Source organism: Cervus elaphus, chromosome 5, assembly GCF_910594005.1.
Source record: "Cervus elaphus chromosome 5, mCerEla1.1, whole genome shotgun sequence".
NCBI lineage: Eukaryota > Metazoa > Chordata > Mammalia > Artiodactyla > Cervidae > Cervus > Cervus elaphus.
This window is the reverse complement of record NC_057819.1, coordinates 12741172-12813260: the sequence shown is the minus strand read 5'-3', so window position 1 is coordinate 12813260 and position 72089 is coordinate 12741172. Positions and strand designations below refer to the sequence as shown.

General features: G+C 47.3%; 1 long non-coding RNA gene across 2 annotated transcripts; it reads right to left on the bottom strand.

The window, feature by feature from the left end:
• Positions 1–56461: 56461 nt before the first annotated feature.
• LOC122693293 lies at positions 56462–70840 on the bottom strand. Of its 2 annotated transcripts, none has more exons than XR_006340850.1 (3): positions 70595–70840; positions 62105–62317; positions 56462–56733 (listed from the first exon to the last, which is right to left on the bottom strand). It is a non-coding gene; the product is annotated as an uncharacterized LOC122693293 (long non-coding RNA). The 2 variants fall into 2 exon arrangements; XR_006340849.1 differs by lacking the exon at positions 56462–56733 and adding an exon at positions 57991–58820.
• Between the last annotated feature and the right edge of the window lie 1249 nt (positions 70841–72089).

Below are 72089 nucleotides of genomic sequence, written 5' to 3'. Positions count from 1 at the left end.
TTTGCTTGTTTGTTTGTTAAGTTTATTTATTTCTTTATTTTTGGCTGCTCTGGGTCTTTGTTGCTGCATGCGAACTTTCTCTAGTTGTGGTGAACAGGGATTACTCGTCCTTGCGGTGCACAGGCTTCCCATTGTGATGGCTTCTCTTGTTGCCGAGCACAGGTTCTAGAGTGTGGGGGCTTCAGTAATTTCGGCACGCAGGTTTGTTTCTGCTCAGCCTATGGAACCTTCCTAAACCAGGAATCAAACCCTTGTACCCTGCATTGGCAAGCAGTCTTCATCACTGGAAGACCAGGGAAGTCCCTCCTCCACACCTTTAGATCTGCTTTATGATCTGCCCAGGATGAGTGCCTGTGTCTCATTGGAGAACTCATCCATCACTGCCCATCTCCTCCTTGAAGCCTCTCCATGGTCAATGGGTTGGCCCGGAGCAAGGTCTACATGACATTGATTTGTTCATGAATCCAGGAACTCATTAAATACCTGTTAGGTGCTGATCACTGTTCCAGGTGTGGGGGCACCCAGAGATGAACAAGAGAAATGAGGTCCCTGATCTCATGGAATTTCATTTTACTTTATTTTTTGATATTTATTTTTATTTATTTGGTTGCAGTGGGTCTTAGTTGCGGCATGTGGGATCTTCATTGCGCCATGCAAGATCTTCTTTCCTTGGGGTGCACAGTCTCTCTAGTTGTGGCTCTCTGGCTTCAGTAGTTGCACCATGGGGGCTTCGTTTCTCCAAGGCCTATGGGATCTTAGTTCCCCAGCCAGGGATCAAACCCGAGTCTCCTGCATTGCAAGGTGGATTCTCAACCACTGGACCACTAGGAAAGTGCCCTTCATGGAGTTTTATACCTACCATAAGGACAAAGATCAATCAACAGGTAAGCAATTAATTAAGTCATTTCAACCTCTTAAAAAAAAAAAAACCCAGTCATCATGATGTATGTCGCTGATGTATGTACCAAAAATGGGCAATTGGCTGCCTAACCAAGTCACTTCTCCCAGGAGGGCACCTATGGGTTAGATTAGCTGCCTTGGTATCCAAAAAGCAGATCCGAGGGGGGCTAGACTCTGTAAGTCCCCTTCTTCTCTGGTGCCACAGTTTCTCCCCTGGGGCAGAAAAAAAAAAATAATAAGGTTAACAACATGGTCCCTAAACCACAGGCTCGGGCAGAGCTGGAGCCAGAGACCATGATTATTAAGTTCTGCCTGATGCCAGGATGAAAGGTAATCTATAAAAAAAATAAATAAATAAAAGAACTAATACTATTAGGGCAGAGGTGGGTCAGCTCCTGGCTTTAGCCAGTGGCTGGAGAAAGCCTGAGGATTCTTCAACATGAAAGTGTTGCTGCAAAGCCAAGCTGTGATTAATCAGTACTGTCATTAACCCTTCCATTACCAGCTGGCTGGGCCTTCACCGGGAGGATGGCTCGTAAAAGCACCCTCTACTGCACCCTAAAGAAAACCTCGTGGTCATAACCACTAATGCCCTCAACCCTGCCCACCATCCCAACGTCCCTGGACTAGCTGAAGTTGTATACCTACTACTTGCCAAAAACTTCCCCCACTTGGTATGTAATATACTGGGGTTTTTTTTCCCTTCCAGTTTTATTGAGATATAATTGACATAAGTACTGTATAAGTTTAAGGTGTACGGCACATTTTGACATTACATACTCTATGAAATAATCATCACCATAATGTTTAGTGAAGATCCATCATTTCATACGGATACAAAGTTAAAGAAACAGAAAAAAAAAATTTTTCCCTTGTGATGAGAACTCAGGATTTACTCTCTTAACTTTCATATGGAATACACAGTAGTGTTAATTATATGTATCCTATTGTACATGTAATATACATCTTTCTGTACGAATGTGAGAGTTGGACCATAAAGAAGGCTGAGAGCTGAAGAATTGGTGCTTTCAAACTGTGGTGCTGGTGAAGACTCTTGAGAATCCTGTGGACAGCAAGGAGATCAAGCCAGTCAACCCCAAAGGAAATCTGAATATTCAACCTGAATATCCATTGGGAGGACTGATGCTGAAGCTGAAGCTCCCATATTTTGGCCACCTGATGCGAAGAGCCAACTCACTGGGAAAGACCCTGATGCTGGGAAAGATTGAGGGCAGGAGGAGAAGGAGACAACAGAGGATGAGATGGTTGGATGGCATCGTAGACTCAAAGGACATGAGTTTGGGCAAACTCCAGGGGATAGTGAAGGACAGGGAAGCCTGGTGTGCTGCAGTCCTTGGGGTCACAAAAAGTCAGACATGAATTAGGGACTGAACAACAACGTGTAATATACCGTTATAGTAACCACTCTGAAGATTCAATGCCATTGCCTCATTCTTCTTTTGCTTTTTCTTTTGGCTGTACTATGAGACACATGCAACTTCCCTGACCAGGAATCGAACCCATGCCCTCTACAGTGGAAGCAGAGAGTCTTAAACACTGGACCACCAGGAAAGTTCTTTTGCTATTTTTTTGGTGGTGGGGGGGTGGGGGGGTGGGGAGCGGAATTCTTCCCTTGTTCTTGACCTATGGGTCAAGAAACTAAAGCTCAGCTTTGGGGCTGACCAAGTCAGAACTGAGATATCAAGTCTAAAGTTCCTTCTACCATGTTCCACACCTTCTGGCCCCGTCCTCACACACCACCTCCTGACCCGTGAAGATTCCTGAGCAGCAGCTGAGGTCAATCAAGTAAAAGCAGAAAAACCACCACTAGGGAATGTTGTCCTCCTATGCACTTCCCTCCCCTCTTGCTCTCTCTAATGGGTTCAACTCTTTGGCTTCTCCAAGGACCTTCCAGCTTCTATCTGCTATAGAGACATCACACATTTTTCTCAAGGACACGGTGTGATCAGATTTTATCAGCCCTAAGAGAAACAGCATTTTCGAGGATGTGAGGGCTGAAAAGAAGGTGTCTTGGTATAGATTCAGCAAATACTGGCAACTTTCTTCCCGTTTTGATTGTTCTCAACTACAAATTCATCTATCACTCGTCCCAAGGCTTCCATGTCTGTTGGGGACATTCTATGTTAACAGGGGCACTGCTGGGACCATCCTGGTGGTCCAGAGGTAAAGACCCTGAGTTTCCACTGCAAGGGGGTTCAGGTTCCATCCCTGGTTGGGGAACTAAGATCCCATGTGGAGTTGTACTGCCTGGAGTTGTTAAGAAAGACCTCCCACCTCCTGAGAACTATAACTCAGTTTTCCCATCTGGTAGAATGGGAACAGCTCACTTCCTTAAGATTAAGAGCATAAGAAAATGCTTCTTTCTCTTTTAGTTTTTTAATTGCCTCAAGCTGGAGGTATTCAGCCATGACTCATCAATTCACTCATTCATTCAATAAATACTTTACTTTGAGCATCCACAGTATGCCCAGTGCTGCTTTAGGTTCTGGAGGTAGAGTCAAGAGTAAGACATGGGGCTTCCCTGGTTGTTCAGTGGCTAAGACTCTGGGATCCCAGTGCAGGGGGCCCAGGTTTGATCCCTGGTCAGGGAACTATATCCCATGTGCTATAACTAAAGATCCCATATGCTACAACTAAGACCCAGTGCAGTCAAATAAGCAGATTTTAAAAAATAAGAAGAGTAAGACATATCTATTTATCTGAGTCCAGAGGACCCCTAGCTTCCTCCAGATTCTCCAAGAGCTCTGTGAACCAAAAAGCTACAGTAAATCCTTTCTGATACAGAGGCATTACAGATTCCTGGGCCATCCTCTTCCTGCCTCTATTTCCCCATCTATAAAGTGGAATTAACGATGAACACTCCCCCAGGGATAACGTCAGATTAATCCAATGAAGAGACCCAGGTGCTCTGAGCTCCCTGTAAAAGGGAGGATTCAGGCACAGTGGAGGCTGAGACTTGTCAACTGCCTGCAAGAATGTGACTTTCTTGCAGACTCCTGGGAGTCCACGAAATCTAAGAGGATACTCCTGGGCCCTGGGGAGAAGCCTGAACAGGCGCTGGAAAGGGACAGGGTCCCAGAGTTACAGACCGAAGCGGGAGAGGGACCACGCACATGCATTTACCTCCGGGTCACTGGTTCCAACGCAGGCTGGCAGATCTCAACTGAAAGTTACTGCCATCTGCTCCATGACCTCAATCCATTCGCTACCGTGCACATTGCAACTGGCAGCCCCAGCGGGCAGGCTGGCACTGACCGTAGCTAAAAAATGGGTCACTCCCAAGAGTACCAAGGGCTGGCCTGGGCCCTGGATTGGGGCAGGGGGTGAGTAGGGAGGGGCCTGGAACTTCCCATCTAAAAGAATAGCTGGAAGCGTGGCATGGGTGAAGGTCTCGTCCACTAGGAAGCTCTCTAGACTCCACCTTCCCTCTGCTCTGGATCCCAGCAAATCATGACATGTCACCCACCCCCACCAGGTGTAGGACCCGGATGTCAGGTAAACCACAGCAAAGCAGGATGGGATATCTAGTCGATTTCACATGACAATAGGAGCTATTTTTCAAGAACCTACAGTTTGCCAAGGAAGGAGTTGGGCATATGACCTGTACCACCTCATGCAATCATCAGTCCAAATTTCAGAGCTTTGTACTCTTCCTTTCAATTTACAGTGAGAAAACAGAGGCCCAGAGAGGCAAAGAAACTGCCCAGAGTCACTCAGCTATAGGTGTTGGCCCAGGATTTGAACTCAAGAAGCTATTGTTTAATGAGTACAGAGTTTCAGAGTGGGGTGATTAAAAAAGAATATCCTGGAAATGTATGGTTTCATGTGAAGGTACTTATTGCCACTGAACTGTATACTTAAAAATAATTTAAATGGTAAATTCTGCTCTGTGCATTTGACTACAATATAATTACTTACATGACCATCCTTAGGGGAAGACCTAAATGGGAGTATTCTTTCCATGGAACTCTATACAGCAGCAAAAACATGACAAGTCTGCATTACTAATATGGAAAATTTCTTAGGGATATTGTTAAGCAAAAAAAAAAAAAAAAAAGTTGCATAGTTATACCTCTAATATGAATCAATTTATGCAAACACACACACTCTAAAAGCTCCATTTACTTTCTCTCTCTCTCTCTGTAGCCAGTTGTGCTTGTTTTGAAAACATAAATTTGTTCCATCGTGATTGATATATTTGGGAACAATCTGAGCATAACCAAATTTTGTGTTTGCTCACGCATGATTTCATCCACAAGAAACACTGGGTCAACGCAGAAAATTGCACCCAGCTGAACTGACCACACGGGAACACATCAGACACCCCACAACCTCTTCCAGCTACCTCTGTGCACTGTGTGTGTGTGAGCCACACCTATCCTCACCTGGGTTACAAATTTCTGATTTCAGACAACCTCTTTCTCCCCATTCACAAGAATTCAAAAGCTGCAGCCTTTCTGGCACCACTTCCACAAGATAAGTGCAGGACTTTGCCAAAGTCGAATTCCATAGTTATTATAGCATTTAAGTATTTCTTTTCTTTTTTAAGGTATTTCTTAACCATTTAACATGTGTAAAACTGTGCTATTCTTTTTATTAGTTTCCTTTCTTTTTTTAATGAGTTACTGACAAAGTTTAGTGTTGCCTCCTTAGTTTTATTTTTCTCATAAGCTCTTGGGGTTTTATTGTATGATTTTTTTTCATAGTGTAAGATTTTAGGACTGCATATGCCACATTATAGCAGAATTAACTGCACATACATCTTTTTCTAAAGATACACATGTACGCACACACATGTATGCATGTGTGTATAGATAAATAAGTGAAAATTTATAAACTGATAACAGTGAACTTATCATTGGGGTGGGGAGGTTGGGGGAAGTAGCTAGAAGGACTTTAGTCATATGTATTGGTTTAATTTTATAGGAAGTGTTGTTAATTTTATTAACTGTGTAGCTAAATTTCTAATTAAAAAAAAAAAAAGACTTCACAGTTTCCAGACCCATATTCATAGCAACACTATTCACAACAGCCAAGATATGGAAGCCACCCAAATGTCCACGGATGGATAAATGGACAAACAAAATGTGGTCATTCCATAGAACAGAATATGACTCAGCCTTAAAAATAAGGAAATCCTGTCATGTGGTACAACGTGGATGAACCTTGAGGACATTATATTTAGTGAAATAAACCAGACACAAAAGGACAAACACTGTATGATTCCATTTATATGAGGTTCCTAGTGTATTCTAATTCATGGAGGTAGAAAGGTGGGTACCAGGGGTTGGTGGGGGGAAAGGGGGGGGTGTCAAGAAACGGAAAGCTAGTATTTAATGAGAACAGAGTTTCCATTTTGCAAGATGAAAAGAGTTTTGGAGAACTGTGGCACAACAAAGTGAATACATTGAACCCTACTGAAATGGTTAAGAGGGTAAAGTTTAACACACTTACACACTTAAAAATGGTTAAGATCACAAATTTTAGGTTACAGTTTTTACCATCGTTACATTAAAAAAAATAAGAATAGGGAGGGGGGATCGGGATGGGGAACACATGTAAATCCATGGCTGATTCATGTCAATGTGTGGCAAAAACCACTACAATACTGTAAAGTAATTAGCCTCCAACTAATAAAAATAAATGAAATAAATAAATAAATAAGAATAAACTTAGGGATTTCCCTAGGATCCAGTGGTTAAGAATCCACCTTCCAATGCAGAGGACACAGGTTCAGAGCAACTAAGGTCCTGCAAGGGTCAACTAAGACTCAGTGCAGCCAAATAAATAAATATTTAAAAATTTTTTTTAAGATCCATAATAATGGGTATAATTATATCACCTTTCTGCACACCTGTAACTAACATATCATTCTTAATTAACTCTGCTGGAATCTAGAACAAAAATTTTTTAAATAAAAATTCCATAATAACAAACCCCATGAAAAGTTCCACCAGTAAAGCATCAGACACTCAGGATACCCAAAAAGATACAGAAGAGCCCATTTCCTTAAGCTTCTAGAAGAATACACGAACCCTGCGTAATACCAGCGGGTTGACTCTGGTTTATCAGCTCCTCGGGCGGGTTGGTTGATTGACTGGCGGAGGCATCGTGCCCCACCCAGAAGCTTAATATGAGACTGGAGTCAGGAGGGCGCCATAAATAACACGTTAACCACCGACTCTTCACAGGGCCAGGCATCCAGCAAAGCACCGCGTGGATTTGTCCCTCCAAATGAGCTGTGAAACCAGATCCTGCCTGCCCTCCACCAAGAAGGTGCCCAGAAAATCTACGACCGGGCCCCAGGGTGGCGGGTCAGCCAAGGCCTCCAGACTCCGTCCCACTGGCCACCCGCAAATGCCCCGGTGGCCCTGCCAGCTGCTCCCAGAGAGAGCGAGGCCCCGGAGATGAAATAGCACGCCTGCTGCGTGTGTGCTGCATAGCGGGAGGACGATCTTGGCAGGCCTGTGTGGGAAGCTTTCGGAACACCTGCCTCTAGGATTGCGGGGGTGGGGGGGCAGACCCTCTGCCAGGGCCCCCGCTTTCCCGGGGCCCTGAGTGATCCTCAGACGTGCCCTGGGCCACCGCCACCCCCTTCAGCGGCAATCAGAATAATGGGCCACATCTGCCCCCACTGATGAGCGGGTGGGTCCAGGAGACAGGATTTCCAACCATCTGTGTTTCCAGCATCTCTGAGCCGCCAGGGGAAGGAAAGGGCACTCCAGCCAGCTCCTCCCCCTGCCAAGGGCACTGGGAAGTGTCTCTTTGCTCAGAAATACACCTTCCCACCTCTCAGACCTCCTGCTTCTCAGGCAACCTTCCAGATTCAGCTAGTGCCTCCTCCTCCAGGAAGCCTCCCTAGCCCCATCTCTCCCACCTCTGACCCCTGGCAGATAGAAGCCCTTTCGACCAGATCTCTCATGCCCAGCCCAGTGCCTGGCACAGAGAAGGCTGGTTAAAGGAAGCTACACAAGATGAGAAGGAAGTTGAGGTCTTCTCAGAGGTGGGGATCAAGAATGGGAGGATCTTAAAGCTGGAAGAGATCTTAGAAGGACCGAGGGAAGTCATCATTTTCTTGGCTTCCCAGTGGTTCTGATCATAAAGAATCTGCATGCAATGCAAGAGATGCAGGTTTGATCCCTAGGTCAAGAAAACCCCTGGAGAAGGGAATGGCAATCCACTCCAGTATTCTTACCTGGAGAATTCCATGGACAGAGGAGCCTGGCAGCCTACAGTTCATGGGGTCACAAAGAGTCAGACACGACTGAATGACTAACACTGCCTTTTCTTGAGAATCTGTTCAAAAGCCGTCTCCTTCAAAGCACAGGCTCAAACACAAACAAAATGTTCAAGGGCTACTCTCACAAAGTTAAACAGAGTTACCACACAATGCAGCAATTTCACTCCTAGGTATGCATCCCCAAGAGAAATGAAGACAAATGTCCACACAAAAACTTGTGCATGGGACTTCCCTGGAGGTCCAGTGGTTGGGACTTTGCCTTCCGATTCAAGGAGTGCAGGTCTGATCTCTGGTAAGGGAGCTGGGATTCCACATGCCTCCTGTCCAAAAGGCCAAGAGGTGGGACAGAAGCAGTATTGTAACAAATTCAACAAAGACTTTAGAAATGGCACTCATTAAAGAAAAACCAAAAACCCCTGCCTGAATGTCTATAGCTGAATTATTCACAGTAGCCAAAAGGTAGAAACAATCCATATGGCCACCAAGTGATGAATGGATAAACAAAAGGTATATCCATACAATAGAATATTATTCAGTTATAAAAGAAATAAAGTCCTGATATGTACTACATCGGGGATGGAGCTTGAAAACATGGTACTTCATGGAAGAAGCCAACCACAAAAAGCCATATATTGTATGATTCTATTTCTAAGAAACGACCAGACTCGGTAAATCCATAGAGACAGAAGGCAGATTGATGTTTGCTAGGGGCTGGGATGGATGGAGGAGCCTGGTAGGCTGCAGTCCATGGGGTCACTAAGAATCGGACACGACTGAGTGACTTCACTTTCACTTTTCACTTTCATGCATTGGAGAAGGAAATGGCAACCCACTCCATTGTTCTTGCCTGGAGAATCCCAGGGACCGGGGAGCCTGGTGGGCTGCCGCCTATGGGGTCACATAGAGTCGGACACAACTGAAGTGACTTAGCAGCAGCAGCAGCAGGGGGAGGGGAGAAAGGGGCGTGACTGCTTGAAAATATTTGCTGTGAAAATATCTGGAACTTGATCAAGGTGACGGTTGCACAACATTGTGAACGGGCTGAATGTCACTGCATGTTTGCTTGAAAATGGTTAATTTTAGGGACTCTCTCGGGGGTCCAGCAATTAAGAATAGGCCTTCCAATGCAGGGAACCCAAGTTTGATCTCCGGCCTGGGAAGATTCCACATGCCACAGGATAACTAAGCCCACGCAGCACAGCTACTGAGCCCGAGCTCTAAAGCCGGTGTCCCACAACTAGAGAGTCTGCGAGCTGCAATGAAAGGTCCCCACGGCACATCGAAGACCCAACGCGGCAAAATACATAAATAATTTTTTTAAATGGCTCATTTTATGTTATGTGAATCTTAGCTGCATTAAAAAACAAATTCCAGGGACGTCATTCCTAGGTACCCCAACTCTTGCTAGACCCCAGATGAAGAACCCAAAGTAACACCATTCTTTTTCTTTCATAGCTGAGGATAAGCCCAGAGAGGAAACAGAATTTGCTTCTACTTTTAGATCTGGAGTCAGTGGCCCCTGACTCCCCGTCCAGTGCTCTTTTTACATCTTTCCAGGATGCTTCTTAGCTGTTCTGAGTGTGTATTAGTCACTAAGTCGTGTCTGCCTCTTTGCAACCCCATGGATAGGCTTGCCTGTGCACAGGATTCACCAGGCAAGAATACTGAAGTGGGCTGCTATTCCCTTCTCCAGGAGATCTTCCCGACCTAGGGATCGAACCTGGGTCTCCTGCATTGCAGGCAGATTCTTTTACCGTCTGAACCACCAGAGAACTCCCGCTCCTTGGCCTCACATGGTCTCAGACAGCTGTGTCCCACCCCCCGCCCCCCCTCCCCCATATATATTTCCTTTCTCTGAACTTCGGTTTCTCCAGTACAATTGGAGATTGGGGCAAGACACGATATCTGTGATCATTTGATTTATGGTGGGTATCTGAATGAGCAGTGATTCATTTTTATGCATTCATTGTTATTTTAACATGTTCTGGGGAAAAAAAATACAAGGAGCAAATCAAGCCGTAAGTGAGAGATGAAAGGATGTGTGTATAAATGTTTTCCTTTTTTTCAAGTTTTCACTAATGTTTTGTTTTCCTTAAAAAAAAAAAAAAAAAAAAAAAAGCTTGCATTTGCCACACAAAAGTCAGAGGGCTTGAATTCGTCTGTATCCTTTCTTGGTGAGGAAACTCATGCTTGCTAGACTTAAAATAGATGTTTATTTTTTATTTTTTCAAGTGAGTCAGTTTAGAGGAAAATATTCAGAAAATAATCCTACAGGTGGTGTAATCATGGAACAAAAGGGGAAGAAAGAACGTGACTAATTGGAGTTCAAGACCGGCTGAATGGCAGCTGTGACATTTTGCGACCCCATGACAAGTTCTGGGCTTCCCCGGCTCCTGGCCTGACTATTTAGGGTTCCAGCCTGAAGCACATCAGTCAGGATTGGCAAGGAGACAGGTGGGACCTTCAGAGGGCCTCTCTCTAGGGCAAACGTGTGAAGCTTTGTCTCCAAACGGCCCCAGACTCCATCCGTGGGTTGACCAGCAGCCTTGGGACCCATCCCTGACTGCCCCCCTCTCCTCTGGTGACCACCCTGCTCACCTCCCAGGATATCTGCACCCTGAAACCATCCTCCAATGCCAAGCAGTGGGCCGGCTGCCCTGCTAGGAGGGGCCTTTTAAGAGAAGGGCATAGATGAATCCTTTCTGGGGAAGTGTCTATGCTTAAAGCCTGACCCCAAAAATTCTTTCCTTGAAGCCCAGAGTCATACCTCTCTGGTGGTGGAATTTGAGGCCATGTGACAGGTGGTGGGGGGAGACATTTTTGAGCGGTGGGGGCCTTGCCAACCTCTCCCAAGCACACCCCCGAGGCAGCTGCTGGCTTGTCCCACATTTGGACAAGCACGTGGTCCCTTTCCTGGACAGATTCACCTCGGGGGTGGACAAGTCCAGCCTAGCTGAGTTGGCTGACCGCTCCCCGAGTTCTCCAAAAGTTACCTTGCCACACACCCTCTCTCATCCACAAGTTCAACCGAGCACTTGATAATCTGGAAGAACACAGACCTGGAGCCAGACAGATTGGGGTGAAGTTCGAGCTCACTCGTGGGCTGTGGGGTTGCATGGCTCTGGGTGCACCCCTTCACCTCTCTGAGCCTCGGGACTCCTCACCTCCAACCTAGGGTGAATCATTCCAACCTGGCAAGGTGAGGCTTAGCACATAGTAGGTGCTCGATAAGCAGTAAGCACTGGTTTAAGGAAAATGTGAATTCTTTTTTAGACAAAAGTCATTGAACTCTATGGCTTGGGAACTTAAAATAGACCTAGACCAACAAAATATAATCTGTGTGTGTGTGTGTGTGTTTGGGGTGCTGAGAGATGGAGGGGGGAGAAATGGATGGACTCGAAAAGAAAAAAGAACATATCTCCAAATATTTGTTTTATACTTTGGGTTACTGAACCAGGCGACAGTATTACTTACTCCAAAAATTAAATTCAAAGCTATACATAACGTGGCCTAATGACCAGGTCACCTCTCCCCAGAGCATGTCCCCACCCCCACCCCTGACCACAAACAAGGGCATCTCTTTGTCCCTCCTCTGAATTCCGTTTGCAAAAGAGCCCAAGTGAGAAGCAGAAAGGAGGGCAGCTCTCAAACAGGCTGTTAGATTTAGCCAAGCAACTGGTCTCCCCATCGCTAATTAAGTTAATCCGGTGGGTTTGTCTTTTCTTTTTCTTGCCTCATTTCCTCCCGTGGAATCAGCAGGGACATTAGAGAGGAATGTGCCTGGTAACCCACCAAGCAGGCCTTACTCTTCAGCTGACAAAATGTATTAACGCCACAGAAGAGGAAAAACATCCCCCACCCCACCCCCAATACACGCACACACAACGCAACTCATAAAATACCAATTTTGTTTTCAGCTGACCCTCCAGTGCATGCGCCAGGGTAAATAGATCTACTTTCTGTGGCTTTAACCCCCCTTCTCCTTCTCCACCATCTCCACCTCCCCCACCCCATGTTTGAACTGCTCAGATCTGTCATAACATTGTGTCTGTTTATCCAAAATATTTCCACTCAAAAGCTTGTTTCTTCCACCCAACTGACATGTTGACACAGCTCCTGACAGCTGAGTGACTCTGATTGAAATAAAATGGAAAGCAAACACATTTGCATACAGTTTATAGACAGCCCGGGTCTGAGGAAGTCAGGGAGATTGAAATCGGAATTTCTTATCTTGCATCCTGCCTGCCTCCTTCAGGGTCCCTCCCTGTCTTTTTCCTAGCTCTCTGTTCCTGGAACGTGTAGGAGCTGAGCATGGCCCCATCACTGGGGCGGGCAAAACTTACTTTATGGTTTCTGCCCAATCTTCTCCTTTCTTCGGCTGGGGCATTCAAAACTCTTGGTGATTTTCTTCTGAAACGTCGTCTCCCGTGTTTTCCAAGATCTGAGAGCCTGAGGGTATCTAAACAAATGAGCTCTGTGCCTTTTGAGTGGAAACCATCCCTTTTTTGAAATCATTTCCATAAAATCAGGGAGTTGCACTAATATTCATGTTCCATGTATGCTTTCTCAGATGGTCACGAATCCTGCTCTTGGGAATTCCCTGGCGGTCCAGTGGTTAAGACTCCACACTTTCATTGCTGAGGGCACAGGTTCAATCCCTGGTCTGGGAACCAAGATCCCGCAAGTTGCGTGGTACAGCCAAAAAACCCCCCAAAACTGCTCTTAATCATTGAGATAGCCTGGAACACACTGAGCTTCAATACTTTCTTTTTGGCTGCTCCATGCAGCATGTTGGGATCTTAGTTCCCTGACCAGGTATTGAACCTGTGCCCCCTGCAGTGGGAGCACAGAGGCTTAACCACTGAACCACCAGGGAAGTCCAGAGCTTCACTTCTTATCTCCCCTAAGTCCTTAGGAAATGCAACTCCATCTAACTCCCCGCTCCTTTCTGTTTTCATAAAGGAATTACAAAGGAGCACTCAGAAAATCCAGGGACAGCTGCTGCCTCCATCACATGCCCATGGTGGGAACATTAACTGAATAGATCACTTTTTCTCACTCAATCTCACACAGTCTCAGAATCCTACTCGATACAGCCCTCCGGGTACCCACCACAAGTTGATCCGAATTGGCCTGCACGAGGCCCCCTGTTTCCAACCTCTCATCTAACATGGTTCTCAAAGCAGGGTCCCTAGAAGAACAGTAACCCAGTAACCCAAGTTGAATAGGGAACTTGTTAGAAATACAGATTCTCAGGTCCCACCCCAGACCTACTGAGTCAGAAACTTGGGGGGGGGGTGTGACCAGTGGAGCCAATGTGCACTGGATCACAAAAGCCACAGTGGGGATATTTATACCACAGGAATTGGCTAGGGATCTGGACTTCTTCGTGACCCCATGCTCATCCCAGAGAGCCTGCTATTAAACACTGACCCGTCCACCACTGGCTGGGGCCCAGAGGTTGTATTTAAAGATGTTCCCCAACTTTTTCTGAAGCACGAAAATGTTTAAGAAGCACAGTTCTAAGTAAAAATCAGAGACCTTCAACTGGAATTACCTGGGGAGCGTTTTATTCTTTTTTTAATATTTATTTTTATTTATTTGGCCAGGTATTAGTTGCAGCTTGCAGGATCTCTGATCTTCCTTGCAGCATGCAGGATCTTCAGTTGCAGCCTGGGAATTCTTAGTTGTGGCATGTGGGATTTTAGTTCCCAGACCAAGAATCGAACCCAAGCCCCCTGCATTGGGAGCATGGGGTCTTAGCCCCTGGACCACCAGGAAAATCCCCTGGAGAGCTTTTTAAACATATTCATATTAAGGCATCATTTCAGACGAATGACATCAGAATCTCTGGGGCAGGACCTAACTAAGCGTTGGTATATTTTTAAAGTTCTTTGTAGATTTCTAAATCCACTGTGAAGTCTGAGATCCCACCAGTCCACACCATGCTTCTCAAACTTTAATATGTGCCCCCAGGTCCTGTGAATCTTGTTAGAAAGCAGATTCTGATTCCCCAGGTGGCTATTGCTATTGGGCTAAGGACCACAATTTGAGTAGTCAGGCTTAAACCCCCTTGACCTTGCCCTTTATCCAAATGGAGTCATCCTCTCCAATGCCCATCTACCGATCCATCTTGACCCTCCACCCTGCTCGGAAGAGACCAAGACAACCAACTGGTCCTGATTCACGTGCCCACCACGTGGGTGCATCAAAACAGATATTTACATAGCCTGTAAAGTAAGTGGGTATCAAAGTGCAGCATTTGCCTAGAGAAACCAAAAGGCTGTAAAAAGGCTGAAAGAGACTCAGGCAAATCTTTTTGCATACAGTTGATAGGCCTTCACCAGGGCCCAAACTGCCCTCCAGATGAGCAAAGCCACAGTTATAACTCACCCTGGAGGCTGGCGGAGGTTGGCAAAGGCAGAGCCTAATCAGTTAACCCCTCTTCCTGCTTCCCTTACGAGACTCTCTGATCATAGGAGGGGTTGGGGTGCAGGGATTTTTTTCCCCAGGCTCTTGCCTCTTCTCAAGGGACCAGCAGAATGGGCAGTCAGGAACTGGTCTGACCATCACACCACCAGCCAGAAACATCTCTCTTCGGAAAGATGGGTGAAGGCATCAGACCCTGTCAGCAACACCAGATGAGAAGGCAGAGAAGGGAAATCTGCAGAAGCATTCTAAAATGATTTGGGGACTCCCTTCGTGGTTCAGCGGTTAAGAATCCACCTTCCAATGCAGGGGACACAGGTCTGATCCCTGGTGGGGGGACTAAGTTCCATATACTGTGGGGCAGCTAAGCCTAAGCACCACAACTACAGAAGCCCCTGAGTGCCGCAGAAAAGACCTAGCAGAGCCAAAAATTATAAATAAAATAATTTCATCACGGTATCAGGAAGGCAGCCTGTGGGCACACCTCCTGACTTTTTCCCGTGCTGTTCCCTGCACTCAAGATGCCACCCCAATTCTTCTCCTGCACCAAAATCACCATCTTCCTCATCACCGTCCTCCCCATCACCCTCTTCCTCTTCACCGTCCTCATCATCACCATATTTTGATATGGTACTCCAAGCACGTGAAATGGGCCATAGGCTCGGGTAAGGATTTTTCACAGATGCGTTTACAACAATGCCACTTAGAATTACTGTTGGCCCTTGTGTGTATATGTATTCTTTTTTTTAATTATTATTAATTTCTACAGGAAATCACCTCTGACTATTCACTGGAAAGACTGATGCTGAGGCCAAGGCTCCAATATTTTGCTCACCTGATGCAAAGAACCAACTCATTGGAAAAGACCCTGATGCTGGGAAAGACTGAGGACAGAAGGAGAAGGGGCGACAGAGGATGAGATGGTTGGATGGCATCACTGACTTGACGGACCTGAGTTTGAGCACACTCTGGGAGAAAGTGAAGGACAGGGAAGACTGGCGGGCTGTTGTCCATGGGGTCGCAAAGAGTCAGATATGACTTACAACTGAACAACAACATAGTTGCTTTACAGTGCTGTGTTAGTTTCACTGTACATCAGAGTTAATCAGCTCCATGTATGCATCTATATCTCCTCTTTTGGGGGTTTCCTTCCCCTTTAGGCCACACGGAGCGCTGAGCAGAGTCCCCTGTGCTATATAGCGCATGCATGCTCAGTCGCTCAGTCATGTCCAACTCTTTGTGACCTCAAGGGCTGTAGCCTGCCAGGTTCCTCTGTCCATGGAATTTTCCAGGGAAGAATACTGGAGTGGGTTGCCATTTCCTACTCCAGGGGATCTTCCCAACCCAGGGATCAAACCCACGTCTCCTGCAATCCCTGCACTGGCAGGTGAGCTCTTTACCACTGCACCACCTGGGAAGACCACGCCATGCAGTAGTTCTCATTAGTTATCTATTTTATACACAGAATCAATACTGTATAGTGTTGACCCTCTTCAACAGGTCAGGAAGCAGAGATGTGGAAAGGCAAGTGGCTTATCCAAAGCTACATCACAAGGGGATTGAACCCAGGGATTGAACCCAGGCCTCCTGCATTGAGATTCTTTACCATCTGAGCTACAGAGAAGCTCTTATATATATATATATATATAAATATATATATATATATATATATATAAAGAAGAAGGCAAGGACCTTATTTGTTCACTCCTCAGTACTCGGAACTATACAGGCATATAGTAAGTGATCAATAAAGGCTTGCCAACTAATAATAGCTGATGTCACCAAGGACAGCCTAGCCCATTTCCCTCACTGGACTGGGGAGACCAAGGCCAAGAGACCAGGGCAGAGATCCTAACTGATGGCTCTGTCTTGATGGGGATCAATGCTCAGATGTTAAATGGAAAAACCTGACCTTTCAGTCCCATCCTCCTGCCTCCTCCCACCCCCTCCTGTCCCTGGGGCAATAGAAGCAAGCCGGGCCTCTGTGTACCTCAAACGCACACAATAAAATCCACACAGCTGAGGCTGTCCCAACACCCTGGGGGCTCCTGAGAGGAGAAACTATAAACAGGCAGAGGAAAATGGGGTGTTGGTGACATCACTCTCTCCCAATCGAGCCCGTCCGACCAGACTGCACTGTCCAAGTCCCAGTCCTTTCCCAGCCTCGTCAAACAGCTCAGTGATTTAGTAAGAGAGCAGTTCTCATCAAGTTCATCCGCATGCCTCCTAAATGTCCATGTCCAAGCACGTGAGGGGAAATGAAACCCTTCCATGAATACTGACATGATTTTTTCTGCTCTCCAATTCCTATCTACCTAATTCCACCATTCCCCAAACCAGGGTTGCTGCTTGAACATGCTGCAGGAGAAAGTGAAGGTAAGAAGGAAGAAATGAAATCTGACTATTTTGTTTCTCTGCTGAAAACTCTTCGGTAGGTCGCGTTTTCGTGGCTTTGTCTCGTTAGCTGTGTGTTCTCAGAAAAGTCCCTTAACCCCTCTGTGCTGTCCTGTGTGCTAAGTGGTTCCCGTGTGTGCAGCGGTGCATGTGCGCTAAGTCATTTCAGTCGCGTCTGACTCTTTGAGACCTCACGGACGGTAACCCACCAGGCTCCTCTGTCCATGGGATTCTTCAGGCAAGAATTCTGGAGTGGGGTGCCATTCCTTACTCCAGGGGATCAACCCAAGCCAGGGATCAAACCCACATCTCCTGCAGCTCCTGCTCTGCAGGTGGACTGTTTACGGCTGAGCCACAGGGGAAGCCCAGGTAACCTAGCAATTCCACTCTGAGGTACACACCCAAGACTAGTGGAAGCAAACGTCCACACATTTACATGACTGTTCATACATACAGCATTATTCACAACAGCCAAAAGGTGGGACCAACCCAAATGTCCATCAGTGGATGAATGGATAAACAAAATGCAGTGTATATTCAAACAACGGGATATTATTCATCCATTAAAAAGGGATGAAACACTGATCCATGCTCCAACACGGATGAAGCTTGAAAACATGATGATGAGTGAAAGAAGCCAAGCACAAAATGTCACATATTACACAATTCCATTTACATGAACTATTCAAAACAGGCAAATCATGGACTTCCCTGGCAGTTCAGTGGTTAGGACCCTGCACTTCCACTGCAGGGGGGCGTGAGTTTGATCCCTGGTCAGGGAACTAAGATCCCACTAGCTACACAATGAAAAAAAAAAAAAAGTTGTGAATGTACTAAATGCCACTAAATTCTACACTTACAAATCATTTAAACGGTAAATCTGTGCTATGTACATTTCACCACAATTTCTGGAAGTGAAAAAAAGAACCCATATTACCACCGTCCTCTGAAGGTCTGAAACCAAATGCATTCATGCCAGCCCCATGCCAACAGAACGCCCAGTGGGCAGAGAGGAGAAAAAGAGGCAAATAAGTTTCCCTCCTCCGGTTGGCCGAAAAGATCCGTGTCTCCCAGAGCGCTCTGGGTTCAGCCAAGCCCCAAACACGTTTTGCCTGCAGCACTTCATTCCGGCTGTAATGAAATTACGTGTGTGCGCTTACAGGGAAAGGGAGCGGGTATGGTTTTAATTTATTTACGCTCAGTGTCTCAGAACGCAGTAGGGTAGTTGCTGTTTGATGTTGGAGGCATTCTGCAAGGCCTCTGCATAAGCCTCGGTTCTCTTCAGTAACAAGAAACCAAGGTTAGTTCAGACTAAATTGTCTTGAAAGTCTGAGTGGAGAAGGGGTTCCAAACATCGAGCTTGCCAAGGAAACACATTCCCTCATCCAAAGTAGGCATGAAATAAGGATCTGGTTCCTGGGACCCAGGGGTTTCCCACACAATTCAGAAACTCAGATGTTTCCCAAAATCTCAAAAGCATTGTGGTTCAGAGTCATTTAGTAAGAGAGAATAGAGAGAGGAAAAAAAAAAAAAAAAAAACCTTTATCAAGAACCTACTGTGATGGCAGGGATTTGACAGATGTTCTTTCTATCAAACTCCATTTTCATGATGAGAAAACTAGGCCCCAAGAAGTAAATCAAATGGATTAAGATGTCAAGGGGAGCCTGAACTTGGATAGGACTGCTCCAGCGTCTGGTTATTTCAGTTTAACCACCTGTTACAGTTACCATGGCTGTGTAACAAATCACCCCAACCTGTGATGTCAAACCACCATTTGACTCTGTTCGCAGACTCTATGGGGCTTCCCTTAAGGCTCAGCTGGTAAAGAATCCACCTGCAATGCGGAGACCTGGTTAGATCCCTGGGTTGGGAAGATCCCCTGGAGAAGGGAAAGGCTACCCACTCCAGTATTCTGGCCTGGAGAATTCCATGGACTATACAGTCCATGGAGTCGCAGAGAGTCAGACACAACTGAGCGACTTTCACTTTCACTTCACTTTCTTTCACAGACTCTATGAGTCAGAAATGTAGAAAAGGTAAAGAGGGTATTGTGAGTTGAATTGTGACCCCTCCCCCCCCAAAAAAAAATGAGGTATATTGAGTCCTTAACCCCCAGTATCAGAATGTGACCTGATTTGGAAATACTGTCTTTACAGAGGTGATCAGGTTAACGTAAGGTCCTTAAAAGTGAAAGAGCTAGTCACTCAGTCATGTCCAATTCCTTGCGACCCCATAGACTGTAGCCTACCAGGCTCCTCTGTCCATGGAATTCTCCAGGCAAGAATACTGAAGTGGCCTTCCCTTCTCCAGGGGATCTTCCTGACCCAGGGATCAGACCTGGGTCTCCTGCATTGCAGGCAGATTCTTTACCATCTGAGCTACCAGGGAAGCCCAAGGTCCTTAGGGACACCTAATCTAATATAACTGGTGTCCTTATAAAAAAAGGAAATTTGGTACACTTTTGGTGGGATTGGGGTAGCTGCTGTGGAAAACAGTATGGAGGATCCTCAAAAGTTAAAAATAGAACTACCATATGACCCAGAAATTTTACGTCTGTGTATCTACACAAAGACAACAAAAACACTAAGTTGAAAAGATATATGCACACCCATGTGCATAGCAGCATTATTTACAATAGCCAAGATATGGAAGCAACTTAAGTGTTCACTGATGGATGAATGGATAAAGAAGATGTGGTGGATATACCTATATAAATATGGACAAAGAAATATTACTCAGCAAAAAAAAAAAGAAAAAAATTTAAATCTTACCATTTGGAACAACATGGATAAGTCTAGAGGATATTATGGCAAGTGAAACACATCAGACCAAGAAAGAAAAACACTATATGACGTCACTTACTTGTAGAACCTAAAAAGCAAAACAAATAATAAATAAAACAAAAACAGAAGGACTTCCCTGGGGGGTCCAGTAGTTAAGAATCCGCCTTCCAATGCAGGGGACACAGGCTCTAGCTCACAGGTCAGGGAATGAATAAGATCCTACATGCTGCAGAGCAACTAAGTCCAAGCACTGCAGATTCTGAGCACCTGCACAACTGTGGCCCCACCGAAAATCCTTCAGGCCACAACTACGACCCGAGGTGGCCCAAAATAAGAATAATGATAAATTTAAATCAAAAAGCCTCAGATGCAAAGAATAAATGGGGGGTTGCCAAAGGGGAGGGGTTGGAGTAGGATGGATGCAACAGAGGTGAAGAGGATGAAGAGGTACAAACCTCCAGCTTTAAAATGAGTCACGGGATGTAATATACAGCATAAGGAATACAGTCAATGATATTGCAGTAACTTTGTATGGGTGCAGATCACTAGACTCATCACGGTGATAAATCCATAATGTATGCAAAAGTCAAATCACATTGCAGTCCACCTGAAACTAACATTATAGTATACATCAAATTATGTCTCAACTTTTAAGGAAAGGAAATTTGGAAACAGACATGCGCAGAGGAAAGACGATGTGAGGAGACGCAGCAAGAAGGCCATGCAAAGACAGACGCTAGGAATGATGCTGCCCTAAGTCATAGAATGACAAAGATGCCAACAAAGGACCCAAAGCTGAAGAGGTGATAAAGGATTCTTCCCCTACAGTTCTCAGAGGGAGCATGGCTCTGCCAACACCTTGATCTTGGATTTCTGGCTTCCAGAACGATGATGTTCTACTGTGTTAAGCACCCCCGGTTTGTGGTACCTTGTGACCATAGCCCTAGGAATCTAACGCGCTAACTAGAGATGTCCCTAGTGGTCTAGGTTAAGACTCCACCCATCCCGGGCAGGAGGCACAGGTTCGATCCCTGGCTACTAGCCCCCAATTGGCCACAAGAAAAAAGCCAGCACGAAGCAATGAAGACCCAGCACAGCCACAAATAAATCAATAATAACACAAAATAACACACCGACTAGAGCAGCGTGTGTGTGCTCGATTGTGTTCAACTCTTCGAGACCCCGTGGACTGTAGCCTGCCAAGCTACTCTGTCCATGGGATTTTCCAAGCAAGAATACTGGCGTGGGTTTCCATTTTCTTCGCCAAGGTTTATCTTCCTGACCCGGGGATCGAACCTGAGTCCCCTGCGGCTCCTGCATGGGCAGGCAGATTCAGCAGAGGTCAACACAAAGTTGAGTGTCGGGGTACCAGTTCATCACATCCCCTGGCATCCAGCCTCCGTCTCCTATGAGCTACTTTGCGTATGGGATTTCTGCACCTGATTGCGTTTGAAAATAGCTTTCCCTGCTTATGAAAGCACTTCCATTTTATGAGAGGGGGGGATGGAAACGAAGGTCCAGAGGGAAGTGGGACCTGCCCGAGGTCACCTGGTGACTCAGCAGCAGTCCTAAGACAGGAAGGCAAGTGTTCTGGCGGCCGATCCTTTTTTTTCTCTCCTGTCACCACTCATTTGCGGTGAAGGCCCAGGAGGCTGGGGGACAGGTTGCATTCAGGGTGTCATTTCGCGTGGCTCCACTTCAAAAGTTTCTTGCCCCCAGTTGGGCCCTCTTTTCATCACTGACTCTGAGACTACAAAGATGGTGCCCTTATTGCATCAAGCACCAAGCGAGGCTCCAAGGCCAACCGGGCCCGGGGGCTGGGCCGCTCCCCCCCAACTCTGACCTTACGGGACGCCCTCTGCAGAGGTGAGCGGCGGGTGGGCGCTGGCAAAGCAGGCCCGGGGCACAGGGTTAGGCCCTGATAACCCGAGATCAAAGCAGCCTGTCAGCAGTGTCAGCTGAGAGGCCGCCAAGACAAGCGACCGGGCAGCTTTATCTCCCCGCTGGCCCGAGAGCCGGGCCGGGAGAGGACCACAGTTCCCGGAAACTATTTCTGGAAGGCCAGGAGGGAGCCGATGGGGCCCTCGCTCGTGGCACGCTGGCTCCGGGTCTGTCTCTGCAATCTCACGCACCCCGCCTGGTTTCCGCTGTCCCATGTTTGAGTTCCTTCCTGCTCTTTCATCCACGATTTTCCATCTTCATTGATTGGTGTGTACACACACAATAAAGATGGTTTTTCTCTGCTGGGCAATTCCCGCTCTCCACTCTTCTCTTTCACACAGAGAAGATGGTCATTGCCCTCAGCTCCCTGCCAACACACACACACAAATCTCCTCTCTCACTGCAGGCCATTTCCACACTTGCATTCACAGACAACCAGCTTTCTTCCACCTTCTTTTGTATTAATGCCATGTGGATTCTTGCATGCGCACGTATTCACGCACACGCACACACACACACACACACTCACACCTGCCCGGGTTCCAATCTCCAAACCTGCTTCAACCGGAATCATCCGTAGACAGCTGCCAATGAAAACAATTAAAAAAACAAAACAAAACTCTTTGCCTTCCTCTCTGTGATTATGAACTCTGGGACCATTTCCACCAGCTGATGCCTAGACGTGTTTTTTTTTTTTTCTTTTCCCTTCAAGGTGTTGACCCTTTCATTTACAGCTGGAAGAAACCCAGCCACTGTTCTTGCCCCAGCTGTGGCCTCTGTCAGCTGGGTAGCCCACAGCTGGCCAGTTTCAAATACATCCACGGGAGCCCAGCGATCATGACACTTTTAGAAAGGAAGATGGGGAGAGGGAAGCCACGTTCCCAATATGTTATCTGAGAGATTCTGGAAACTTCTGGACCCTGAAACGTAGAATTTCCCTCTCTGCCCTTAAACTAGCACCTAATCTCTTGACCAGGTGTCTAGCCTAGCCACAGGAAGAGAGAGGGACCGAGACATGGTGGATGTACTTACTACTTTCTGCCATCAGCACGTGTAGACTTCAGAATTTCAGCAGACTAGCTGGGCTGGGAATTCCCTGGAGCTCCCTGGTGATTAGGACTACACACTTCCACTGCAGGGAACATGGGTTCAATCCCTGGTCAGGGAACTAAGACCCTGCACACCTTAAGTTTCAACCACAAATAAGTAAATAAATATTTTAAAAGATTTTTTTTTTTTTAAAAAAAAGCAAAAACATATGACTCAAGAATAACCAGATGGAAGAGAAGCACAGGGCAAGGCATGTGGGAAGGGGCACACCCTTAACCTGGGCATGCCATTCTCCTCAAATATCCACGGGTTCACCATCCTGGAAGGTCCTGGAACCTCCTAATTTGGGGGGTTTGATGGAGGCTTCATTACACAACCGTGACTTTTTTCAAGATTCTTTCTGTTTGTTTTTTGATGTAGGCCATTTTAAATGTCTTTATTGAATGTGTTACAATATTGCTTCCGTTTTATGTTTTGGTTTTTAGGCCAACAGGCAAGTGTGATCTTACCTCCCCGGCTAGGGGTCGAACCCACATCCCCTGCATTGGAAGACAAAGTCTTAATCACTGGACTGCCAGGGAAGTCCCTGCGAGCATGACTGATTAAATCATCAACCACTGGAGACTGGTATCACTCTCCAGCCCCTCCCCACTTCTCCAGAGGTTGAGGGGTGGGACTGCAAGTTCCAACCCTCTAATCCCCTGACTGGATCTCTGGGCAATCAGCCCCCATCCTTAGGTGCTTCCAAGTCACTTCATTCACATAACAAAAGACATTTATCGGCTCTCAGCACTTTGGAAATTCCAAGGGTTTTAGGAGCTCTGGGCCAGAAACAGGAACTTGAAGACCAGATATGCATTTCTTATCATGAATCACAACATCACAATCACCACTGCCCCACCTTGCCCCACCGAGCCCTCATCTCACTGGTGGTATGTAGCTCTCCTTTCCAAGACATTAGAAGGCCAGGAATGTAACGACTTCTGTGACTCAAAAGTCCACCTGTGGATTCTAGTCTTGGGCAGAGCTGGATCTAAACACTCAAGCCTTTGCCTCCTCAACTCTCATCTTCACATCTCATTCAGCTGACTTTCTTCCAAGCAGGCTCTCGACTCTCCGTAGCCAAGAAGACCCTCAGAAGTTCCAAGCTAACATCTTACTAAAATAGCAACCCCAACCAAGAAGATGCTCCAATTTTTTTCCCTATCCTCATTACGAGTCCCAGGAATCGGTCATAGGGCCATCCACAAGCCATGGACTCTGGCCAAGAGTCAGAATGCTCCAATTGGTCTGGCCTTGGTCATGCAACCATTCCTGGACCTTGGGGATGAGGGTCAGCCTCACCTGAATTATCAGGACACAGAGCAAAGGAGGCACAATTTCCAAAGAAAAAAAAAAAATCAAGGTGATTTACAGAAAAGGAAAAGCAGGAAAAACTGTCAATGGCCATTCTGTATGTCCTGTTGCTTCACAGTGGCTGTATACTGTTCATTGCACAGATGTGGGTCACACATACCTGCATCTGAAGGCTGCCTCCATCACTTTCCAGAACTTGGGTAAATGGTAATCTCGCTAAGCATCGATCTTCTCATCTGTAAATGGACAAAAAACAAGTATCAGCTCACAGGTTTATACGGCTTAGAAAGGATGCAAAAATCATAGGACATCTGCCACAAAGATGATAATAATAGTAGTAAATATTGTTACTTTGAAAAAAAAAAAATGCCCATAATTATCCTAGTTCCTGGCTTCTAGACAGGAGTCTCTTGTCTTTCTCTGTCCTCTTTCTTCCTGTTATTTGATGCTCTGCCTTTTTCTTCCTTGCAAAGATTAAATACACACACACACATACAAACAAGAGTCCAACCCAAATAGCTCACTCACATAAACTAGAGGAGGAAGAGAAAATCTGTGGAATTCATTTATATTGAACTGCAAGCAACCAGAGACTTGTGTAGTGGAAAATATGCATAAGGCTTAAAGGAGGAAAAGGGATATTAAAATAGTAATTTTCCCAATCATATCGAGACAGTTCTTTCAGCCCTAATAACAGGATGCATAACACATCTGTCGAAAATTGTGCTACATCTCCAAGCAGAAACCAAATGAATTGAGTTTCTGCTCAGGGACAAGGTAGGCTGAGATTGTCATCAGCTTTGTTCCTTTTTTTCTTTTTGCCTTTTTTCCTCTCCAAGGCGTTTTGTTTTTGCTTCCGTCTTTGTGAGATTGGCTCCTGTTTTCTCCCCTGTTCTTCTTCCTTCCACAGGAGTTGAATAGGACCTGAATCTGCATAGACCAGGAAGTCCACTGGACAGCTTCCAGAGACTCCACACAGGTTGCAGGAGGCAGTATAAAACCTAATGATCAAGTTCTGAAGGTCCCACCTGATGGCTGACTTCCCCCAAAGACCCCATATCTACTCCTTTTTGTAGTGGCTGATGTGGGAGGCCAAGATGGGTTAGATAGAGAAAGGCTGTGATTTGGTCTCCCAAGTGGTCTGAGCTTGAACTGACATTAGCCAGTGGTAGATAGAGGGCTGAAGACATCTACGGCCAATGGGTGAGAAGGCCACGATTGCAGGGCTAAATCTGGGCACTTCCTTGGGTCCTAAGAACCTAATTTAGTTGTGAGTTGGTCCCTAGAATTTCCTCTGACATCAGTGGAGCTCTACTAATGGAAGATCAGCAGCATCAGGGGATTACTGGCTGAATATCTCTTTTTTGTTGTTGTTTTATTTTTGTTTACTTATTTATTTTTATTTTGACTGTGCCATGCAGTCTGTGGGATCTTAGTTCCCTGACCAGGGATTGAACCCATGTCCCCAGCAATGGAAGGCAGAGTATTAGCCACTGAACCATCAGGGAAGTCCCTTTGGCTGGATTTCTTGATGGCACTCCACCATGCTGGAACCCAGGTCATCTCACCCATGTACCTTAAGGTGTGGCTCTCCTTCCTGCCTTCCAGGGTAACACCAGGGCACCAGCCTCAGAGAGACAAGGGAAGGCAAATTCCAGAGATGTAATTAACACACGGAAGTCTCACATCCTTGAGTGGATGGGGCATTCAAGAGTGGAAAATCTGAAACTGAGTCAGAGGGACGAGGATCAATTAGATGCAAGGAAGAGATAGCTGAGGAACTCTTGAAAATATTTTCCAAGCCAGTGGCAAGAGAATGAGCTTGGAGGCAGGGACATGGCCAGATCTGAAAGGACTTGAGCATCACCCCAGGCACACAGGGGATCCATGGCTGGGCTGAGAGCAGGACAGTAGTGATCAGAATCACATTTCAGATCAGCTGGGCTGCAGAAAAAGTGGATGTATGGAGGGAAGAGTGGAAACAGCTGACAGAAGGCTCCTGTGGAAATCTAGAGAAGAGAGGAAGATAGCCAGATTCAAGACTTTAGGTAGAGAGTGGAGACAAATCAACAGCTCCAAGAACAAGTCAAGAAATAGGATTAGAGGGACCTACTTCCTGGTCCAGTGGTTAAGAATCTGTGCTTCCACAACAGGGGGCCTGGTTTCAATCCCTCATAAGGGAACTAAGATCTCATATGCTGTGCAATGCAGCAGCGAAAAAAAAAAAAAGAGCAAGAAATAGGGTTAGAAAGGAAGACATTTTTAGGCACAAGAGGCAATGGGTGAACACCTAAAAGCTTTCACCCTAAGAAGAGTTAGTCTAAACCAATCACCCTAACTTTAGTCTATGACAAGTTAGAAATCTTCATTTTTTTTTTCTTTCAAATTGTGCTCATGGACCTCTGAGTCATCTGCCTCCATCCTTGTGCAGAATGCATGATCTAGCAGGCCCTGAAACTGGCTGCCCTGAAGTGGTGTTGGTGGTTGTGGTTTAGTGGAAGTGGTGGTTTAGTCACTCAGTCATGTCTAACTCTTGTGACCCCATGGAATCCACCAGGTTCCACAGTCCATGAGATTTCCAAGGCAAGAATACTGGGATGGGTTACCATTTCCTTCTCCAGCCCGGGTGTGGTTCTATATATTTAGAGTCTTCATTAGAAGCTGGTAGAGACTGGATACACTTAATAGTCCTCTTTGATGATCTACCTAGTAGGTGAGAAGAATTAAAGGGATGAGGTTTTGAAGGCCCAGAACATTTAGCAAGCCAATGTCTTAATCCAAATTCAAAAAATTGTGATCTCAATGCGGCTCTTAGCAACGGAGTTGGAAAAGCAAAGCTGTGTTGGAGAGACATTGTTTTATGTAGAGAAGAGAAAAAACACTTTCAGGCACTGAACACTTGCAGCTAGGTACTTCCTTGGTGGTCCAGTGATTGAGAATCCACCTTCCAATGCAATGGGCCCCTGCTCAGAAAACTAAGATCCCACACGCCACAGGGCAACTAAGTTAATATTGAAGAACCACTGAATGGTCCCCAGCCCTCTAGCAAAAGGCACACATACCCATCAGCCTGTCCTCAAATACCAGCTAATCAGCAATAAAAGTTGCTATGATCTTATCCCAGTGGATCTTATCCAAACAGATTGTCCTAAGGCTGAGCATGGCAGAACTAAAGGAGTAAAATGGTGGGTAAACTCACCATCTTAGAGTCAATTAAGCTCTCACTACTCAATCCAGATCCCAAATGGAAACATTCTACATGGACAGTGACCATCCTTCATGAGTAAGATAAGTGACTATTCCAGTTCAAATAGGGCAAGTCCCAGGCAAAGTCAGAGGAGTTGGCCATCCTACTGCTGAGCAATGATGTTCTTTTCTATGGTGATTTCAGAAAACATATGGACTGATATGTGGTCCATTCTACTGAGAAAGAAAGAAAATCCATTTGCTTAGTTGCATATATTTCAGTCATCTTTTCCAAAGGAAAGGAAATTGGTCCAGCCACAGTGGTGCGTGCAGGCTCTGAAATCAGATTGCAATGGGCTTAAATCCTTGCTTTCCTCTATAAAATGGGAACATTCCTAACTCATGCCTCTGATGCAAGAAAATGTATGGAAAGTGCTGAACACAGTGTCTGGCTTGTAGTAAACATTCAAAGCCATGAGCTGTTTTTTATTATTAGAACTTTCCATCTAACCCCACCCCAACCCCAATCCCCTTGATGGAAAGCTACTTAGAGCTTTTAATCTCTCTCTTGGCATTTCCCATTTGACCTAGGCTTTGAGGAGCTTCTGTAATTCATCCCCTTTCCCGGGGCCTTAACTGCTAGAGTCCAGTTACCAGGTTCCTCTTTGCAAATTTGTAACTGAGAAGATTTAGGAAACCTTTGACTAAAGTGACTAACATGATTGACTATGAAAGGGAAGCATAACAATCGTGCCTTTCCTTGGGAAGGAATGAGTTATCTCTAGGAGGAAGGGAGTTTTCTAAGCCCCCAAGATGTTTGTTAACAGAGATAAAGTGTCTAAAAAGCTTAACACAGTAGTCAAAACAATGCCATCATCAAATTATTATCTTTTACCTGAACAATTGGTGGTGGCCTCCAAGCCGGACTAGTTTCTGCCTTTTCGCCCAAGAGTCTGCTCTCCACCCTGCAGCCAAAGGGATCTTTTAATTTTATTTGACTTTATTTTATTACAATTTTAGGGGGCCCAGTTTGCAGGATCTCAGTTCCCCAGCCAGGGACTGAACCTGGACCAAGGCAGTGAAAGAATCAAATCCTAACCACTGAACTACTAGGGAATTTCCTAGAGGAGTCTTTTTAAAATATAAGGCAGCTACCCTGGTGTCCATCAACAGGAGAAAGGATATATTGCAGTATATCCACACAAAAAAATATTACCCTACTATATGGGGACCATAGAGGACGAGATGGTTGGATGGCGTGACCGAGTCAATGGACAAGAGTTTGAGCAAACTTCACAAATAGGTGAATGACAGGGAAACCTGGCGTGCTGCAGTCCATGGGGTCACAAACAGTCCAACACAACTGAGCAACTGAACAACATCAATCCCACATTTTATACATATGTGTGTGTGTGTTAGTCACTCAGTCATGTCCAACTCTTTGTGACCCCATGGACTGGAACCTAACAGGCTCCCCTGTCCATGGAATTCTCCAGGCAAGAATACTGGAATGGGTTGCCATTTCCTTCTCCAGGGGATCTTCCCAACCCAGGGATCAAAGCCAGGTCTCCTGCATTGCAGGTGGATGCTTTACTGTCTGAGCTACTACTGAGATGCATATATATATGTGGGCAGTTATAGCATGGATGAATTGCAAATATTGGGTTGGGCAAAAGGTTCGTTCAAGTTTTTCCTAACATCCTATGGAAAACCCAAACAATCTTTTTGGCCAACCCAATATATTACATTGAGTGAAAGAAGCATGACTACATACAGCATGATTCCATTTACATAAAGTTCTGGAATAGGCAAAACTCACCTGGTGAGAAAAATCAGGACAGTGGTTGCCTGGGGGCAGGGCAGGAGGGAGGGGTAGGGTGATAATACTCTCTAGCTTGATAGGGGCTGGGCCTGCACAAGTATGCCAAAAATTGTCAAAATTCAAAGAATGATGCGCTTTAGATGTGTGCATTTCACTGTATGCAAATTTTCTCTTTAAAAACAAATATTGACCTCTGCTAAGTGATAGGCAAGCCTAAGTGTTTGGGGATGAGGTCATGGGAGGTCTGCAACTTTGGAAGTGCAGCAAAACAAAAAGATGAATCGATAGATGGAGAAAGGGAGGAAGACCGGGGTAGATGTGTGATGAAGCAAACAGACGAAATTGTGAAGTAGAGAATCCACTCTCTGGGTATGTGGGTGCTTGCTGTATAATTTTTCATCTTCTCTATATGCTTGAAATTTTTCATAAGGAAAAAAGGGAGGGAATTCCCTGGGAGCCCAGTGGTTAGGACTGCAGGGGGTCTGGGTTCAATCCCTGGTCAGGGAACTAAGATCCTACAAGCTGTGCAATGGCATGGCCCAAAAAAAAAACTAAAAATAGAAAAATAAAAATTAAAAATAAATTTGAAAATAATTTAAAGCAGGGTGAGTGGAGAAAGGGAGTAGAAAGGGAGATATGTCACTCCTTTTCAAGACAGCTTCTCTGTTTTCTTCAGATGCAAAGCCAAAACACTTGCCCTGGGAGGGTCTACGGAATCTGGGTTCCTCCCAACTCCCAACTCTCTGGTCTCATCTCTTGCCACCATTTAAACAATTTTTAGTGGTGACCGAAGCCTCTCAGACCACTTTCCTTCCAGTCATGGCAGCCTCCTTGTTCATCCTCCAACATACCAACCCTGTCCTGGTGTCAGAGACTTTGCACTTTCTGTTCCTTCCACTGTTCCCCCAAATTTCACAACCTTGATTCCCTGACTTCTTCAGCCTCTGCCCCAGAGTCTCCTCATGACTGCACTGTGAAACAGCACCTCCTTCCCTCACTCTCCATCCCTTTGCCTGTTTTAGGTTTTTATAACCTGCTGCATGATCCTCATTTGTTCAGCACCCACCCTCAGTAATATAGGCACTTTATTTTGTTCCTTGTGGTGTGTTAGCACCTAGAGTGGCACCGGGAAGATGTTCCTTTAATAAACACGTGAATGAATGAGTGTGATACTGACACTACCAATAATTATCTTTACTGAGTACTTGGTATGTGCCACCCCCAAGCTAAGCCACTGACTCCCATGTTCATTCTTAAATGGTGTCTAGTCATTAAGTCATGTAGAACTCTTTTGCGACCCCATGGACTGTAGCCCTCCAGACTCCTCTGTCCATGGGATTTCTCAGGCAAGAATACTGGAGAGGGTTGCCATTTTCCTTCTCCAGGGGATCTTCCTGGCCCAGAGATCAAGCCCACATCTCCTGCATTGGCAGATGGGTTATTTACCACTGAGATACCAGGGAAGCCCATGCTCTCAAACAGCCTGTGGCTATCTTGACAGCTGAGAAAAATTGGAGTTTAGGAAGACTGATTTATCCAAACACCAGACTAAAAAAGGGCAACCCATCTACCTGATGCTTTCCCCCTTGCCACAGAGCAGGAAGGGTCTAGAAGAGGGAGTCCTGTGGGAGAGAAGGTGGGAGGATGTCACCAGGACTGCTCTACTGGCAGATATAAAGCCTCAGGTGCCCATACATCTGAGGACACCAGACTCTCCACTGTCAAAACTCCAATGACACCTAGTGCCCCTGGCCCCCAGTCTACCAGGATCAAATGGGCCGACCAGCATCGCCACTGGGCTTCCAACTTAATCAGCTCTTCTGCATCATGGTCTGTATTCTTTTGTTTTTGTTTCAGTTCTGGCCAGGCTGCCTGGCTTACGAAACCTTAATTCCCCGACCAGGGATTGAACCCAGGCCCCGGCAGTGAAAGCACAGAGTCCTAACCATCGAACCAGCAGGAAAGTCCTTGATCTGTATTTATAAACTTCCTTTCAGTTGCAAAGATGACCTTAATCCCCACGTCAAACATCTTTCTTCCATATCCTATTATACATAGCCTGTATCTATTGACCTTAACACAGCAATTTTTGTAAGTGTTGAAAAATGTTAGTTTTCTCCATGATTAACTAGTCCATATCGGATGATCAAATTTAACATATGGAAAAAAAATTGTCAAGAACATTTGCAATTGTTCATAGATAATCTGTCAGTGAATTGACATTCAAGAAGCCAGGGGAACTTCAGCTGTAGCTACATATGTGTACTGAACACCTACTACCATGTATCAGGTTCTGTATCAGACACTAGCAGATGAGGAAGTGGGGACTGGACACTGCAGAGCTCAGTCAGTCACTGTGTGACCTTGGCCAAGTTACTCAAGCACTTTGAACCTCAGTTGCATCTTCTGAAAAGTGGAGATAATTATACCTCCTTGAAAACGCTGTCATGTGGAACATAGGAGATAATGTACATTACAGGGTCTAACACAGTGGCCAGGACACAATAGTCCAGGGAAAACATGCTCGTTCCATGCCCACATCTTCCTCTCCTGCTCCCTCCCACTTCAAGGAGACCCTGAGATATACTTGGGTAATTTTGACGTCTCAGCAGACCAAGTTAAGTGCTCCGGGTGAGGAACTGACCACAGACTAGTATTTAATTCTATGCCTAGGGATACTCACAAAGGAGGTATTTTTGTCCCCCTGACACAGATGGGAAAACCAAAGTTCACAGAGAATAAATAACTTGGCCAAGGAGAATACAGTTTTTAAGTTTTAGAAGGCTCCTAGTTCTTGTCTTGTTCATCTCATCGAAGAGAGATTCCAACTAGCTATGGAAATCCAGAAGGGCTGCTTGGAGGAGGTAGCCATTTCAAGAGTCTATTGGGACTTCCTCGGTGGTTCAGTGACTAAGACTACAAGCTCCTAATGCAGGGGACCCAGGTTCGATCCCTGGTTCAGGATGCCACAACTAAAGAGTTTATCTCTGCAGTATGAAGATCTGTTTCTCTCTAATAACAAAGTCAGTATTTCTCTAGGTGTCTGCAGCCTGGATTCCACAACCCAGAGCTTAGCTACTTTCCTTCCGTCTTTGGCTTTAGCCCAAGTGGGCACCAGCACAAATTTCCTCCCCTGAACACCAGTAAAACATTCAGAATCACAGAGACCTCTGCATGACACCACCCTTCTCCTTCCCCCACTGGTCTCCACATCTAAAGAGATTTGAGAAAGACTCTTTGAGACTCTGCTCATAATCTCTTTGAAAACTCCCTCCCACTGATTGGTTATGTCAGACCTACTTTTTTGTCACTTGGTGACGGGTTTTTTTTTTTTAAGTGGAAGGGGAAACCCAGCAAATACTACAACATCATCTTCAGGTTGGAGGATCCTGCTACCACTAAAAATATGTGTGTTCTGGTCGTTTACAATGACCTGTTTGGGAAGGACTTTTTTCTCTTCCTTGCATGTCCCCTAGCTGTGTATACAGTGAAAAAGGATGGGGCTGGGCCTGTAAGACTTTTTTCCCCCCTAGGCTGTGTTTATCCACCCAAGAAAGTATTTTAAGTACTTTGTTTCCATTATGCTATTCTGAGCCCATTACTTGGTGGGGTGATTAAAGATTGCTTTTGGCAAGAGAAGAGAAAGCAAAGTGTTTGTTACTTCCATGACTGTTAGCCTTTCCCAGGCAGCCTTCAAAGGGGAAAGCATAAACACATGGCATTCAGAACACATATTGGCTTCATACTAGGAGTCCTGGTGAATGTCTGGCACTTCACCTTTGCCTAGAATCTGAGGAGCTGGGACAGGAAGCATGAAAAAGGCTCTTTCGAGAGTATCTTGGAGGCAACTGACCTCTCTGGGTTCTTCTCCCCACCTGTGTGGTCCTTGATTCTTTCCCTTGGGGTCTTCTTGGGTACCTCCCTGCTCTTCCAGGGCTTCCCTAGCAGCTCAGTTAGTAAAGAACCCGCCTGTTCAGGTTCTTTGAACCAGGTGCAGGAGACCCTGGTTCAATTCTTGGGTCGGAAAGATCCCCTGGAGAAGGGATAGGCTACCCACTCCAGTATTCTTGGGCTTCCCTGGTGGCTCAGCTGGTAAAGAATCTGCCTGCAGTGTGGGAGACTTGGGTTCCATCCCTGGGTTGGGAAGATCCCCTGGAGAAGGGAACAGCTACCCACTCCAGTATTCTGGCCTGGAGAATTCCATGGACTGTATAGTCCATGGGGTCTCAAAGAGTCAGACATGACTGAGAGGCTTTCACTTTCACTGCTCTTTCAATTGCGTTTGGATCCAGCCACGGACAAGACAAATGAGCTCCGTGCGTTCACAGGGCTTAGAGTCAATCTTCTGGCATGGTCCACAGACCTTAATCAAAAGAATTCCACAAGTGAGTTTCCAAGAGGTGATACATTGCAGGATGGAGGACAGCGTGTGTCGTGGGCCTGAGAGTAGGATTCCGAATTTCTCTTGGGGTCAGAGAGGACTTCCTTGCATGTGCAAATCTGAAAGATAAGCTGGAGCTGGGTAGGGAGGGGTCTCCTAAGCAAAGGCAGGGGAGAGAAAGGGGTTTTTTGCTAAGGAGGAAAAGAGGGAGTTCCTTGACAGTCCAGTGGTTAAGACTCTGAGTTTCCATTTCAGGGGGTTCGGGTTCAGTCCCCGGTAGGTGAGCAAAGATTCCATACGCTACATGGTGCAGCCAAAAAATAATAAATATTATTTTCAAAAGAAGAGGAAGGGAAAGAAGGCGAGGGTGGGCTGGAATCCAGAGGACAAGGGCAAGGTGATGGAAACAGGTCAGAGAGGTCTTGGGTGCCTCCTCCCAGTATAACCGCATGCTGCTACTGGTTAGTCACCTCTGTCGTGTCTGACTCTGTGCGACCCCATGGACTGTAGCCCACCAGGCTCCTCTGTCCGTGGGATTGTCCAGGCAAGATAGCAGGTGCTAAATACAAGGTAATTAAACTAGGAATGGAAGGAGGAAGTGTCAGCTAGAATAGAAGGGGCCAATCCCTGCTTTCTTATCTTAACAGCTGGGTGGCCCCTGGGCAAGATGTTTCGCTGCCTCGATTTCCTGTCATTCACCTGACCTCACAAGGCACGTGGTACATAGTTGTAACTCAACTTTAATGATACCCCTTTCCTTGTTTCCCTGAGCATCTTGGGAGACTCACATGAAGCCACAAAACCCCCATCATCATCTCTGATCAATCGCTCCTTTGAATGAAGGCCCAGGACCTGTCAGTCCGGCTGGCCAGGGGACCTCACTGCTTGCAAAGTTGCTGTAATCACTCATCCTCTATCCCTCCGATCTGAAGGCGTTGACTCTTTGAAGTCAACAGCTGATCTCTCCTGGGGACCTTGGGGACATTGGTATCTCCCTGGCCTATCTCCCAAACTATTGGAACAAGCCATGAGATAAAGGGTGGGTGGGTTCTTCAGAGGACTCCTAGGCTGGGGAGGAAATCTGCATCAGTTGAGATAGGGTTACACGTTAGACAAAAGCATTTTCCGTGAACTCACACCCTCAAGTCAAGGGCCTCTCGAAAATTCAAAATGGCACCTGCAAGTCTGGGCATGTCTGGAGCGCTGAAAACGTCTGGGAATCTCTCTCTTCTGAAGCCAAGCGGGCAGCTTCAGAAACTCAGAGACTCCAACTTCTCAGGCAGAGTGAAGGCACAGGCTGGGCCAGCCCATGTACTCCTCTGCGCATGACCTCTTGGGTGCCAGCCCCACGTCGGGGGCTTCTCTTCACCCCTCTTCATTTCCTGGTCTCCGCAGTCCAGTGGGAGGAGGCTGTGCTATGCCGCTTCAGTTGTGTCCCACCCTGTAGCCCGCCAGATTCCTCTGCCCATAGAATTCTCCAGGCAAGAATACTGGAGTGGGTTGCCATGCTCTCCTCCAGGGGATCTTCCCAACCCAGGGATCGAACCCACATCTCTTAGATCTCCTGCACTGGCAGGCAGGTTCTTTACCACTAGGGGGTAAGACTTCTCATTTTTGACAGATTTGATCAAGTGATAAGTTCTGCTACTTGCCCATAGTCTTAGTAAAGAAATGAAAACAGAACTCCTGATCCTGAATACACATAGGTCTTTAGTCTTCAATGCTGTCTTTTTTTTAATATTTATTTTTATTTAATTTATTTATTTGGCTGCTCCAGGTCTTGGTTTTGGCATGCAGGATCTTTAGTGGCAGCATTTGAACTCTTATTAGTTGCAGCATGTGAGATCTAGTTCCCTGACCAGGGCTGGAACCTGGCCCCTTACATTGGCAGGCAGAGTCTTAATCACTGCAACACCAGGGAAGTCCCTTTAACGCTGTCTGGATGGCCTGTGCCCTGCTCCCCGCTCCATCCAAAAATTAGATAACCTGGGACACAAGGAGATCCTTGAAGAATGCTCAGGCAGACGGAGGCCTCCAGGTGAGGGGTCTTTGCTTTGAATGCTAAACTTGGATTCTTGGAGACTCCCATACTACTGGTAGATCGATGACATCATCCATTCTTTGAGTCCCCTTCCAATCTTGGCTCCTCTGCTAAACTCGCTGGAGTTCTAGAAGGTGCAAGCACAATCATTATAATCATAATTGGCCCCATTTATTAAACACTTGCTAAGTGCTAGATACCGAGCCAAGAAGAGATCTGATATGTGTTTCCTCATGGAATGAACTTAAGAACCTGATAAATGATGTATAATGCGTGTGTGCATGCATGCATGTTCAATCGTGTTCAACTCTCTGTGACCCCATGGACTGCAGCCCGCCAGGTTCGTCTGTCCTTGGGATTTCCCAGGCAAGAATACTGGAGTGGGTTGCCATTTCCTCCTCCAGGGGATCTCCCCAACCCAGGGGTCGAACCCATGTCTCCTGCATTGACAGGCAGATTCTTTACCACTGAGTCACCTGGGAAGCCCCAAATTATATACAGCAGGTGCAGACGAACACAGTTTGATTCCACTTATAAAAGGTACCTAGAATAGTCAAATTCATAGAGTCAGAAAGTACACTGGTGGATGCCAGGGGCCAGGGAGTGGGGGTGAGAAGGAGGAGTGGGGACTTAGTGTTTAATGAAGACAGAGTTTCAGTGTGGGAAGGTGAAAACTTTGTAAGATGGATGCTAAGGAGAGTTTTACAACAATGTGAGTGTACTTAGGGCCACTGAACTGTACAGTTAAATATGGTTAAAATGGTATGTTTTATATTATGTGACTTGTACCCTCAACAACAAAAAAAAATTTAATGGAAAAAAAAAAAGAACCTGGTAAATGGTTGTACCATCATCCTCATTTCACAGATGAGCAGAGTAAGCCTCAAGAGGAAAAAAGTCTTCACCCAAGGTCACAGCTAGTAAGTGGTAGAGTCAAATCTGAAATTCCATCTGGCTGATTCCAAGCTTACAATCACCTCAACACTGCTTTTCTGCCTTCACACTTCAACCATGGTGGAAAAGATAACACTCAAATCCACTGAAATCCTGCCCAAGGTGCCCTGAGGCCCAACCCAGTTGGCCCATCCCTCTCCACCTCCACCCGAGGCATCAAGGTCCCACAGAGTGTCCCCACGAGGCGCACGCATGTATATGTATTTGTGTGTGTGTTTTCAGTTGCTCAGTCACATCCAACTCTTTGCAACCCTATGGACTGTAGCCCACCAGGCTCCTCTGTCCACGGGATTCTCCAGGAAAGAATACTGGAGTGGGCTGCCATTTCCTACTCCAGGGGACCTTCCTCACCCAGGGATTGAACCCACATCTCCTGCGTCTCCTCCACTGGCAGGCGGGTTCTTTACCCCTAACACCACCTGTGTGCCCCCAGATCTTACTCAAATCCTGACAACTGCAACTCAACACAGAAGCAGCATCCCCACATCCTCAACCCCATCCCTGTCCTTAGGAGATTTCTCTCTTCATACGGGAAATGGGTGAGGATGTCAATAACTCACCCTGTTTCTCTTGCTGACTTCCAAGAAGGAAGGAAGCTGACTGGACTGAAGTCATAGCTGGGCTCCTTTGGGCCCCACGGCCACACACCCTGGGCTTTCCCTCAAGCTATTGCCATTCTGGGAGCTTAACTTGGCCTTTCTCATGCCTGGAATTCTTCTTCACTGACTAGAGTGTATATCCTGCGGTTGGAATCTAGTCTTGCCCTCCAAGATTTAGCCCCATCTCACTGTGAGATTTCAGAAGGGGTAGACCCAAGCCTTTAGGGCCAGAGAGAGCTGGATTCATATCCCAGAACTGCCAGAAACCAGCTATACTGTCCTTGTCCCTGTGAATGACACTTAGGGGGTTCAACATTTGTAAAGGCCCTACTGTGTGTTAGGGACTTTGTTACAGGGCACAGTGTTGAATAGAGAAACAAGATCTCTGCCTTCTCAGAGCCTTCTTTCTAGTTGGAAGAGAGGGGAGGTAAATAGTGAGCAAGTACATAGGAGATTTTCAGAGGTAAAAAGGGGACTTCCCTGGTGGTCCAGTGGCCAAGACTCCACACTCTCAGTGCAGGGACTCCTGGTTTGATCCCTGGTCAGGGAACTAGGTCTCACATGCCTCAACTAAGACCCAGCACAACCAAATAACTAAATACATTTTTTAAAAAGAACAAAAATGTAAAACGATAAGATATGGCAGACGGCAGGAGGACCTTTAAGTTTTACATTCTTTTTTTCAATTCTTTTTTTTTTCTTTTTTTTTTAATTTAAACTTTTTATTTTCTATTGGGGTATAGGTGAGTAACAGTATTGTAATAGTCTCAGGTGAAAAGAGAAGGGACTCAGTCATACATATACATGTATCCATTCTCCCCCCAAACTCCCCTCCCATCCAGGCTGCCACATAACTCTAAACAGAGTTCCATTTAGGGGGATCATTTTTAATGCACAGCAATGGTCTTTCTAAGGAGAAGACATCTGTGTGGAGACTTGATCAGGGAGACCACCATATAAAGGGCCAGGGAAAGAGTATGCAGGCGAAAGAAATAGCAAAAGAGTTTGCTCTGCCTCAAGGTCAGAATAAAGGTCAATGTGGCAGAAAGGGAGTAACTTGAAGGAGAGGGTGCAAGAAGAGGTTGAAGGATAGCAGGAGCCAGATTATAGAAGGCTTTATAGATCACAGCACAAAGTTTGGGTTTTATTTTAGCACAATGGGGAGAACCGAGAGGGCTTTAAGAATTTTTTTCACTCTTTTACAAAGGAGTTTAAAAAACTCTATTTAACATTTCCAAAGTGGCTGTACCATTTTGTGTTCCCATTGGACATTCCAGTTGCTCCACATCTTTGTCAACACTTGGCATGGTCAGTCTTCTCAATTTCAGCCTTTGTGTTGGGTGCATAATGATATCTTGTTACTGTTTTCATTTTCCTCATGACTAACGGTGCTGAGTACTTTTGTATGTGTTATTTGACGGTTCATACCTCTTCTTTTGCCCATTTTTAAATTGGATCATTTGTCTTCTTATTTAATGAGTCATAGGACTCCTTTTAATATTCTCAATACATGTCCTTTGTCAGATAAATGATTTACAGATGATATTTTCTCCTGCCTTTTCATTTTCTCAACAAAATCTTTCAAAGAGCAGACGTTTTAAATCTTGATAAAATCCAATTTATCATTTATTTTTATTTTATGGGTTTTGTGTGTCCTAACTAAGAAATCTGTGCCTACTCCAAGGTCAAAAAGATTTCTTAATATGTTCTCTTCTTCTAGAATTTATATAGTTTTAGCTCTTAGGTGTCATTTATGTTGCTTATGTTAAAAAGCATACACTTACCATATATCTCAGCAATTCAACTCAGATATCTACCCAAGGCAAAGAATCATATGTCCACAAAAAGACTTACACTTGGCTGTTCATATCAGCATTATTCATAATACTTAAAAACTAGAAATAACACAAATATCCATTCTCAAGTGAATAGATATACTGCAACACACCCATGTGAAGGGATGCTTCTCATCAATAAGAGGAACCAACCACTGATTCATGAAACAACACAAATGGATCTCAAAAATGCAGTCCCAAGCAAAAGACAGCAGACCCGCCCCCCCAAAAAAAGAAAATCCATACTGGATGATTCCATTGACATAAAACTCTGAAATGATCAAATTCTTCTACATTGACAGAAGGTAGATCAGTGGTCAACCTGGGACAGAGAGTATGGGTGAAGGCAGGGAAGTGACTGAGGAGGCACTGTAGGGAACTTTGGAAATGAAGAAGAATGTTCTATACCTTGACTGGACTAGTGGTTACACAGATGCATATATTTACCAAAATTCACTGAACCATACACTTGAAAGGGATGCATTTACTTTGTGTAAATTATACCTCAATAAAGTGAAATTTTGAAAACTAAGAGTGAAACAGAGAATTTGTCCAGGGTGGGAACCAGGGAGGAGACTTAGGCCACTAAGTCACCCAAATGAGAGAGATAAAGGTGGCTTGGTCCACGGTGGAGGAAGCAGGAAGTAGTATTGGCTGGTACAGGTATTATTATGTTGTTGCTTTTCTGCCTTGTTTTCCCATGAGCCAAGGACAGGCTGTCATCTGTAGATGAACTGACTGTTGCACCCTCTCCGCTGCCTGCCCTCTTCTCTGCTGAGTCATCTCTCAAGGTTATCATGGGGAACAAAACTCTTTCATCTGGACCCTGCACAGCTGACACACACAATCAGGAAACCATGTCACTGGTCAAGGTAACCAAGATCACCTGTGATGTCACCCCCAGGCTCCCAAGCCACTCCTCATTCTAAAAATGGCCTCTAGTCTTGCCCCTACTCTATCTCTGTAAACAGAAAGACTTGGGTTCATTTGTTTGTTTTTTTCTTTTTGCTAATGAAATTCCCATACCTAAAATTTCTCAGTGACTCCCCATTTACCCTGAGAATGAATGAGAAATTCCCTACATAATCTGAGCCCAGCCAAACTCCATCCTCATCTCTCTCTGCTCCCTTCCCCAGGATAATACCTACTCATCTTTCAGAATTCAGCTTAGATGTTGCTTCCTCCAGGAAGTCTTCTTGGCCTGCCCCTCAGGTGTGAATCAGGTTTTCCTACTCAGTACCCTGAGAACACTTTTTCTGTCATCAGAGCACTTAAGCACAGTGCATTTTTATTGCCTGTCAACTTGTCTATTGCCTCCAGATGGCAGGGGATATGCACAGGGGTTGGCACACTTGTGGTTCATATTTGTTAAATGTCATAGGCCATATCAGCTTCAGTGCAGGAAGGAAAGCCAGGATTAGAAGCCACTACTGGCTGACTCCAGGGACTGTGCTCTGTCTATTGCTCACACAGATGCCAGAGGAGGCACAAGAGTCTGGACTAGCAGGCCCCAAAAAGCCTAGGGCCCAAATGTGCAAGGACCTGGAATAGCAAACATGCCTCAACTGTCCTCTTGCACATCTGTAACAGACATTACTAATGGATCACAACACTCACTGAACACAGGCTCAGATCCAGGCCCTAGCCAGTCCCTACCAATCAATCCAAGCCAGCACCGATATGTAGTGTAAATACATGTCATCTATATCCCCCTTTAGTAGGCAAGGAGGATGAGGCTGAAGAGGAAACTGGTTTCCCAATACACAGGAAAGTTCATGTGAAAGCAGGGACAGGATCTCTCCTCTCCCAGTTCCGTGCTGTTCTCCTACGCCTCCTGGCCTCTGAAGATCAGCTCATTCTGTGTGGTCAGCCTACCCTCAGGATGTCTGGAGAAAGAAGTCTATCTGTGAAATTAGACCAGGTGACTCACGGAAGGCTTTGAAGACAAGAATAACTTAGAATGGCCCAGGGGACTGTCTTTCCTTTTGTAAAGTTGTTCAGAGGCAACTCCAGCTTTTCTCTCTTTCCTGTGAGTCTAGCTGGCTCCCTGCAGGTCACATGCTCACACCATGATGGAAATCCAGAGCCTGGGTACGTGGACTGGGAATGGAGAAAACTGGAAGACTTCCCAAGACACACACCAAAACACAATGCCCCACTTTCTCCTTTTTCAAAAAGAAACTTTTGGCTTTGTGATGATTTCAGATTGGCAGACACATTGCAAAGATGATGCAGAAAGCAACTACACTCCAAAAGAAATTAGTTTAAATAAATACATAAAATTAAAAAAAAAAAAAAAAACAGATGATACAAGAATCCCCATTTACTCTTCACCAAGCTTCCCCTAATGTTACTTCCTTGTCTTACCATGGGCCCCCAAAATGAAGACACTGATATGGGGACATTATAATGAACTAAAGTCTAGAACTTATTCAGATTTCACCCTTTTTTTTTTTTTTTTCTGTCCCAGGATCCAGTCCAGGAGACCCCATGGCTTTCAGCACTTTCCCTTTTTGGATAAATCCCCTCCCTGACTTTCTCCCCTTATCCTGGCAGCTAATTTCTCCCGGCACTCAGAAACGCATGTTTGTTTGTTGCATTGCTCCGCTTCATTTTATGAATTATGGTTTAGGAGTAGGCTTCACCTGATTATTTTTAATATTGCAAGCGACCCTTCTTCAGCACATTCATTTTTCCTCTTTTGGTTTTAAAGTCTAGTTCACATCATCAAAATGGCCACTGGCACTTCCTGGAAAACTTGGCAGAGTATTTTACTGTATTTCTTTAAAAAAAAAAATTCTGCTCTTTTTTTCCAGCCCCCACCCTCCACCCCAAACTTCGTTTGTTCTTTTATGACTAAGGATATTTATCTCCTGCCTGCTTTAGAAGTTTATGGGCAGCTTTTCCTTTGAATTCCAGGCCAAGGTCAGTAGCCTTTTGACTGTGATGTCACACTGTGTTGCCTCGGCTACCACTGTGACATCATCAGACAAACCTGGGGGCCCAATGGAGTGGTGGGGAAAGGCTTTTTGAAACAAACTGTCTCTTTCATCTGCAGTTTGAGAAGAAACTGCCAATGCTTTTGGAAGAAGTTTTGAGAAATTGTGAGGAGTTAAGGGAAAAAGTTAATAAGATTTACTACCTTCCCCCCCAAATGCCACAGGCCCCTAAAAAAGTCAGGCCACAGTCAAAGGCTGCAGACTTTTGAAAGGGAAAAAGTTAAGGGGACAAATACATTCCTAGAAACCGGAACCCTGTGTCTGTAAAAAGACCATCAGCCACAAGAAGAAACACACACACATACACACACACATGCACACATGCACGTACACACATACAAATTGACTATCAACCAAATTGCCCCGAGATGGAATGTATTTCACGAGCTGTCTCTGGGTCTTTAATCTAATCTAATCTGTCTCTCCCTCGGCATAAAAGCGAAAGCAAAGAAAGGAATTACAAATCAGGAATGCTTGGTTTAAAAGGCTTTTTCATAAAAGGAGAAAAGAAAAAGAACAAAAGTGGAGTGAACATTCAGCAGACAGTTTTCATGCCATTAAAACGGCATCTTGAAAAATGTTCATCTTTTTTCCCTTAGGGTCAGGGGAAGCAAAGAAAAAAAAAATGTGCTTTTATTGTGAACATGTGTCAAGAGGACTCTGTCGCATAAGCTCGGTACCCACAATATGTATATTTGTGTAGTAATTAATGCAAGATCAGAGACGTACATTTTGCCAAAAGGCCATTGTCAGCATGGGGTGTATTATGTGGGTCAATAATCTAGTTTTCCAAATGCAGTGTACAAGCCCGTTCCTTGTAATTAAGCGCTCTGTCATCTAACGACAAAGCAAGCAAAAGTGACTCCCAGACCGGATTATACCTAAAACACAGTTTCCAAATGTTTCTTCTTGGCAAATCTTTTAAGGAAACTCTATGCAGAAGGAATGTCAAGACATCTGTAATTAGATCTTGGAGAAAAGGCTGGAAGACTGGGGGCCGGTTTTTATTTTGTCTCTCCAAGAAACCCCATGTAATTCTCTGTCTTGGCTGTCACCGGGCTTATCCGTCATGGGTCCTTGATAGTCTGTCTTGGCCTTGCCTGTCTCCTGGGGTCTCCAGGAACACTCTTGTGATACCCAGTTCCCCTTGCAAAGTTGACCGAAGCAGCTGTGAAGGCAGAAATGGGGGCATCCAGTCTGGGACTAGGGCCGGGCTTCGAACCCGGTGAGATGCTGTTTCTGAGGGTTTCTGCTTTATGAGGGGTCTGGACGTCTGATGAAGCAAGCAGGATGGAGTGCATTTTGTGGGCCCCAGGGCTGCATTTTGGAAGACACTCGTATGGCAAGGAAAATCCATTCATTTAAGCTTCTCGGCAGGGCCGCAGGGAGGTTCATGCGTGGTGGAGCCTGGATGCATCCTCCCATCCCGTTCTGATATGAGACATGGGTCTGCGCCTGTCTCCGGTTTTACATGGTTTTAGGTGTTGCATATGAACACGCTTCCGCACGCCTGTGGCTCTCAGGCATGTGTGGTAGGCATGTGATGCCTCTCTGTGCATGGATGGGGGATTGTGGGGGGGGTGTCTCTGAGCTTGTCGCGCTGTGTCTTTCAGTGGCTCCGACGTGTCGCCCCAGGCAATGCGGAGGGGGTTTAGAACCACAAAATAGCCTACATTCGCCATACATCATATTCTCTTTTTCCAACCAACAGGCTATCTGCAGACCTCTCAGCTCTTTATCACCCAAATACGATTTTAGGGTGTTCGAAAAGCAAAACACATCATAAATCTCCAGGCTGGCTAGAACCTGGAGACTTTTAAAAAGCAAGAGGGAAGCGGGGGAGGGAGGCAGGAGGGGGCGAGGGTGGCCGGGGGGGCATTTTGATGAAGCCCTTCTCCTTCACTCCAACGTAGAGGCAATTTTCTCTTGGCACTATGTTGGGGTTTCTGCTCTCCCCCGACACCCTCCCCTCCTCCATGCTAACAGTCAACAGCAGATGTGTTCCGCTTTATAAACGCCGGCCAGCTGGGGAGGCCGCGGCCAGCGTCCACACGCCTCTTCCTAAATGCTGGTGCCCAACGAGGCCCCTGGGAGGAGGAGGACTTGGGGCGGGGGGCGGTCTCTCAGACACATCTTGAGGCCTGCTTCTTTCTAGAAACTTCCTTGGGGTTCCCTGAAAGGGGAACGTGCAAGGACCTAGAGAACACCTACCGCCTCTGTTTGCGGCATCGCCGTGGCTGCGTGGCTGTTTCCTAAGGCCTGGAGACGGAGCCTTCCCTGGTGACTGGGTGGTAAGGAATCCGTCGGCCAATGCAGGAGACACAGGCTCAATCCCTGGTTCAAGAAGAGCCCGCAACGAAATGCATGCACCATAACTATTGAGTCTGTGCTCTGTACAGCCCAGGAGTCACAGTACTGAGTCCACATGGAACAACTAGTGAAGGCCACACACCCCAGAGACCGTGCTCTGCAACCAGAGACGTCACCACGATGAGAAGCCCTCACACCGCAGCTAGAGAAATGCCCACACAGTAACAAAGACCCAGCACAGCCAAGATTAAAATAAATAAATTTTTTAATTATTTTTAAAGTAGTAAAAAAAAAAAAAGACATGGAAATGCCAGAAGGATCATAATCTGGAGTCCTCTGGATGGAGACAGGGCTGGTATGGGTGACAAGGATTTAGGAAAGAGGTTCCAGACCAAGCCTTGAAATGGGTGCAAAGAAGGGAGCTTGATCATTGCCCATGTAAATGATTCTTTCTTCCCCCTCCAGAAGATTAAAAGGGCTATTTGTTTTTAGAAGTCTCAACTGGGCCTATTGGTTCATTTCACATATCAGTTTGCAGCGTGTTCCCCTCCACAGGGCTGCCCCGGAGAACACAAAGGCAGGAAATTCAATTCAACACAGGCCCGGTGACATCTCTGTTTGGGGTGCGTGCGTGTGTGTGTGTGTGTGTGTGTGTGTGTGTATGTACAGAAGCTAACAACAGTGTGTTGTCCTCAATCTGATCGTTGCCTTGCAGAGTTGTTGTTTCTGCAGCTTTAGAAACAGATGGAGGGATTCCGTAAGAATCCTTTAAATAAAGCTGCTCATAAACCGTCCACCACAGGGTTTGGGAAGGAGATGAAACCTGTCCCATTTGGATTTTTTTTTTTCCCTAAGACACTCTTCTCTGATTCTCCAAATGTGTTCACTTAATATGTTTCCCCATCATCACACACACTTTTTGATTCAGGTGTAAAAATACATAGAGAAAAGCACATATATCATAAGTGTACCCAGCATCTATAGAATAAAAAAAAAAATCCCCAGAAGTCTCCGTGGTGTCCCTTTCCAGTCTCTGTTTCCCACTCCTCAAAGGGCAACCACTACCCTGTTGGCATTGCCTGGTTTTTGCACCTTGTAGAAGTGGAATCCCACAGTCTCACACTTGAACCTGGGTTCTTTGGTTCAAAAAGAAGTGAGGGGCATCCCTGCTTCTCTGTGTATTTGTAGATCAATGATTTCCAACCAGGCAGTGTTATGCCTCCAGGGGACGTGGGGCTGTGGACGTCCTTGGTTGTCAGTACTGGGGTGCAGCTAGCAGACCTGAGTCAGGGATGCTGTTGAGCACCCTACAATACACAGGACAGCCCCCCACATCAGAGGGTCATCTGGCCCAGAAGGCCAACGGGGGTGAAGTTAAAACCTCCAGTCTAGATCAATCACGTTCGTGACTGTTCTTTGATTCCTCGGAAATACCAGTTTTAAAGCTTCCTGGATGTTCACGCAGGCACAGCGGAGTTAGCCTAAACTAAACTCCAAGTTCAAAGCCTCGACTCGGAGGCGGGTTTACTGACCTTTAGTGCTATGGCCAAGGTGGGGGCAGGGAGAGTAGTGAGGGACTGGGGGCAGAGACAGGAACACACAGAAAACTCAGCCCGCATGCGTGCGTGCTCAGCCAGCTAAGTCACATCCCACTATGGCGACACCATAGACTGTAGCCCGCCAGGCTCCTCTGTCCATGGGGATTCTCCAGGCAAGAACACTGGAGTGGGTTGCCATTTCCTCCTCCAGGGGGTCTTCCCCACCCAGGGATTGAACCCGTGTCTTTTGTGTCTCCTGCACTGCAGGCAGATTCTTTATACCACTGAGCCACCTAAGAAGCCCCCATGATGCCTTAACATTGCCTGGTGACGAATTCAACCTTAGAAGGTCTTCACAAGTCACCCGTGCTTCTTCGGCAAGCCGGGGAAGGAAGTGACAGAAGCATTCTGACAAACAGAGCCCCACGGAGGTACACAGACATAAACAGACAGCCGCACAAGTCCAAACATATACCCACCACGGCTCTGAACACACACACACACACAAAACTCACCAACAGGTCCACTCTCGGACAGAGAAAAAAAGACTGAAGTTGTTTTCAAAGGGACACCTCTCCAAGTCCAACTGCTTAAATAAATAGTTGGGGAGTAAGCAGGGGCAAGGGAAATAAACTGGAAAATTGGGATTGACATACACATACTACTCTAAATAAAATAGTAACTAAGAAGGATCCACTGTGTAGCCCAGGGACCATGGCTAAATACTCTGTGATGGTCTATATGAAAAAAGAATCTAAAAAAGAATGGATATATGTATAACCGATACACTTTAATGTACACCAGAAACTAACACAACATTATAAATCAATTATACCCAACAAAAACTAAAAAAAAAAAAAAAAAGATGACTGCATTCAAGGAAACCTAGTCAAGACAGGGACCTCGTCTGTCTATCCTTGGGGCCTCAGCTAGGTTTCTCAGCTGCAGCCCTGCTGTTATTTTGAACTGGATAATTCTTTGCTGCAGAAGCTGTCATAAGCATTTCAAGGTGGTTTTGGCCTCTACAAACTAGAGGCACCCCACATCATGGTGTGTCTAGATATTGTCCCATGGCCTGTGGGGACATTGCCCCCAGCTGAGAATCCCTGATGTAGCCCAGTGCTGGACTCACAGACGCAGCCCCCGAATGAAGTGCTTGTTGATTGAACAAGTGAACCACTTCCACTCTTTCCTGAAAATAAGTGAATGCTCGTGGAAAGTCAGCCAACCTCTCCTCTTCAAAAACCAGGTGTGTGTGTGTGTGTGTGTTTGCCTGCTGCTTTTTTGTTGTTTTTTAAGATTTTTTTTTTAATTTGGACCATTTTTAAAGTCTTGAATTTGTTACACTGTCACTTCTCGGAAAACAACAAAGTTCTGCAAAGTAATCATCCTTCAATCAAAAAACAAATTAAACATTTTTAAAAATAAAAAAAGAAGAAAACTGAAAAGAAAAAAACAAACACTGCTTCTGTTTTATGTTTTGGTTTTTTGGCCCTGAGGCATGTGGGATCCTAGCTCCCTGACCAGGGATCCAACCTGCGCCCTTTGCTTTGGAAGGCAAAGTCTTCACCACTGGACCACCAGGGAGGTCCCTACCTACCGTTAAAAATGTAAACACAGATTTCCCTGATGGTCCAATGGTTAGGACTCTGCACTTTCACTGCAAGGGACACCGGTTCGATCCCTGATTAGGGACTCAAGATCCCTCAAGCCTCATGGTACGGCCAACAACAAACAAAACAGAGATGGCCCAGGGCTCCATCCTAGGCCAGGGACACCTGGTCTCTGAGGTTCAGGCTTGGGCGGGACAACGAGGGTCCTGCTGGGGCGGGGTCCTCACTGCCAGCACGACAGCCCTTGAAGAAGGGGTCCCCAGGGAGATGCCTACGCCACATGTGGTCTGTTGTTTGACAGGCACATTTAAGCACTTTTCTGGACCCTGATTGGGTTTTAATTGTGTTTGGAATATTGCACTTCCACACACACCAGCTGAATTCAGAATTGTTTTCACGTTTCCCTTCTCTTTTCTCTGGCTTGTCTGCGGAGCTGCAGTTGGTTGTGGGGGGGAGCAGAGAGGGGTGATCTGCAGCAGAAAGTGCATCTATGGAATTTTCCATCGGAGGCTTCCTTTAAGCTCTGACGAGGCTGGGAGGTGGGACTTCTGGCAGACTTAGGTGTAGGCTAAGATGTCTATGGTCCGCATGGAGAAGACAGTAATTCAAGATGATACATTCATTCAGAGAACATTCTCCAAATACCCAGCACTGAGTATAAAAGATAATAAAAGGGAGGGACGGGATGGGGAGAAGATAATAAAAGATGTTTCTCATCTTCAAGTAGCAAGAGAAAGAGTAACAGCTCATTTGTCATTTATTAAGTGCCAGGCATTGTTTTCTTCCGATTTACAAATATTCACTTGAAGAACCTTCAAAATAACCTCCAAGGTAGGTGCTATTACTACTCCCAACTTACAAGTGAGGAAACTGAGGCTTCAAAAGATTCACTGTGTGTGTGTGTGTGTGCGTGTGTGTGTATGTGTGTGTGTGCGCGTGTGCCATTTTTTAAGTCTTTACTGAATTTGTTACAGTACTGCTTCTGTTTATGGTTTGGTTTTTTTGACTCCGAGGCATGTGTGATCTTAGCTCCCAGACCAGAAATCAAACCTGCACCCCATGCATTAGAAGCCAAAGTCTCAACCACTGGATGGTCAAGGAAGTCCCCCAAAGGACATGATTCTGAAGCGACAGAGCCAGGAGTCTAGCAAAGATTCTCAACCAGGGGCAATGTGGGCCCACCAGGTACATTGGCGGGTGGAGACCGGGGAGGCTTCCCAGGCACTGTGGGGGTAAAGAATCTACCTGCCAATGCAGGAGACACAAGAGAGACAGGTTTAATCCCTGGGTCAAAAAGATCACCTGGAGTAGGAAATGGCAACCCGCTCCAGTATTCTTGCCTGGAAAGTTCCATAGACAGAGAAGCCTAGCAGGCTACAGTCCATGGGGGTGCAAAGAGTTGGACACGACTGTGCACACATGCACACACACACACACACGAGCACACTGGGTCGGGGCACTTTGGGCGTCACCACCCGGGGATTGGGCTGCTACGCCATCTAGAGAGTGGAGCCCAGGTATGCCGCCAGACATCCTACAAAGAATCATCCAATCCCAAAGTCAGTAATCCTGGGCTAGACGGCTGGGGTTCTAACCACTGTGCTTCAGCCCAGGGCTGTGACTGGGGTGTCCTAAGAACACATTTAGCCAACGAGAGGAGCCCTGACAAGCACTCTGGAATGGACCCATGGCCCGTAGCTCAAAGTGAGGACACGGCTGTAAGTAAAGGATAAGGGTGGAACCACGCTGGCTTAAGTCCATATCTTTACTGCGCCCTTTTAAGTTAGGTGACCTTGCATGAGTTACTTGGCCTCAGTTTCCTCATCTGCTACATGGGAATATTAATCCTTCCCCCAGAGAAGTATTGTGATGATTGTAACCAGAATAAAGAACCCCAGGCCCTGCGGAACACCTCATAAGTACTCAATCCATGTAAGCTATTATCCAGTGGGACTGAGAAAGATATATCCCTGGTCCGTGGAAGAGATCTAAGAGCATCTTCAAATTAGGGAGACACTGCATATGAGGGTCCTCAGTAAAAATCAAGTGCTAGGAGCATATCAGTTGCTACCTTCAAAACCTAGATTGACCTCTGAGGCCATTGAGGTTGATAAGAGTTTCTGCTAAAAGGCTAAAAGCTGGACTGATTGACCTCTCAAAATCAGGATTACCCAACTCTGAGAAGAACCACCCAATTTCACCAATATTTACCCAGCTGACTACACTGAGACTGCTGGTATGTTCAGTCCAATAGCCTACAGCCTCCCAGCAAGGAGTCAGTTTCTCCCTCAGTAAATGGCTTAGGTTGCACTGAACCTAAACTGTTAATGATCTCTTAACCAGAAACGGAAGGACTGATGCTGAAGTTGAAGCTTCAATACTTCTGCCACCTGATGCCAAGAGCATCAATGGAAAAGACCCTAATGCTGGGAAAGATTGAGGGCAAGAGAAGAAGGGGGAGACAGAGGATGAGATGATTGGATGGCATCATCGACTCAATGGACATAAGTTTGAGCAAACTCCTGGAGATGGTGAAGGACAGGAAACCCTGGCATGCTGCAGTCCACAGGGTCACAAAGAGTCGGACACAACTTAGGGGCTGAACAACAACAACGACAAATGAGAAATGATCTATTTCTTCTTGTTACACCAATAAATTCATAATTTCATATGCAGTCCTCTGCATTTTCTCGATTCCATAACCGCCGGCTCCACCCTGGCCCTGCATCATATTTTTGTGTGCTATCTTGGATGGGTCATCCACCTCTTCTGGCCTCACTTTTCTGTCTGTAAAATTGTATTTAATTTTATCTACCTCTGGCACTTTTGGGCTTCCCAGGTGGCACAGTGGTAAAGAATCCATCTGCCAATGCAGGAGATCCCACAGCTCAAGTTTGATCCTTGGGTCGAGAAGATCTCCTGGTAAAGAACCCACCTGCCAATGCAGAAGACCCTGGAGACTTGGGTTCAATCCCTGGGTCAGGAAGATCTCCTGGAGAAAGACATGACAACCCACTCCAGTATTCTTGCCTGGAAATCTCATGGACAGAGGAGCCTGGCAGGCTACAGTTCATGGGGTTGTGAAGAGTCGAACACGACTGAGCGACTAAACATAGCACAATGCAATCATATCCAGAACACTATATCAAGTGACCATCGCAAGGATTAAGTTAGCTAGTAGATGGCAGAGGCCCTCCCTCAGGTCATGGCACACAATACCCTCACAAAGGATGCTAATTCTTCTCCTTTTTATACTTTTGTCTTTGTGACCTCACTTTTTCCCCCAACTCCCACCCTTGCCCCCAGTTTTATTTGACAAATAAACCTGGGAGGATAGTTTCCTCTAGCTATTTCCATCCTGTCTAGACTACGGATTCACTTTGGTAAACAAAATCATGAAACTATCCTCATGGATCCAGATCTGGCTGAGCTGGAGAGTCACAGAAAACCTGATCACAGACTCTCCAAACAACATTATATTTCACCTAAGGATCTTTGGGGTTGCAGAGTAAAAAAATAAAATAAAATCCTCCCAAGAGAAAATGGAGTGTGTTCCACCTGAATGGTATTCCATGATATCTAGCCAAAAACCAGAATTCTCGAACATGCAGGATCTTTTTTGCTATTGTTTATTTATTTTATTCATTTGTTTATTTTTGGCTGCCAGGGTCTTTGATGCTATGAGCAGGTTTTCTCTAGTTGAGGCATGAGAGGGCTACTCTCTAGTTAATGGTGCTCAGGCTTCTGATAGCAGTGGTTTCTCTTGTTGCAACACTAGGGCTTTAGTAGTCACAACACGCAAGACTAACAGCCCTGCAGCATGTGGAATCTTCTCAAGTTTAGTTCAGTCACTCAGTCATTTCCGACTCTCCACAACCCCACGTATTGCAGCACGCCAGGTCTCCCTGTCCATCACCAACTCCCAGAGTCTACCCAAACCCAAGTCCATCAAGTCGGTGATGCCATCCAGCCATCTCATCCTCTGTCATCCCCTTCTCCTCCTGCCCCCAATCCTTCCCAGCATCAGGGTCTTTTCCAATGAGTCAACTCTTCGCATGAGGTGGCCAAAGTATTGGAGTTTCAGCTTCAGCATCAGTCCTTCCAATGAACACCCAGGACTGATCTCCTTTAGGATGGACTGGTTGGATCTCCTTGCAGTCCAAGGGACTCTCAAGAGTCTTCTCCAACACCACAGTTCAAAAGCATCAATTCTTTGGCGCTCAGCTTCCTTCACCATCCAGCTCTCACATCCATACAACTACTGGAAAAACCATAGCCTTGACTAAGGAATCATCCCAAAGCAGAGACCAAATCCATGTCGCTTGCACAGGCCGGTGGATACTTAATCTCTGGACCACCAGGGAAGTCCAAAGACGTAGGATCTTAATGCCATAGAGTGTCTCCTCTTGTGAAAAGTATCCCAAATCAAGAATCAAGCACAGGCCACTGAAGAGATGCCCCCTGGGAAAATCTCACTCAGGCCATTCTTTATCAGGTCTGATTCTATCACGTCTGTGGAATCACTATGATTTACAAAGACACCGCACTGTCCTCCCTCTATTTGGATTTCACAAGCATGAATTATGCCAAGTGCCTCGGCTGGAGGCTGGGAATTCAGAGAAGGAATTCCTGGCCCCAGAACCGCAGAGCCCAGCACTGAATCCATCTTCACACAAGCAAGTCTTCCAACAACCCAGCATTTAACAGACTAGAGAGCATCTTGCTAACACAGGCAAAGTTGAGTGACAAGCCAAGTCCAGCATGTTCAGAGTGTTGTTTTAGTCGCTAAGTCATGTCCGACTCTTTTGTGACCCCAAGGACTGTAGCCCACCAGGCTCTTCTGTCCATGGGATTTCCCAGGCAAGAATACTGGAGTGGGTTGCCATTTCTTCCTCCAAGGGATCTTCCCAACCCAGGGATCGAACCCGGGTCTCCTGCAGCTCCTGCATTGCAGGCAGATTCTTTACCACTGAGCCACGTGGGAAACCCCAGTCCAATATGGAGGAGTCTAAATGCATCTCCCAACCAAGAGGCCAGACTAAAATGAGAAGAGTTGGGAGTAGGGATTGGAGATGGTAAGAGGCAGGTGAGATGCAGGAAGTCAGAGTAAATGGGTTGGGGGTGGTTAAGTGGAGGCAATACCCCCAGACAAGGCTATTCCCAATAGGCTTCTCCCTTCCTGCCTCTTACACATGCATGCTCAATTTAAAAAAGAAAAGATTCACCTTTCTGGCCTCTTGGTAGTCCATGGGGCACAGTTTGGGCTAGAAATTGTAAGCAGAGGTCTGCCAGGAGGATTTGCAGAGAGTTTCGATTTCTCATCAAGGAGAAAGACTAAAGAAGAAAGCTTGCTGATACCATCCCTTTCTCCTTCTTGTCTGAATGCAGACGTGATGCCTGGAGCTGAGGCAGCCATATTTGAACATGAGGAAGACAGGCACAAGCAAAAAGGCCAAATGATAAGGATGGTGGACTGATAAAAGACAAAACCAAATCCTGATGATCTCATAAGGCAGTGTGCTTCTGAACTGTTCACATATGAGGAAAAGAACAACAACAAACACCCTCTCCTTGTTTAAAGGGCTGTTCAGTCAGGCTTTCTGCAACCAAAGGTCGTCTTAGGGGATTCAAATTTCTTTCTTGCTATACAGGGCTGTGTGGTACCACACAAAGGTGTGGTACACCTTTGTTTAATGGGCTGTGAGTGGGACACATATTCCACCTGATAAAGTGTTTGTAAAACATCAACTAATCTTTGAGAAGAGGTCTTTGTGAACAACTAGAAATAATCTAACTGCCCAGTGGCAGGGATTGTCATTGTTCAGTCACTAAGTCATGTCCAACTATTTTCAACCCCATGGACTGCAGCACACCAGGCTTCCCTGTCCTTCACTATCTCCCTGAGTTTGCTCAAACTCATGTCCACTGAATCAGTGATGCCATCCAACCGTCTCATCTTCTGTCACCCCCTTCCCCTCCTGTCTTCAATCTTTCCCAGCATCAGGGTCTTTCCCAATGAGTCGGTTCTTTGCATCAGGTGACCAGAGTATTGGAGCTTCAGCTTCAGCATCAGTCCTTCCAATGAATATTCAGGGTTGATTTCCTTCCCATTGACTGGTTTGATTTCATTGCAGTCCAAGGGACTCTCACGAGTTTCTTCTTCAGCGCCACAATTCAAAAGCACCAATTCTTCAGCACTCAGCCTTCTTTATATATTAGCTAAACCTTGGTGCATCTTTATAAAGGAATTCTACCCCTAAGAAATAATGGTGTAGAGATAAAATTATTGTCAAGGAGAAGTGAATTCTATTTTTAAGATTTTTTTTATAATTGTGCCAAATAGCACTTTTTTTTTTTTTTGGCTGCACCAGGCAGCTGATTGGATCTTAGTTCCCAAACCAGGAATCAAACCAGAGTCCCTAGCAGTGGAAGTGAAGAATCCTAACCAGTGGCCCACCAGGGAATTCCCTATATTAAGAAGTTTTAAAGCAGTTATCAAACAATATGGAAAGAAGTATCTAGAAAGATAGTCACCTGAAGGTAGATAGTGGTTGCAATGTGAACTTCTGTTGGTGGTGGTTTTGTTCTTTTCCATATTACTTGAATATTTTACAGGTATATATAATTTTTGTGAATAAAAGCTGTCATTAGCAACATATGCAATCTCTTTATTTTCATTTAGAATGCATATACCATACCCAGAAGACTGGAAAGATATATGGTAATATATGAATACTAAGCCCCATGGGGTGGGATTACAGGTAATTTTTTTTCCTTATCTGCCTTTTCTACTTTTTCCAGTAATGAATATATATTACTTGCTTAATTTTTCAAGTTTTGTTTTTGAAAAGTTACTCCTCTCATTATCTTTGCCAAAGCCTCCAAACCTCCCCTTGGGAAATATTTTAATCCAATCAAGATCTTCTGGTCCCAACAACAAACTCCAGGACTGGCTTCCTGTGATTTTAAATAACTAGGAGGATGTAAAATTAGGAGACGGTGGAGTCCTCAATTCCTGGTCATCATCAACTTTCTGAAGCTGGAAGCCTCAAGAACTCCCTGAATTGCTTAATCCAACCCATTGGTATTGCATTTAAAACCCCAAAGCAAAAGACACAGGGTGATAAGAGGGAAATCCCACCTCTTGATACCAGAGATAAGAAATTCTCCATCCCTTCTCCTGGGAGATAAATCATGCTGACCCACTCTCCACGGATCCCCTCTTGGAAGAAGGATCATAAAAATATGGCAGGCCAAAGCATTTGGGCAAGTTTGATGGAATGACAGAATGTCAGGAAAATATACGATCAATTGAGCAGAGGTGGCTGTCAGTTTGGGGGCTCTCTGGAGTTCAAGCATGCCCATAAAAGAACTCAACATCCCAACGACTCCCCTGGGGAGAAAGAGATCTCCCTTCAGATCCAGCCTGTCACCTAACATCGGAGAGCCGGGTCCCCCGAGGAGGAGGGGGCAGGGAATGGTTTTATCTTCGCCTGAAAGAGCCAGAAATGGAAGAAAGGAAGGCCAGAGGGGTAGACAGAGGGGTCTTCTCAAATGATTTAAGGCTCCAGATCTTCCCCCCCAGCCCAAGTCCCTTTGGTGCCCTAGGGGTCCCGGAAAAGTCAGCCCAGAGAAGAGCAACCATGGAAAACAAGATTCCCCAGGCCTGAGGTGGGAAGGAAGATGGAGGGCCCAGTTGCCGCTGTCTCACAGGACTCACGCACAGGGCCCCCAACATGCGTGACCTCGGGTTCACATCAGCCCTGCTGATCAAAAGAGGCAGCTCACTGCGTCCTGCCCAGGCTTCCCCATCCTGGGAGGATTCAAAGCCACCGGGCTTCGCGGCTGGTGTGGCTTCCATTAACCCGGAGGTTGGCGCTGCGGAGACTTCTCCAACAGTTGAGCATCAAACGTAATGAATCATGAGAAACCAAGAGCTGGGGCCAGCCCATCGACCTTTAAAGCAAGATAATACTACTCAAAGGGAACGTAGCTGTAGCTCCATGAAGACAAACGGGATGGGTGCACGCGCCCTTCAATTTCCACAGCAGACAACAGTCTGCAGTGATCTGGAAATGGGAGTCCCTTCATCCTTTCCCCTGCTTCCTCCAGCCCCTACCCCACTGGGCCAAGCACACTTCTTTCTCAGATGAGCAGGGTGGATGATGCTGTATGACAAAGAGCATGCTCAGGGCTCAGTCACTCAGTCGTGTCCAACTCTTTTTTGACCCCATGGACTAAAGTCCACCAGGCTCCTCTGTCCATGGGATTTCCCAGGCAAGACTAGTGGAGCAGAATGTCATTTCCTCCTCCAGGATATCTTCCCGACCCAGGGATTGAACCCACGGCTCCTGCATTCGCAAGCAGATTCTTTACCACTGAGCCACCTGCAAAGCCCCACATGAGATGCAATTGCTTAAGACAGCATTTTGCATAAGGAGGTCCTTGTTATGTCCCATGGTTTACAGCATCAAGGCCAATGTAGGTCTTGGTCTCTTGCCCAAAGAAGTATCAATATGCCCTCCTCAGAATCCACCAGGGTTCTGAAACATACTAGATCATCTAAAAGATTGTGTGTGTGTGTACACACCCACATTCACACCTTTAGTTTTTCCATTCTTCAGCTTCTGCGTTGCCCCCAAGTTTTGCATAGAAATAGATACAAGGTATTTCAAGATCTAGACCAAATCCTGACTTCAAGGAATCAGATCAATTTCAGGCAGTGCCTGGGTTCAGCGAGAGGCCAGTCTACCCAGAAACGTAAACCAATTCCAGTCAGGGCTAGGTGAATACTCAGCAGACAGACGTATTGGCCCCACATAGGCTCGGCTCAGACACACACACTGGAACATGCACCACACACTCACACACACACACAGGCGTACTCACACACACACACACACACACACGGGCGTACGCACACACATGCATACACACACTCATTTTGGGCCCGGCTGCCATAAAACTTAAGACACTTATATAGGGGTGAGAGGTCAGGAGGGGGGAAACATTATTTTCTGTTATTAATTACACCTTATCCATTCTACATGTGCTGCACTCGTCTTAGATAAAGTTACAGTTCTATTTTATTAGGAAGCCTCCGGGATCATGTAAAGGGGGATTTCGGACTGAGACAAAGGAAATGGCAGGATGGGGTGCAAGGAGCGGGGGGCGGGTGGGCGGGGGAGCTCATTTGTTCTGCTGCTCTGAAGCCCAGCCAGTCTCCTCCTAGGCCATTTCCAGGACTGAATCTGCACATTCTTGAAATAGCTCGCTCTGCACACACCAAGTGAACCTGGTCCCCAAATCAACGCGGTCGTTCATCGGAACTACAGGTTTCCTGAAGGGAAGGACAGGACGTGAGAGGGAGAGAGGACGGTGAACCAGCTACTGCTGGGTTCAAAGAGAGACGTGAGGCCAGCTAAGTGGGGGGAACTTGGAAGTTCAAGTCCATATCCGAGTCACCCGTGCCCGCCCCACCATGGGCAGCCGCTGGAGAGAACGCCTTCTTTGCTGGGAACTCCCACCAGTGAGAATAAAGGGTGGAGATGGAGTGCTGGTGGGTTAGGCAGATGGAAGACCTCGGGGTTCAACAGGAGGAATCTCTGAGCTTCTTCACCCTTGGATGACAAGTAGAGACGACTCGATTGTCTACCATGAGAAAGAATAAACTGAAACTCCCCGGGGGGCACAGAGGAGAGAAAATGGCAGCACGGAAAAGGGACTCCCTCATTTCCAAGAAGCAGCCAGCAAAGATTCATGAGGACAAAACCTGGATTTAAATCCTGGGCCAACTCTTTCCCTGGGCAACCTACCCGTTCTCCCTGAACCTCAGTTTCCCCAATTTGAAAACTAGGAGAAATCACATCAATAATAAGACAGATCACACCACTGTCATTAAGAGCAGCCACAACATTAAAAGGGCTGTGACCGTCATCAGAGGAGTCCGCCCTTCCGAAGGCACTTACTATAACAAAATAGGAAGCGCATCAGAGCCATAAATCACCGTGCAGATATAATTTATTGTTATTAATATGATCTGCCCTGTCTTTCTCCAGCTTCCCCCCCCCACCCCCCACCCCCCGGGCTGCCAGGAGAGTCTGCGCTCTGTCATCATGCACTTGAAGACAGCTTGTTTTGTCCCTTCTCCCCCTCTTGTTTCTAATCACAACGTTCTAATTCTCCAGCTGAGGTTGAATTCAATTCTCGGCTGGAGTTAGATGCCATATATTACCCCCTGTCTCGGCAGCAATCTGGCTTCTGTCTCCTGGAGCCGCCATGGGCCCTGTGCTTCCTAGGCACCAGGCCCCAGGCTCGGCTGAGCACGGGTGATGGTTTACAGCCCATGGCTATGCAACAAGACATCTTTCTAGGATCCCCATTTTACACCGCAGAAGACTAAGTCTCAAGAAAAGTCTGGAACTGAAGCTCAAAGACTTGGGCCACCTGATGCAAAGAGCTGACTCATTGGAAAAGACCCTGATGCTGGGAAAGACTGAAAGCAGGAGGAGAAGAGGGCGACAGAAGATGAGATGACTGGATGGCATCACCGACTCAGTGGACATGAGTTGGAGCAAACTCAGGGAGATAGTGAAGGATAAGGAAGTCTGGCGTGCTGCAGCCCATGGGGTCGCAAAGAATTGGACACGACTTAGTGACTGAACAACTATAGGAAAGACAGCTTGATTTAATCCCAAGAGTGTCTCACTCCAAAACAACACATCTTTTGCCTCCTGAACACTTAACAAACAAAACACTGGGGTTCTGTTTGTCTGTTTTGGTTGGCGGGATTTTAGTTCCTGGACTAGGGATCGAACCTGGGCCCCAGCAGTGAAAGCACGAAGTCCTAACCACTGGCCATCAGGGAATTCCCTTTCACCATATTCTTCTTCCTCTTCTTCTTCCCCTTCTCCTTCTTCTTTTTCCCTCCTGAATACTTAACATCACTCCACTGAGTCTTCAGACAACTCGGGATCCCCGCCTGTTATTAGAATGTCCATTTCACACACGAGGGAACTGAGACTCGAGAATGAATGGGGATACCTTAGAAGAGCAGACCCTGCTGTCCCGAGTTGGGTGAAGCATTCAGCAACCCCCAATTCTGATTTCAAGGAACAAACCAGAGGACGAGGAAGAGGGGGAGAGAGGAGGCAGCCTGCGGTTAGAACGAACGGCTCTATCTGCCCATCAGAATGTTTCCTGGGGGTCCCGCCAGGAATTCAGGCCTGTGGGCCCCACTGGGAGTCCTGCCAATGAAGCCAGGGCCCTGGATGCCTTTGATCCTTCCCCCCTGTCCATCCCTCCCCTGATGTAATCCTGCCTCGAAGCCCTGAGGTCTACTTTGTGATATCCCAGCAGTGGCCCCCAGGGCACCAGGCAAGCAGGGGACTTTGAAGGCCTGGCGATGCTGATAGGGAATTCCACGTTCTAGGAGAGAAAAGAGAGTCAGGATCAGTCACCTACTAGTCCAAAATATGACAATTCAAGTATCACATCTGCCTACTCATTAGCTCTCTGTATATTCTGTCTTTCTCCTTGTAGGACTGTGTCTTTGTGTTTCTGTTTCTCTTTGCAGGTACAGCCGGGTATTTCTGACCCTCTCCTGGCTCCTTTCCTCTGTATTATCTATGTGGGGGTAATTCTCTCTGTCTCTCTCTCCCTTTTTCCCCTCTCCTTTCCTCTTTGTCCTTTTCTCTCCTGTGTTTCTTCCTCTCTGTGTCTGGGTGTCTCTCTCTTGTCTCCTTCCGTCTTTGGACTCTTTCCACCTCTGCCTCTGTTTCTCCCTCTGTGATCTATCTACCCGCTTCGATGTCTCCCAGGAAAGCCCAGTCACTCCACAAAACCATTTAGCAGAGGCAACAGCAGCAGTCGGGAAAACAAGGCTCAGGCAGGGAAGATTCACCCTAACCCAGAGCCACAGTAGATGGTGAACCTGTCCAAAGCCTCAGTCACCTTCTGTCTGTCACTAAGGACGAGACTGGCGTCACAGAGGACCCAGGTCACCTCAAGTATCTGAACGTGGTGTTAGAAGAGAAAAATACTGCTGATGGGGAGATTCCCGGGAGGTTTGCTACTTGGGGGTGAAGAGCCTCCACTCTCCCTGAGAACCTTTCAGACACACTAATCAATTTCCAGTTCACTCTTCCAACATTTCCAACATTACTGGGGGCTGCCAAGCCCACACTCACAGATTGATCTCCATTGCCAGGTTTCCCACCAGTTATCGCAGCCAAAACTGTCCCCTTGGTGAAATCTTGGAGCGTGTCTAAATTTTGAAACTCTGTGAACCAAACGAATGCACACACGCGATGCACCAGGGTCTTCCAGCCATAGCCCCGTCCCTGCCTTCAACACACACCATTTAACCTATCAAGCCTCTGCATTTATTGGGCTATTTCATTAACCTTCTTTCATCTTTCATCTAAACTTCCCAACAGATCAGTGACTAGGATTCATCCTCTTTCTATAAACTGAGATGTCAGAAAACTGGGATTCAGACAAACACAGTGACTTGTCCCAGGTGACACAGCCCTGTGTCACCTGGTGTCACCAAGGTGGGCATCTCCTTTCACACGTAGGAAAGACAACTAGAAATTCACCTGAACTTTGTTTTTGCTTTTTTATTCCCTGACCCCTCCACTCATGGATCGATCACCTCAGAGCTGGATTTTGCTTCCAGGCCAAGCATGCTGGGTTATTTAGCTTTCAGAACCCATACCAATGCAAAAACATAATTTCTCTTCTCTAGAAAACTGCCTCTCTTTTTTTTTTTTTTGGCTTGGGAAATGCTGTTTTCTCCTTCATTTAGGGGCAGGAGACATTCCGGATATTTAGCTTTTGGAAGGCAAATTTGGCATCCGGATTGTTTTCTGCCTTATTAAACTTTTCAGAAACTGTATCTCTCTTAAACAGCCTGTGGGGGCTCAGCCGCCACCCGTCTCCACCCTCCACCCCCAAGGACCCTCTGCATCAGCCCACACGTTCCCGCATCCCATCTGCCACAGGCTGAAGCCAAAACACATCCCGGGGAAAAAGCCGGAGAGGAAGGGGCGAGGCGGGGAGAGAGATGTCTAATCATCGCCCAACCTTTGAAAAGTATCCCGAGCAAATCGAGTTTGTCTAAGACGCATCCAGCATTTAACATTTAATGGGAGCTGATCCGTTCAACGCACCACATGCCGCGGGTAAATGGATCCTTCCCCTTTAAGGGTCTGTTGACGTTAGGTGAAGGAGAAAAACAGTTGTTATGATTCAGAAACTCAGGATGAACCCAATTAATCAATGCTGAGATGATTTGAATCATGTGGCAAATGCTTGGTCACCTCTCTGATATCCTACCCCTGTCCCTGGGAAGACGCAGACATGATTGATGTCACCTGTGACCACTATGTCTCCAGGCCAGACCCCCCACCCCTCCCTTCCCAAACCCGGCAGACAGAGAAACAAATTAGATCCAAAGACCCGGGATCAGTTTCAGAGGGGACAGGCCTCCGGTTGAGGAGGGGGTGGTCTCTGGGGGGTGCCTGGCCTGGTCTGTCTGTCACAGGCGGGCAGAAGATAGAGGCCAGACCATATGGGGGTGGTGGAGGGGAGGCACGCTCAGGGATGGGGTGGTCAGGGCCTCCACCGAGTCTTGAGCCTGGAGCATGCCTGTATCTTCGAGGGCTTAAAAAAAAAACTTTTTTTTTTTTTTTTTTAGTGTAAAAATAATTGCTCAGGCTTCCCCTGCCTCTTAGAATTACATTCAGGCATGTCTGCCCTGAGCCTCAACTGGGAGGAAATGGGGTTCGAGAGGGAGAGGGTAGGAGAGAGTGTTCATCAGAGTTATTTTGATTGCTTTGAAAGTCTCTGCCTGTTACACACACACACCATTGCCTTTTCCCTGGCAGCCTCTGTGACTGCCCTCACTGATAGGAATCTCCAGCCAGGTCAGCTCCACATGCCCATTGTCACCGCCACTATTTTTCTTAATTCCTTTTTTTTTTTTTTTTGTAGCCACACCTCAAGGCATGTGGGATCTTAGTTCCCAGACCAGTGAGCAAACCCCAACCCCGTACAGTGGAAGTGCAGAGTCCTAACCACTGGACCACCAGGGAACTCCCATTCCCAGTTTTTACATCAGCCTCCTTTCCCTTCTCCCTCCCCCAAGAGACAATGGACCATAGGGAAGGGGCCGAAATGTGTTCTTAAATGCCTTGGTTTCTAAGAACAGACTCTCATATTCTCGAGGGCGTTATTCCTATCCACACTCATGCACACATACATTGTTTTCACTCCTACTCCAAATCGCGTCTGGGGTTTATGAACTAACCAGGAGGCCTGGTCGTCTCTTCCCCTCTTTTTCTATCTCCTTATTCATTCCTTTTTTTTTTTTTTTGCCGCACTTCAAGGCATGCAGGATCTTCATTTCCCAACCGGAGGATGGACCCCGCGCCCCAAGCAGTGGAAGCTCACAGTCCTAACCGCTGGTCCACCAGGGAAACCCCTCCTCATTCATTCTTTTTTTGTTCTTTCTCTCCTCTTTGTCTTTCATCTCCCCCTTCCTCTCCTACCACCCTACTTTTATTCATTCCACAAACATTTCCGGACCACTGCAGGCACCTCCAGGGGCCACGGGGGAAGATGAGGAGATAAGGTCCCTGCCTTCGGAGTCTGCAAGAGAGACGCACAGATGAGAAAGCAGGGGTGCCCCATTTTCTCATTTTTCTCACCTTCTCCCCAAAGTCTGTGCTGCGGGGGAGCTCATCAGCACCTTCAATCCCGTGTCTGGATTCTGACCTCAGAGTCTTTCCTGACACCAGCCTTTGATGGGGAGCACCGCCCCTGAATCCTTGTGGATAATTCACTTTTCCCTCCTGAGATGTCTTCCATGATGTCTTCCGAAACCTTCTAGTCATCATCCAGCTCTTCTTTCTGCCAAGTCACTGGAAATACAAGACAACCAGAACCTCACTTACCTTGTCCAGACTGGATCCCAGGATCCAGCCCCTAGCTCAGTGCCCGGCGCGCCGTAGGTGGTCCAAACACCTGCTGAATAAACGGCGTGAAGAGGGCTGCACCCGCTTTCCACTCGACATCACCTTACTGACTACAATGTGCTCATTTTTCTAAACAAATAATTACATCTAGTCTTCTTCCAGAAAGACTTTCAGATTGTTTACCATGCAGATTCCTAGGCCCCTAAAGATGTGGATTCCTTAACCCAGGGGTGGGGCCCTGGGAACCATCTCAGGGAATTCTGATGCGAGCCCTCCTCAGACTGCCCTTTGAGAAGCGCTACGGTGGACAATGAGGAGCCATTGAAGGTGTGGGAGAAAGAGCAGGACTTGGCAGGTTTTAAGAAGGTCCTGGTGACCGCGATCTAGCAGATGAAGCAGCAAACGAGGGTGGGGGTGGGGGAGATAATTAGGAGATGGAAGTTCTAGAACTCTCTCGAGCGCTTAGGGGTAAAAACCTTCTTAGAAGGGGGTTTAGGGCACTCAGAGCATGTTTATTTGGGGGTATCTGAGGAGAACTCACATGGGATTTCCAGGAGGCTTCCCGGGTTTCTTTCACCTCTGCCTGGGAGAAAAAGCCATTAAAATCCAGAAACTGGCAGGTCTCAAGTGGCGAACTGGCCGAATTCATGAAGAAAATTTGAGAAAGGAAAGATGGGCCCCCCTTTCCTTCTTCATTTCCTGCCCCCCTCCATTTCCGAAAGCCCCTTAGCAGCGCCCCCACACCTCCTCCCGCAGCGGCCCCCTCCCCAACCTGTAGGGTCTGGAGGGACCAGGCTCCCGGCTTCTGCCCTCCCAGGGTTCTGAGAACCGCATCTGGCCGCGGACCCTGGGCTCTGGCCGGCGGCATCTGTTTGCAATGTTTGAGTCAGTAGTTTTATTTCTGCTCGGCGGTATAATATAAACTATCCTGTTACACAGCAGGCAAACTGGGCGCGGAGCCGGCCGCTCTGCAGTCCTGCAGCAGGACCAGAGCAGAGCTTAAATGAGCTGGTGGGCTCGGGCAAGGCCCCTGGAGCAGCCCAGAGGAAACGGCTGGTCTTTGGAAAGTTCTCCCCAGCCTGGGCCTCTGCCATTGGAATCCCAGGGCAGTTGCTGGCTGACCCCGGAAATCTGCACCACCCACGACACCCATACTTGCAAGCACACACAAATTCCCCCCTCTTGCCCACTTCCTGAGGTTGCAGAGAAAGGCTACAGCTATCTGCTCCAGGGGTGGATATTAGCCAAAAGCTTGACTTCTGCTCTCTCTTTTTTTTTTTTTTTTTCTGTTTTTTTTGGCCTCACCTCAAGGCATGCAGGATCTTAGTTCCCAACCAGGGATCAAACTGGAGCCCCCTGCAGCCAAAGCACAGTATCTTAACCACTGGATCTCCAGGTAAGTCAAAAGCTTGACTTCTGGAGTCATCCTGCCTTGGCGTGAATTCTGGCCATACTAGTTGGGGCACAAGCTTTCTTGTGCCCCTTGTGAGACCTCCCCGGGTCTCAGTTTCTGCATCTGTACAATGGGACTCATGATCATCCATTCCACGTAACAGGGCTGTTTTGAGCCCTCCATCACGCAGTATCTGCAAAGCACTTGGCAAAGCACCCCGGTGTGGTGGGCACTCAATAAACATTCACTGTTACCCAATCAAATCTGCCTCCAATGTCGGAGACCCATTCAATCACTATTCAATCACTAGGACGTATGAAGTGAAATGAAAAGAAAGACCCAACCAGCATTGGAAGCAGTCACTGGGTTTGATCATTACCCTCAGCCCAGCTGGACAGATGTGCATTCCCTCCCGAGATGCTGGGACAAGTACTGGGTTGGCCAAAAAGTTGGTTCAGGTTTTTCCATACCATCTTATGAGAAGACCCACATGAACTTTTGGGCCAATCCAATGTAAAAGGCAATCCAACTTCTCCCCCACTTCTCACAGGATCCCCTTTGGGGGAAGGGGTGCTCCCAACTTGAGAGGAGGAGACAATCTCCTATGCCTGCCTCCCCCAGAGAAGCAGATATGGAGGGCAGTCCTGAGACTTGATGGAGGGACAGGACCCTCAGTCCTCTGAATCCCCATATCAGTGGGGAGGCTTTGGGGATGAAGAAAGAAAGAATCTATACTCTGGGAGGGGCTTCCCAGGTGGCTCAGTGGTAAAGAATCCACCCGCTATGCAGGAGATGCAGGTTCAATCCCTGGATCGAGAAGATTCCTTGGAGAAAGAAATGGCAACCCACTCCAGTACTCTTGCCGGGGGATTCCCATGGACAGAGGAGCCTGGTGGGCTACAGTCCATGGGGTCGCAGAAGAGTCAGACACAACTTAGTGACTAAATAACAATGAACATACCTGGGAGGCCCCTCACCCGGACTAAGGTGGGTGCTATCAGCCCTGATGGCAGTGTGGGCACTGGACCTCTCTACCACACCACAGACCTCAACCCTGGACATTTTCAAAGACAGAAGGACAGTCCCCATGCCCAGGGCCCCAGCAGCCTCCCTGACACCCTTGCCTACAGAGGAAGACTGAGAGATCCCTTTCATTGTCTTGTTTTTCTATCTTCCGTGTTCAGTCGCATCCAGCTCTGCAACCTCAAGGACTGCAGCCCACCAGGCTCTTCTGTCCATGGAATTTTTCAGGCAAGGATTCTGGAGTGGGTTGCCATTTCCGCCTCCATTTTCTTTCTTTAATAGAAATTTTTCTACTCCATTTTCTATCTTTAATGCCGAGTCTAACACTTTGCATGTAATAGATCCTCAACAAATATTGAATGTGTGAATTCACACATGTGTGTTGCAGTGAGTGTTGTGTGTGTGTGTCTGGTGGGCTTCTAGGAAGGTGTGTGCACACAAACATGATAAAGATGCTTGTATCTTGAGAAGGTTGCATAACCCTGTGCACACTCGTGTGTGCAGGCAAGGGTGTCCCTGAAGCTAGACATAAAGTCCCTTGAGGGCCTGAGGAGTGTCCCCAAGACCCTGCCTGGGGATAGACACACCCTCAGATGCCCACCCCAGAGGTGGCAGGATGACATTTAAAAATTGAAGATGGGGTGTGCTGGGGTTGCTAGGTCATTTAAACCACTGACAGAAAACACTTTCTCTGGAAAAGAAACTAACCCCTAAAGACCCTTATGCTGGGAGCTGGAGGGGGCAAATGTCCCCTGACCCAGGACAGCCAAGGACCCACCGCACAGCAGACCTCAGATCCCTGCAGCCAAGGTGAATCTGCGCAGATATGGTTTTCTGTCCCCTGTTGGCTACACGTCTCACTGACCAGTTGGATCATCTGTCTCTGCTCAGTTCCTCTCTGTCTCTCTGTCTTTGTCTCTTTGTCTCTCCAGGTCTGTTTGTTTCTCCCACTCACAATGTCTGTCTATCTCTGTATCAACTCTGGGTCTTTATTTTCTCTCCACTGTCTCTCTCCCTGCCTCTCTTGGTTTAGGCTTCCTTCTCCGTCTCTCTCTGTCTCGGTCGCTCCCTCCCTGAGTCTCTCTCCTCTCTGCTTTCTCTCTACCCAGTGTTCCTCTATGCGCATCAGTACCCTTCCGTGCCGGGTGTTTCTCCTTTCATCCATCAACCTCCCAGCCTGCCTCCCTCTGTCTCCTCTGCGCGTCTCTCTCTCCCGATCTCAGTCCGTCCATCTCTGCCCCTCAGCCTGGGTCTCTCTTCTGTGTGGGTTTGTCTCTCTGCATCTCCCTGCGCCCCCGCCCTCCCCGTGCCTCCCCGGGAACCCGCCCCACCACGCGCGCCTGCGGATCGTCACTCAGCGGCCCTGCCCGATCCAGCGCGCGGGGCCCCTTTGTTCGCAGCTCCCTCCTCCTACACTCCCCCCACCCCCGCAACGCCCTTCAGGCCCTGCTTTCCCTTCCTTCTTCCCAGCCCAGGCAAGCTGGGCCATCTCTGCAGCCCACGATGTGGAAAAATGCGCCGCCGCCCCGGGAGCGCCGGGGCAGAGGGAGGCTGAGGCTGGACCACCCCGACGACACCACGGTGGGGGGAGGGGGGCGCCATGAAGGAGACACCCCCCCACCACAGCTTCCTCCGCCCAGTCCCTCCGGTACAGGAAAGCTGGGAAAGGCTAGTTCCAGGCCTTCGGAGGCGGGATCCCACCCTTGACTCCAACCCCGACTCCATCCCTGATTTGAGTGGCCTTGACCAAGCAGAGCCCTTCTCTGGGTCTATAAAATAATACCCCAGGCTTCATCTGACTAACTGAAGGCACAATGGTTTTATCCACTGCTGCCTGCCCCTGCCTCCAGCCTCCCTCAGTGGAGCCTCTGGTTCCCGGTGGAGTTGATACATTGACTGAAACCTGCATCCCAAGATCCTGGCATCAGCTGGGTCCTCAGGCTGCCTCCATCCGCCTCCCTGGGCACTAGCGCCTGCCTTGGCACACACCTTATCCTCCCAGCTCCCTGGAACAGAATAGGAAAGCCTGAGATCTCTGAATGAAATACTCTGCTGCCCCAGGGAGTTACCAGGAATGGAGATACCAACATAAATCAGCCCCCAAAGCAGCCATCAGCACGTTTTTGGAGCTGTGGATCACAGCGTAAGGAATAGCCCTCGATCCAGGAACAACCCACTTCCTGGGGCTGTTCTGCGTCCCAGGTGTCTTTGGGTGTCTGTGATCATATCAAGGATGATCCAGTTCAGTGTCAGATTTAGGGCAAGGAGATGGGAATTCTCTCCTCTGTCACAGTGCCTGCTCCCTCGACTTTCTCTGCCCTCTATTTTTTTTTTTCTTTTTTTTTAAATCTTTTGGCTGCCCTGCGTGGCATGTGGGATCTTAGTTCCCCAACCAGGGATAGAACTCTCGGCCCCTGCATTGGAAGCACAGAGTCTTAACCACTGGACTGCTGGGGAAGTCCGTCTGCCCTCTATTTTTACCTGTCTGTCTCTGGGCCACTTACTGGCTGAGCACCTTGAGCAAATGTCTTCACCTCTCTGACTCTCGATGGTATGCAGTAAATTGCAATACAGCTGACTTACTGTGCTGCTGGAACAAGTGTAGCCCTAGCACTAATAATAATAATAGAAAGAAGAAGGGGGAGGAGGGGAGGCTGAGGAGAGGAGGGGTGTACCATGTCTATGTGGGCCTTAAACAAGTATTCACATAAGTCACTCTGGCTGGATACACATGCAGGCATTAGCACCCAGAGCTACTGGGTCTTAGAGACCCTCCAGGCCAAGGCTAGTTACTCCAGACCAGACCTTCACCCTCCAGCCCCGCCCTGCCCCCCCACCACCACCCTTGGCCCAGTGGTCCCAAGGGCAGGAGGCCTCAGAGGAATCCCAGTGATGGGATTAGAACCCACTTCTCCTGTAGAAGCCCATCCTTGGGCTGTGATCAAGAAGCCTTTGGGGAACCTCCCTTGTGGTGCAGTGGTTAAGACTCCATGCTTCCAATGCAGGGGACATGTGTTCAATTCCTGGTTGGGGAACTAAAGTCCCACATGCTGCATGATGAAAGCAAATTGCATGCTCTAATCCCTGTACCACCATGATTTTGCAGTTGGAGTAACTGAGGCCCAAAGAGGTTGAGAAACTTCCACAAAGTCACACAGTAAGCTGAGGACAAAAGGAAAATCCCATGTCTATCTCAGGCCCTTCCCTCACTTCCTCCCTCAGGGCTGTGGCAGGCTCCCTGACGTGGGAGGGAGATGCTGAGGCCCAGAACTAGGGGGTTCCACCTCTGTTTGCCCTCCTGACTCAATGTGGGCCTATAGGACATCCTCCACCCCCTCGCCAGGCCTGTTTCCCCACCTGGATGCCGGCTGCACCAACTGCCCTGAGATCCTCTCGTTCTGTGCTGTAGATAAAATCAGAACCTGCTTCCACCAGAATATGCCAAATTTACATGAAGTGAGTCCCCACTAACAGCCTCCTCCCTACTGGAGGGTGTCTGAAGCCAGGAATTTACTGGCTGTGTGACTCTGAAAAAATGACTTAACTTCTCTGTGCCTTTTAAAGGGAATAGAACCATATATTGTGCACAGCATAGTAAGTGCTCAATAAAAACGTCTGGTATCATTATTTTTGCTCTGAGTATCAACACCTGATCTCTTGTTTCCCTTACTTTCAACGTCTAGACCTCCAGTCCTCAGTTGCCTCCACCACCAGCTCAGTCCTTGGATTACAAAGAGGTAGGTGAGAGACCGTGGGTGGACAGCCCGCAGTGTAGACTTGTGCCGCTGGCTAACCGCCCAGAGCCAAGGCTGTGCACTCCAGTGGTGACCACCTTTGAAGTTACTGCCTTATGCAACCCTTGTTCCACCCCCATCCTCCTGTTTGCCTCAGCGTGACCCCGGGGAGGAAAATGCAGCCCAGGGTCAGTAATCCTGGGATTTCTTTCATATGACTCAGAAGAGAGCTGGGAAAGGCTGTCCCAGAGGCAGGATACTGATGGTTAGGAGTGCCTGCCTCTGAGTTCAGCTCCTGACTCAGGTCTCCCTTGGTGTGTGACTTGAGGCTGGTGACAACGTCTCTGAGCCTACACTTTACTGTCATGTGTTAAGAACATAGTTCATACAGTCACTGTGAGAAACATTTGGGAGAAATGAAAAAGCCAGTGTCTCAGAATGGTGCCCTGCACAGAGTAGGTACTTAACAAAGGAAGGGCAATTGTCCTAAGTAGTTACTGATGGAAGCGATAAGTACAGAGAAGTATTGTTATGAAAGGGTTCACTCAAACTAAGACTTGAATCCCAACAGGGTGAGATGGGAAACCAACTTCAGCCTCAGTTTTCCTCATCTGTGAAGTGGGGATAATCCTGCCTTGCCAGGAAACCAGCTGAAAATTGAAACCAGGTTGTTGACAGAGAAGGTGCCAATTCCCACCACCGCAGCCCTAATCCCTGTGCACCTCCTCTGTCTTCACTCCCAAGACTTCGAATATGGATTAGGGGGTGTTTACACACGCACACCACATCATATTCCTCAAAAAGAGGGGCCACTGGGCCAGTTATTCAAATATTTCCCTTCTCCCAGTCCATCCTTGCCAACCATCGATTGGCAGGCGTCTGCTGAAGGGCTCCAACCCAGCGGAACTCTCGGGGTAACCGCCTCCGCCCGCCCTCGCGGGTGTAGACCCTGATTCCCTGGGACGCGAAAGAGGAAGAATGTTTGTGCAGCCTTCAAACGACTTGGCAGCCAACAAGAGGGAAAAGGCCGCTCCGGGGAGAGTTCAAATTGAAATTACACGGAGGGAAGAACGTGCAGATCAGCTCTGAAGCTCATAAAACAGAGCGAGGTGACTGAGAACAAACACGCCTCCAGAAGGAAAATGGAAAAGTTCGTAAAAGGCGCTTTTCAAAGCCTGGCAGGGATGGGGTAGGGGGGCCGCAGGGAGGGGGTGAGCCAAGGCCCCCAGGCAAGGCCAAGGCCCCTCCAGCTGTTCCGACCCGGGGTCTGGGAGGGGAGAAATTGGCCCAACCTCCACCTCCTCCAACTGGAGAAGTCAGAGTTCTCTGGTCCCCTCTCCTTCCATGAGCTTGGCCCGCTGGAAACGAGAGGAGATGGGGAGAGTGGTCCGATCTCGAACCCAAGCTGGGTCTGGGGTCCTGGGGAGAACCCTTGCCACTGGATGTTGCTGGCAGGATGTAACAAAAGCTCAGTCCTGAAAGGCAAGGAGGGGGTAAGAGCACTCCATCACTGACATTCACTGGAGATCGGGTCATTGTTTGGATTTTGCTCAAAGAACACTTGGAACACAACATTGCAATTCAACTATACTTCAGTAGAAAATAATTTTAAAACAAAGAGCACTTGGAAAGCCTATTGAATCCTCCAGAGGCAAGAAAGCCCACCTCCCAGCCCTTCTCCGCCCCCCATCCTCCCATCCTCACCCTTTCCTTTCACCTGGGAGAAGGCCAAGGTCGACCTCTAACCCCAGACGGTGCGCCCTGCGCTCTGCGCTCCAGGACTGGGTCCCCGCAGCCGCGCCCGGGCTCTCGGAGTCAGAGTCCCCGCGCTCAGCCTCCTATGCAATTCATTAACTCTGCAAACACCCAGGTTATTCGCCGGACGCTTTAAGGAAAAGCCTGGAAGTTAACCTCACGCCCCTCTCGTACTGCCCGAAGGCACCGCCATTGGAAGATTCTCGGAAAAGATCAGTCGCCGCCGCCCGGAATCCCGGCAGCCCCTCGCCCCTCGCCCCTCGCCCCTCGCCCCTCGCCGGCGGGATCTTGACCCAGGGACTTTCTGTAACCACTTACGGGGAGCGCAAAGCCGGAAACTGGTCCCGATGCCGGACCCCGTAGCTTCCTAGGTGCTTCTACAACTTCCGGCCTCAGGGATCCCCAAGATGGGGAAACTGAGATTCGGAGAGGTTAGGGTGCCCCCAAGACAAGCTGCCTGGACGAGGCGGAATCGGCCTGAAACGAGGGTTTTACACGTTTCCAGTCCCGGTTGGGCGCGTTCCGAGCTGCCTTTCTGACCTCCCTGAACTGGATCGGCCCCGGGGTAGAGCCCGCAGACGGACGCGGCCTCCGACCTCAGTTGCCCTGTGGGAGAGCGCTCTGGTGTATTTCCCTGGTCGTCATCCTCCCCGGAGGCCTAAGCGGCCTATTTCCCGACTCCTCTCCTGCCCCTCCCAGCCCTTCCACCCCGCCACTGAGTTCCTACAGTTTCCTGGCCAGAGCCTCATTTTTAGCAAAAGAACTCAAACCCAGCCTCTTCACTCCCAAGCCTGCGCCTGTATTCTTTCTACAGGTGGTTCTCCAACCTTAGGGAGCATCGCAGTCCCCCACAGGGCTTGTTGAAATCAGATTACCAAGTCCCTCCCCCAGAGGTCTGCGGTGAGGCCTGAGAACTTGCATTTCTGACAGGTTTGGGGGTGCTGGCCCCGGAATAGATTTTGAGAACGACTGGCGAAGGAAATGACACCCTGCCCCAGTGTTCTTGCCTGGGAAATCCCATGGACAGAGGAGCCTGGTGGGCTACAGTCCATGGGGTCACAGAGTTGGATATGACTGAATGGCTGAGTACACACACACACACACACACACACACACACACACACACACAGCTGAAAAAGACCTGGGTCTGCAGGACCATCACAGCCTAGAATGTGTGTCCACCTCAACACTGCCTTTCAGCGCTTTGGCCAATACATCCATGTTCCTGAAGCTGGGAGAGACCCAGTGCCCCAAACGCCCTACTTTCTGCACTGGAGTTTCCCCATCCCATCCCCCTTTCCGAAAGCTCTGGAATCAGAGCTTAGGGGTCTCAGATTCTGGCAGGTTCCACAATGTAGGCTTAAGAGGGATAGCTATCCAGTTGATGGAGGAGGGGCAAAGGATCTCGGCCTTCTAGGGCTTCCCCGATGGCTCAGCGGTAAAGAATCCCTGCAAAGCAAGAGCCGCACAAGACACAGGTTTGACTCCCGGGTCGAGAAGGTCCCTGGAGGAGGGCACGGCAACCCACTCCAGTATTCTTGCCTGGAGCATCCCATGGACAGAGGAGCCTGGCGGGCTAAGGTCCATGGGGTCACAATGAGTCAGACACGACTGAAGTGACTTAGCACGCATGCACACACACAGGCGCAGCCCTAGCCACACTCGGAAGAGACCTGTCACCCAACCGATAGCGGGTCAGGGAAGATCCAAAGCACCCTGTCTTACCACCTCCAGGTAATTGTGGGACCCAGGCTTCTGTATTCCAGCTCTTATTTTGTCCCCAAGTTCTGCGCACAGCTCGGTGTTCCTGGGT